General features: G+C 50.8%; 3 protein-coding genes across 3 annotated transcripts in view; all 3 read left to right on the plus strand.

The window, feature by feature from the left end:
- Positions 1-4,137, plus strand: part of LOC142050891 (E3 ubiquitin-protein ligase RBBP6-like) — an 11,294-nt gene extending 7,157 nt beyond the window's left edge. The window contains exons 8-12 of the mRNA XM_075080106.1: positions 527-699; positions 1,450-1,553; positions 2,001-2,177; positions 2,433-2,440; positions 3,015-4,137. Of these exons, the coding sequence (XP_074936207.1) occupies positions 527-699; positions 1,450-1,553; positions 2,001-2,177; positions 2,433-2,440; positions 3,015-4,137 (1,585 nt within the window). The remainder of the gene's footprint in view (positions 1-526; positions 700-1,449; positions 1,554-2,000; positions 2,178-2,432; positions 2,441-3,014) is intronic.
- Positions 4,138-28,655: 24,518 nt separating this feature from the next.
- LOC142050887 (E3 ubiquitin-protein ligase RBBP6-like) lies at positions 28,656-38,090 on the plus strand. The gene is made up of 10 exons (XM_075080101.1): positions 28,656-28,870; positions 30,134-30,233; positions 30,987-31,023; positions 32,666-32,710; positions 34,541-34,629; positions 34,749-34,845; positions 35,334-35,473; positions 36,392-36,564; positions 37,315-37,418; positions 37,866-38,090. The coding sequence occupies exons 1-10, from the start codon at positions 28,705-28,707 to the stop codon at positions 38,061-38,063; spliced, it is 1,149 nt and encodes a 382-aa protein (XP_074936202.1). The 5' UTR covers positions 28,656-28,704; the 3' UTR covers positions 38,064-38,090.
- A 287-nt stretch (positions 38,091-38,377) lies between these two features.
- On the plus strand, positions 38,378-40,213 carry LOC142050892 (E3 ubiquitin-protein ligase RBBP6-like). Its single transcript, XM_075080107.1, has 2 exons — positions 38,378-38,391; positions 38,879-40,213. The coding sequence occupies exons 1-2, from the start codon at positions 38,378-38,380 to the stop codon at positions 39,999-40,001; spliced, it is 1,137 nt and encodes a 378-aa protein (XP_074936208.1). The 3' UTR covers positions 40,002-40,213.
- The last annotated feature ends 20,735 nt before the right edge of the window (positions 40,214-60,948 follow it).

Raw genomic sequence — 60,948 nt, forward strand, 5'->3', positions numbered from 1 at the left:
GTGTGAAAGAGGCTGCAGTTTTCCTGTTGCTGTAAACTAAGAAAATACTACTGTGTGCTGCCAAGAGCGGCTGCTCTGAAATGCACTCGGTGGCACTTCTGGTGTTCTGCCATGGACCTCCTTTTGTAGAAGCTCTAACATAGACTTCTTCCATTTCCAAAACTTAATTACTCGGAGACTGACTTGATCCTCAGCCTGCCATTTACTTTTACCCTCTGGCAACGGAGAGGTGGGATTCATTTCACACGATTTCTAGCTGTCAAAAAATTATTTGCCTAGTCTGAGCTGATTTCTCCATTGACCCAAGGAATGGGAGAGGTCTGCAGCAGGAAAATTGTTCCCCCTCCCTCTTCTCATCCTGTGGCTGTAGAAAAGGAGTTTCAACTAGCAGCCTACGTTTTAGAAGGCTAATGTGGCGTGAGAAGAATTCCATCTGTTCTCTTCCCCTGAGAAAAGCCAAAGCTTGGAAAAGTTCTCCTTGACCCACCTTTAACTTTTTGCTCTCTCCTTCCCCACCCTCCTCCAGGGAAGCTTATGCCAGAGGAAAGAAGGAAAAGCCTCCCTTTTTACCGGAAGAGCCGGCCTCCTCCTCCCCCTCCGATGAGCCTATTCCAGATGAGCTCTTGTGTCCCCTTTGTAAAGATATAATGACCGACGCAGCTGTTATTCCCTGCTGTGGAAACAGTTATTGTGACGAATGTAAGTGTGACCCCATGGCTGTTAATTCAAAACATCACCTCTGATCCTCTGAAAGCAGAAACAGGAGATCAGGAAATTACTTTGTCACCGGCTCTGTGTAGTACTTAAGTCCAGCCTGAATAGGAAAGGACTCTTCTCCTATAAAGGGCAAAAGAAAGGCCGAAAGCTTTTTCCTCCTTTTTATGTATCTCGTTAAATTCTCTTCGCACGTGGAAGGACGAGTATGAGAAGAGGGCGTAACTGCGCAGGTGATGACACTATTAGATAGCGAATGCATTTCGTTTGTCCACAGCCCTTTCCCTCATACAAAATCACAGAGCCAACGCTGGTGACTTCCTGTGGTCTGCAGCAATCGGGTAGTTGGGCATTTAATGCACATTCTCCTCCACGGGAGAGTTGGCTGAAACCTTCAGAACTCAAACCTGCTAACGGGTTTTTGAGGTCTCTTTTATTCACTAGCCCCAAGGTTGGTGACTTCTCACTGTACTAGAGAGTGGAAAAAAGGTGAGTCAAGACATCAAGACACCGCCTACTCCACACCTCCAGATGTTACAGGAGTGAAACATCAGAGCTGTACCGTTATTGGCTGCATACCAGAAGATTATTAGGCTACTGAACTTGAGCTTCATGTTCCCAATTCAAGATCATCTTCACCCATTAATCATATACATGGCTTTATAACTGATGAGAACCCCAAAAAATGTCCTTAGTTTGGCTAAAATCTATTTTGATGACTCTAATTGCACACAGGTATTAGAACAGCGTTACTGGATTCTGAGGATCATACCTGCCCAACGTGTCATCAGACCGATGTTTCTCCTGATGCTTTAGCTGCCAACAAGATCCTACGCCAGGTAACGTGATGGCTTTTCCGTGAACTGCTTGTGAGAGAAGTCTATTCCTGAAAGGCTGAAAGGGAAGAAAACATGAATCGGCAGCTCCTGAAGCAGGGCTCAATTGAACAAGGCTAAATTTATTTACTCCTCCAATGCATGATCCCTTGTTACAGAAGCTTACAACTCCTTAGAGACAGTCTGGCAAATTCAGGTCACAGTTTTAACATGATTGCCTCCCTTTCAAATTCGGTGTTGACACTGAAGTGCTTTAAATACAGACACCCTGAGTTACCAGTCATTAATGCCGGCGCTTAATGCGATGTGTTCCTACCCCTGCCTGCTGATTTATTTTAGGATTGATAGCATTTACAGGAATAGGCGAGTGATGTTCCTCTGTGGAGCCTTTTGTTTGTGTGCCTCCTGAAGTTTCCTATCCCCTTTTTGTCCATGTTTTTCTGCCTCTAGGCTGTGAACAACTTCGAAAATGGAACTGGCTACCCTCGGCAGCAGCAGCCGCAGCAGCCGCCACCGCCACCACCTCCACCACCACTCCTGACTGTCGTGCCTCCCGCCGCGCTGGTGACGGCCGCTAACCTTTCTAAACCTTCCTCTCAGCCAATCAGCGGGTTGTTGGAGGAGAAGGTTAGTTTGATTTCAGCATAGGCACTGATCCTTGTCTTTTAGTAGAGCTTCGTTTCCAACTGTTTCCAACCATTTTTTGCCAAGGGCCGTCAGGTTCCTCTGCTAAGACAAGCAGCACTGCCGAGTCGTCTGGGCCCCCAAGGACAATCAATACCCACAACGGGTAAGTAACGCTAACTTTAGAATGCCTTTAAAAGTCTTACCTTCAGATAAACTGAATGGGATTTTTTTCTTTTTCCCTCCCCACTGCAACAGGTCATCCAGTGAGAGCCACTACAATTCGCTCAGCAGGTGGCGGATCAGGCTGGGAACTGTAAGTGTCCCACAGAAATTCAATGCATTACTACCGGTAACTGTACTACTACTACTGGTTAAAGGAGGCTGTAACACGTAACTCCTGCAACAGCTGATTTGCAATGAATAAGTACGCACAGGTAGTTGTGGAGAACACAAGCGGTAATTAATTTTGAAATGGCTTACTTTGAATTGCCTTTAACAAAGGGATCTGTGCTTGCACTAAGATTATTTAAAATAAAACATCAGCAAAGGACTGACAAGGGGACTGCCAAAAACCAACACTTTCTGGGGAAACCGTAATGACATACGAAAATTAAATATAATTATAGGATCAAGTGGAAAGCCAGGCTAGAAACTTGGATGCAGAAACTCTACATGCTAACAAGTTCTTCAATTTGCAATAGCATCATTACATAAACACATGGAGAGAGGATAAAAAAAAAACCAAACCAAACCAAACAAAGCAAACCAAATTTGAGAGGAAAAAAGTTGGGGAGTGTGACCCTCTTTTCTTTCTTTTTCTGTGTGGTTTTTTTTCAGGTCCAAGTCTCCCTGCAGCGCTTCATCTTACTGTAGAAGTTCGTATACCTACACCAAGTCAAGATCCAGTTCTTCCCCCACTCACTCCTACTCTCGATCATTCAGTCGTTCCCAGTCTCGTTCCTCCCCGCGATCGCCGCCACATCCAAGAAGAGGCAAAGGGAAGAGTCGTAACTATCGCTCCAGGTCAAGGTCACGCGGCTCTCACCATTCAAGGCTAAGGTCACCCCCGCACAGAAGATACCACTCACGGTCAAGGTCTCCGGTATTTAGGGGCCAGTCTCCAACTAAACGGACTCTACCTCAAGGGGAAGGAGAAAGGGAGTGTTTTAACAGGTCCAGAGAGGTTCCACCATATGATAGGAAAGCTTACGAGGGCAGATCCCGTGACTTTAGGGATCCATTTGAAAAGGAAAGATATAGAGAATGGCGAGGGAACTCTAGACACCGGAGTGAGAAGTTTTACAAGGGCTATGCTGTTGGCTGTCAACCTCCACCTCCACAAAACAGAGAGAACTTTTCTCCAGGTAGGTTTGGTCCACCTGGCACCAGACGAGAGAATTTGCCATGTGCTCAGGGACGTAGGCAGGATTATCCTGGTGGGCAGAGGCACAGAAACCATAATACAGCTGGAAATTGCCCTGAAAAACCATGTGGAAGAGAGAGCCGTGGCATCAAAGATCCTGAAACATCAGAAAAGAAAGAGGTGGAAAAACCACTGGGAGACAAGAAAGGCAATAAAGATAAAAAGCACCGGAATGAAGGATTTCCAAATGCTGAGTTGTTGGAAGGTGCGAGAAAACCAAGAGAGGCAGCTGCAGCAGAAGGTGTTACAGCGGAGTCTGTCTTCATGCTCCCAAGCAGAGACGATGCCACCCCTGTGAGAAATGAGCCTATGGAAACAGAGTCTAGTGCTTTCAGACTGGGGTCTGAAAAGGAGGAAGAAGAGAAGGATAAGCCAAAAGCAAAGACTGACAAGGCCAAGCGGAAAGTAGAAGTGGCTCTTCCTCCTAAGACGGACAATACAGTAAAACCAGCTGCAGGTTCCAACGAGAAGGTGGACACGGGTCGTGACAAATCTCCTCGACTGGAACCTCCTGCGAAAAAGGCAAAGGAGGACTAGCCAAAGTCAGGCAGCATTAAAACACCTTCCTCTTGAAAGGATGAGGGTGTTTTGATGCTGTCCTGCAGCGAGTAGTTGCTACTTGGGGAGGATAGAAGGGGAGTGCCTTATCAGCCAAGATAGAGCCGTTTCTGGAATACGGGCAATTGCGTGGCTGTTGTTCTCTTTGTTTACTCGCACCTGTATAAACACAAATCGCATGTTCATCAATAAAGTTAACACTCTTTTAGCCTCGTGTGTTCCCTGGCATGTCTGTGTTACATTTCTAACTAGCGCCTTACCATGAGCTAACAGAGATGTCTCAAAAATGATTAGGAAAAAAGAAAAGTAATACTCCTGGAGTAGGAGGGGAGACTCAGTGTTAGTTAGAACTAATTAAAGTCAATGAAAGACAAAGCACAGCCATTCCCTTCTTGTTTGCTCTGACTGTACCTGCTTTGGGTTGTGGGTAGGCATAGGCAGGGTGGAAGCCTTGCATCTCTCTTGACGAGTCCTCTCTCTCTCCTTCTGCCCATCATGAAAGCAGAATGCACATTAACTATGCACACTAACAGGCGTATAAAGAAAAGCTAGGGCCCTGGGGCCATTGCCACTGCCTAATTCTCTTACTATCCCGTTATTTACCGATTTATGTTCTGGAATTCCTAAATTTGGTACTAGAGCAAACCTTACACAACTCATACTCTTTGGGGGGGAAAAGATACACTCACCTTCCCGTTGTGACACTAATGGGTATAGCTTTCCCTCTGCCAGCTGGAAGCGTGCTGACTTCCCACAGTGCTTTACTGGCTCAGGACTCGACAGCTGCAAAGTGTTAGATGAGACCTAGTTTTACATGAACAGAGGAGAAAACAGTTCAGTGGCACACAGGAAAGACAGAAAGGAAGGGAGAAAAAGAAGGGAAAAACGGAGGAGTTAGTTAAATCCGTTACCTTTAGATCTCTCTGGCAGAAGGCCCTACTCCAGAGAGGCAATCCCATCCAAGAAACACTTTGCAGGCATTTAGAAGTCAGCAGGATACAAGCAAATACAGAATTTCTTTCTCAGATTAGGCTCATGGGTTCTCTTCTATGTTTGCACTGTGCACAGCTGATGTTCTGTCGCGCCGCGTGTTTTATGTCTGCTTCGTGTGACTAAGTGAACAAGACACAGCTGTTGCTCACAGACAGGAACTGTGGTGGTCAAGGTTAAACAAAATTCTCCCAGAGAGCCAGGGCAATATTGCCCATTTGGTTAGAGATGGAAGAGGGCCATTCGTCCTCACAGGCGCTGCTTGTTTCACTTGCTTGAGGGAGAAAAATGAAGTAAGACCTTACATCTGGAGATCAAATCTCACCTTCTAAATAGATGTTGGTGTGCCAGCACCAGCACTGAGTGAGGAACTACCACCGCACTTTAGGGAATTGCTTTTGCAGCCAGACTTTTCTGAGCTGCTTCCAAGTGCAGCCTTCAGAGTTCACCAATGCAAGAATTAATCGTTATTTCTCACAGCTGATATTTTTTGCTATGGCATGACATGGTAGCATTTGACACGGAAGCCTTGAAAAGCCCTAAGATTAGGTACAAGACCACCAGTGTTTCCGTGGCATCTGCCTCATCACAAAAGTCATACTTATGACCATGACCTTTCAGAGGCAAAAATTACCAGCTCAGCCTTTCTCTTTCTACTTAATCACTTTCTTTTCAACTAGGTCACCTGAACAGCTTACTTTTCAATTGTCAAGAAGATTCATTACAAAAAATCCCCAAATCCAGAACATCCATTTTACTGCAAGCTACTTAAAACATGGTGAGTGATACTTGAATATAGAATCACGGAACTGTTAAGGTTGGAAAAATCCTCTAGGATCATCAAGTCCAACTGCCAACCCAACACTACCAAGTCTCCTAAACCACGCCCTGAAGTGCCACGCCTACACGTCTTTTAAATACCTCCAGGGATGGTGACTCCCCCACCTCTCTGGGCAACCTGTGCCAATGCCTGAGCACTCTTGCAGTAAAGTTATTTTCCCTCACACCCAACCTAAACCTCCCCTGACAAAGCTTGAAGCCATTTGCTTTCATCCCATCGCTTCTTCCCTGGAGCAGAGACCAACCCCCCCCCCCACTCCAGCCCCTCTCAGGGGGCTGCAGAGAGCGAGAAGGGCTCCCCTCAGCCCCCTCTTCTCCAGGCTAAACCCACCAGCTCCCTCAGACATTCCCCAGCACACTTGTTCTCCAGACCCTGCCCCAGCTCCGTGGCCCTTCTCTGGACACGCTCCAGCACCTCAAGGTCCTGCTTGTCCCGAGGGGCCCAAAACTGAACATAACATTCAGTGCCCCACCAGTGCCGAGCACAGGGGCCCCATCCCTGCCCGGCTCCTGCTGGCCACACCATCGCTGACACAAGCCCGGCGGCTGGTGGCCTCCTTGGCCACCTGGGCACTGCTGGCTCATGCCCAGCCGGCTCTCAGCCAGCACCCCCAGGGCCTTCTCCGCCGGGCACTTCCCAGCCCCTCTGCCCCAGGCCTGGGGCGCTGCCTGGGGTTGGGGTGACCCAAGGGCAGGACCCGGCCCTTGGCCTTGTTAAACCTCACACAATTGGCCTCAGCCCATCGATCCAGCCTGGCCAGGTCCCTCTGCAGAGCCTTCCTGCCCTTGAGCAGACCTACACCCCCACCCAACTTGCTGTCGCCTGCAAACTTACTGAGGGTGCACTCGAGCCCCTCAGCCGCATCACCGACAAAGCCACTAAACAGGAGGGGCCCCAAAACTGAGCCCTGGGAACCCTGATCGTGACCGGCCGCCAACTGGGTTTAGCTCCGTTCACCACCACTCTCCGGGCTCGGCCGACAGCCAGTTTTTTACCCAGAAAAATGTTGCTCCCTTCCAAGCACAGCCACGGTTATTACGCTGTGAGCCCGCATGTGCGCACCCAGAGCTCTCGCAACTCCACTTCTGCGCCCAAGATGCGGCTAGAAACGACTCCCCCCACTTCTCCCACCCGCACCCGCAGCCGCCCCGTTTCTGATGCAGCCCACGACGCGCGCCACGCACGGGCGGAGCCGTCTCTCCTTCCCCGCCGCAGGCACGGGCGGAATCCCGGCTGCTGCACGCGCTGCCCCGGCTGGGAGAGGGCTCCCGGGGGACAGCGATCGCCTCGGGAGCAGCTCTTCCCCGCTGCCGAGGGCAGGGTCACCCGCGGCGCGGTGCCGCGTTCCCAGCCCCGCTCCGCAGGCGGCTCCGGCGGTCTCCGCCCGCCCCGCTGCCGCTCTCCGAGAGGGGGGGGCTCGCGGCCCCGAGCCCTCACCCCATCCCCCGCCGCTGCCGCCCCCCGTCCCGCCGCCCCAGCGCGGAGCACATGTGCGCGGCCGCGCAGCCCTACCTGCCGGCTGCCCGCCGCTCCTCTCCGCCGCCGCCCCGCCGCCCCCCGCCGCCGCCGCCGCCGCCGCCCGCTCCGCTCCGCGCCCGGCCCCGGGGCTGCGCGGGGGGCTGGGGCAGGGGGGAAGGGCTCCGCCGGGAGGGGGAAGGGGGCGGCTGGTGCCGCTCAGGGGGGGCCGCGGCCCCCGCCAAGTGCCGGGGTGAAGCAGGCGCCCTCTCCCATCCCCAGGAGAGCACAGCTGCCTCAGAACCCCCCGGCCGCGCTCCCACGGCGGCTCCGGGGGGCATCGAGCGTCGCGAAAGACACCCGGGCGGTTCCTTTTCCTGGCCCTGGAAGCGCGTGTTCTGCAAAGAGGCGGCGGGAGCGGGCTGAAGGGCTCCGTGGGGCGGGGGCAGCACAGGAGCTGCAGGCAAAGCTGTGGCTCAGCCTGAGGACTCACAGGGCTCATGGGCAGCACCCCCTGCCCCGGCAGGGCTGCCACAGCGTACCCCGAGGCAAAGCCGCCAGCCTGCAGCCTGCTTCGAGTACCCAGCTGTCCTGGGTAGAGACTGGGGGTCCTCACAGCCCCTGGGGGTGTTGGCATGGCCAAAACCACTCTCTCCCGTCACTGCCTCTCCAAAGCCCTGCCTGGCAGGGAGGCTGCTAACCTCTCTCTCTCTGAAAGTGCAGCCTGGTGATAGTCGTAAAATAAGATAAATGCAGGCTGCTGCCAGCAAAGTTGGCCGCAGGCGTGAATGCTTTGAGCAGACCCTTCTGCCTCTCTATCGGGAGATGGGGACAGGACAGGCTGTGAAATGCCTGTCCGAAGGCCCTTGGGGCCGAGGCCCCTCGCGACTCCCACTGGGGGACATTGCTGGAGGAGAGCATGCCAGGAGACGGGCTGTGGTGGCACCAGCCGCTTCCCTTCCCCCCTGCAGTCTCTCCTGCGTGCTGGTACAAGCCACTCGCCTGCACATCTGAGCTGTCGTATTTAGCAAAGCAGGCAGCCAAGCACAGGAGCGACTCTTAGCTGATGCGGTGCTGGGCTGAGTGAGGGTCTTGCAAAAATGATAGTGGGGACTGGAACCCCCATACCTCCCCCTCAGTGCATCCGCACAGAACTTGCTCCCTTAGCAGGCAGAAAGCGATTCCTGACTCAATACTGAGCCGGAGCAAAGCGATGAAGCAGGAAAAGCTTCACTGGGAGTTTTCATACTCTGGGCAAGTTTGATCAGAGATGTGGTCACGTGAGCCTCTGAGTAGGATCCGTTTAGGAGCACACAATAACTATTGCCAACTGTTTCCTGCAGCACCAGGGCTTGTTAGCTGACTTGTGAGCCAGGCTGAGCGTTGCAGCGCCGCAGTGCTGTAACGAGCTGCTCCTCCTGCCCAAGGGACCGTTACGAGCTCGCCTGAGGCTGAAGTGAAACATGGGTTCAGAGATCAGTGCCAGGGTGCCTGGGCAGCAGCCCAAGCTGCCACCCCTTTGCACCCAAGGGTTAAGTAGCATCGGTGGGTGCAGACGCTGGGGTACATTTTCCAGAGCTCATGTCGCTATCCATTTATACCAACAAGGTGCACAAAGGTCTGTGAATCCAGGCAGGTTTATTGCATTTCAAGCCGGGAATAAAACTCCTCAACTCCGGGAGTATTAAAGAGCTGGCACTGCTTTATTCGGCACCGGGTGCGCGGGGGAGAAGTCCTCCTGTCGTGCACACCTACCATAACTCCTTTTTGACATTTATACATGAAAGTTAACGCACCACGCCTACCTAATACATAACCACTGACCTGGCTGGGCATCCCCTTCTTCCATTGGTCAATATAGTCTCTGCTTAAGTTTAAAGGTACAATGTGATTTTAATTCACTGCGTGTGCTCAGGAGGAGTGGCGGGGTACTCCTTTCATCCCCCAGTTGAGTTGGTGGTCGCAGTCTCCCCCTGCCAGGATTACCTTTCCCCCAGTGACAGTGCTTCAGCAATTGTCCAGTTTTTCAGGGCGGCTGGGTCCTGAGACCATGGAAAGCAGGCCAGAAGACCTTGCCAAATTCTTTGCTGAAGCTTCTGGGAGCTGCTTCTTCCTTTACTATCCTTATGGGCAAATGAGGTAGAGCAGGATAAGACTGTCTTGATCACGATAGTTCAAAAGACCTCGCAGGGCAGCCAGACGGAAGGTGTTGAATGAGGCTGTCGCTGCGGGCGACGGTGAATGAGGCCGTCGCTGCTGTTGTGCCCGTCATGCCACAGCAACTGCCCGTCTCAATGATTTCCCATCTTGCTGCTGATTTCCTGTCCTCAATGCTGATTTCTCATGCAGGTGAGGGTTTCCCATCCCCACGATGGATTCCCATCCCCACGGTGATTTCTCATCCCGATGATGGCTTTCCATGCCAGCAATGATTCCTCAGCCCCGTGATGGTTTCCCAGTGTCATGGTTTTAGCTGGGATAGAGTTAACTTTCTTCACTGCAGCTGGCCCAGTGCTGTGCTTTGGACTTGGTATGAAAACAATGTTGGTAACACACCGATGTTTTGGTTGTTGCTGGGTAGTGCTTGTACTAGTCAAGGGCTTGTCTAGCTTCCCATGCTCTGCCGGGTGCACAAGCGGCCGGGAGGGGAGGGGGCACAGCCAAGAGAGCGGATTCAAAGTGGTGACCAAAGGGACATTCCATATCATGTGACGTCATGCCCAGTATGTTAACTGGGAGGGGCTGGCCAGGGGATGGAAGCAGGAATCGCGGCTCGGGGACGGGCAGCGTCGGTTGGCGGGTGGTGAGCGGTTGTATCGTTTGTGTTTCTGTTTTTTTCCCTTTTTCCCTTATCCTCTCTGTTATATTATTATCATTATTATTATTATTAGCATAATCATTCTTCTTATTCTAATTATTGTATTGTAATTGTTAAACTGTTCTTACCTCAACCCACAAGCTTTGTTATTTGCTCTTGCTCTTCCGATTCTCTCCCGCGTCCCACAGGGTGGGGGCAGTGAGCGAGCGGCTGCGTGTTTAGTTGCCGACTGAGGCTGAACCATGACAGCAGGACAGGCTGCAGGCTCAGGGCTCTTGCAAGGCTAAAAGGCCCAACGAAACCAAGGTCTTCGCCCCTTGGCTATCAACCAAAGTCTTTGTCCCCTTGGCTATGGCAGTTGCCTCTGCCACCAAGGCTCAGGAGGAGAATCTGCACTGTGAGGTTTTCAGGCTCTACTTTCCCAAGGGCTCTGGTCAGGGCTTGGCCTTTCTGCTTCATGAAACTAGCTAAGGGTTTTCTCCCCATCAGGGACGCCTGCATTTTGCATTTTTCAAACCATAACCACAGCCTCCAATTACTTTCTCTAACGAGTCCATGGGGAGGGAGGCTTTGTCGGTAACAGCCCTTAGTGGGGCCCATTAATGAATGCTTCAAGGTACTTTGGGTTTTGCTTCTGACTTTGACTTCCTGAGAGGTTTGTTCAGTGTCCTGACAGTATCTGAGGTTCATGGACTCAGCCCCAATACACCGGGGGGCTCCTTAAAATACTGATGAGCTCGTCCTATAATTTTTTTCAAATCCTCAAGACTTAGGCAGCTAATGGAGAGGTTTTGTAGGGGCAGAAGATTACAAAGAGCATCTAATACAAATTATTTTAAAAGGTATATTTACGACTTTTCAGTTTAGAAATGTATATTCCGTTGATATTGAGCCAGAGTGTTTCTTCAAGGGGCTTGGACAGTTAGGAAAAGCAGGCCCTTAAGGTCCAACACTGTACGGACAACCTTGCTCCTCACCTCCCCAGCGCCAGCATTTCTCTCATCAGCTACCTGTGACTTGCGTCGCTTTTCCGTACATCACGCTTCTCCTCTGAAGTTTGCAGCTGTATGCCACAGCTCCTTTGCACCAACTCCCAACCCGTCTTCCTTAGAGAACTGGCTGTATGCAGGCACAGCATCCAGTAAAACATCGTAAAGTTTCATAAACAAGAAAAAACACTCTGCGACCATACGCTAAGTAGAAGCTGCGTCCAATGAGGTTACGTTTCTACGAGGGATAGTCTTACGAGGAACGTTTTAGGGTGATAGGTACAAAAAGGTAGACATAAATATAATTAAAGAGTCATCTAAGGAGACAACTAGACTGTTGGAAGACAGGTAATATTTGCTCCCTGAACCTCACAGCAGCAGCGTAGGTGAGGCGACTCTGAATGAACAAAGAGCAAGGGAAGAAGAAAACTGGAGAATAATGGAAAGAGCCTTTGTGTGGACAGCCTGCTGAAACTCCTTAACACCCAACTAGATTGAGGGGTAATCCCTGCCTTAGTCAATGTGATCTTTTTAGGTGAGTCTTTATCTAGTTTCTAGCAGTTTCATTTTTTCTGCTCTTGATTTACATAAAAACCCTATAAAGCATAAACACTGTTGTTCAGTAATGCACATACTCTGTCCTGTGCTGGTAAAAGTTGGTTTAGGTCTAATCGGTTCCATATTTACCATTTGTGATAATAATTTGATTTCTTCGTGTAGGGCTGTGATCCTCTCTGCGCTTTCATTAGTGGCTTTTTCTAATTCTCTTGACATATTTGCAATAGCTCTTTCTAGTTTTGCAACCCCGTAACCGTGGTATAAAAGCTGTTACAGAGGCGGAACTTAGTGCCACGTTCTGCCCGAGGGCTGTAAGACTTTTTCCTGCAGGTATCAGTAGTTAGGAGCTACAGAGGCAGAAGAGATACTGGTTCTAACCTGAGCGGATGGTATTAGTGCACTTAGAATGCACTTTTCAGCTCAGGCTGAGGCCGCGTTTGGTGCCTTAATTTTGTCTTGTTTTACGCCACTGCATTGGAAAACGGGTTGTGTGGCTGTTGCAGAAACTGCTCACTAGCAACATTTTGGCTCAAGGGTGTATCTGTGAGTTAGAAGCTGTGCAGGCACTTGGAAGCCACCTTGCACAGGAGTGTTCTCTCTGTCTAAATTATACTTTGGAATGTCTTGTGACTATAATTTCTTTTCTACACCAAAGGCTGAGCATCATTTCATCGTTCGTTTCTAACCGTGCTGTTTTTCCTGGTCCTACGTATTGACCCTGTCAGGGCAGTACTGAAGTTTGATGGCAGAACATTTATGGTGCATATACGTAAGAACTGTTCTTAGAGAAGTCTCTTTTAAATCTGCTAAATGGTGCTTGATTCTCAGAGATGATAATGGCTTCTTATTCCTTAGTATGATATTTCAGTTTGATAATCTGCCGTCTTGATAAGTTTCAATATGATTCAAGAGTTTGGGATATGACTTTTCAGGAAGAAGACTTGTAAGGTGTTCTCATTCCTTAAACACCAAATTTGAGTGAAGCTTGAGTGAAGATGGCCTACTTGTTCAGAATATCCGAGCTGTCTACTCTTTGACAGTTCATTAACTGTTGCTTTTCGTAATGGGTATCTAGTAATAGAAGCAATAGTAATCTATGCTAAAAGTGAACGGGGTTTTACATATCAGTGGAAAAAAAAGGTACGATGAACTCTCTTTTTCAGATGCTGGGAAGGCTGTCCTTCTTGGGCAGGGATGCATGAAAAGCGCTCTCGTGCCTGCCCAGTGCTTGCCTGGCATGCAGGGAGAGCTCAAAAGTGGCAGCTCCTGGTGGGTGGTGCAGCAAGGCTAGAGCCCCTCCAAGCACAGGCTGTTCTGCACAAGCAAGAAGCCCTGGGGAAACGGAGCCAAGGGAAGAGCAGAGCTGGCTTCTGCTCCGAACTTGCCGTGGGCAAGAGAGGCAGGGAGAGCCAGGGCACGAGGGGCACCTGGGAGGTGCAAGAGCAGCAGGCAAGAAGCAGGGGAAAGGCCCAGAGGAGCCCTGACAAGGGGCTGTGCTCAGTGCTCGAGCAGACAAGAAGCAAGGCGCGGGGGCCACCCTGGAGGCCTGTCCTGGGAGTCGAGAAAGCTTCCTCCCCCGGGCGCGGGGCATGAGGGCCACTTTGGTGGAGCAGGAGCAGCAGGCATGTGGCCCAAAGGAGCCCTGGCAAGGGCCCGTGCTCAGTGCTGCAGAGGAAGGCAAAAACCCGCGGTGACACTCTCTAGCCCACACCGTGAGGGGAAAAAAGCCTTCCTCCCCCCTGCAGCTGCGGGGCCCCAGAGGCCATCTCGGTGGCACATGCGCAGCAGGCAGTAACCCATCTCAAAGGGACCAGAGGAGCCCTGACAAGTGGACCTGCTCCAGGCTGCAGAGGAAGGCAAAAAACCCCAGGGAGCAGTGCCAGTCTGCCCTGGGGGAAAATTCCTCCCGGAGCCCGGTGCTGGTGATGCGTGGGCTGTTCCCAGAGCACGTGGGCAAGACCTGCCTCCTCGTCCCACAGGCTGGTCGCGCCTGCCGGGAGATGCCCAGGCCTAGTCTCCCTCCATGGAGTCGTCTCAGGGGCTTGCAAGAAAAGCAGGCCATGGGACGCTGCTGCCTTTTATCCTGTCCCGGGGCGTGGGGACTGCTGCGTTGCCGGGTGGTGGCCCTGCGACATGGGGATGACACGGGGGCCCTCCATGCGCAGCCCCAGCCGCCAGCCCTCTGCCCAGCCTCCTTCGGAGGAAGGCTTTTGGGGTGCTGGCCCTGAGGCAGTACCCGTGTACCCAGGAGGCCCAGGGGTCTGTCCCTGCCCTTCGTGGCCATGCACTGGGCACAGCTGCCGGCTGGGCATCCCTGACGTGTCCTCTACCACTCAGCCCCAAGGAGAAACCTCACGCTGTTACTCATAGAATCAGAGAATGTCCTGAGTGGGAAGGGACCCACAAGGATCATCGAGCCCAACTCCTGTCCCTGCACAGGACACCCCAAATTCACACCGTGTCTCTGAGGGCCTTGTTCAAGTGCTTCTGGAATATCGCCAGGCTTGGTGCTGTGATGCCTCCCTGGGGAGCCTGTTCCAGGGCTCCACCATCCCCTGGGGGAAGACCCGTCTCCTAATATCCAGCCTAACCCTCCCCTGGCACATCTTCCTGCCATTCCCTTGGATCCTATCGTTGGTCACCAGAGAGAAGAGATCAGCGCTTGCCCCTCCTCCTCCCCTTGTGAGGAAGCAGCAGACCGCCATGAGGGCTGCCCTCAGCCTCCTCTTCTCCAGGCTGAACAAACCAAGGGACTTCAGCCACTCCTTGTACGGGTTCCCCTCCAAACCCTTCACCAACTTCGTGGCCCTCTTCTGGACGCTCTCCAGTCGCTTTATATCCTTGATGTCCTGTGGCGCCCAACACTGCCCACAGCACTCGAGGTGAGGCCGCCTTCATACGGTTGGTGACTGCCCAGCTCTCCAGTCTGTCCAGATCCCTCTGCAGGGCCTCTCTGCCCTCAAGAGTGTCAACAGCTCCTCCCAATTTTGTGTCCTCAGCAGATTGAGTTAGTAAGTTAGTATTCCTTCCAGTCCTACATCCGAGTCATTTCCAAAGAGATTAAGAAGTGCCGGGCCCCAAGATGGAGCCCTGTGGAACCCCGCTAGTGACTGGGCGCCAGCCCAATGTAACCCCATTTACTATAACCCTTTGAGCGCGACCCCCCAGCCAATTGCTCACCCACTGCATTACGCGTTTATCCAGCTCTATGCTGGACATTTTGTCCAGGAGGAGACTGTGAGAGACAGTATCGAAAGCTTTACTGAAATCCAAAAAGATGCCATCGACAGGCTTCCCTTGGTCAGCTAGGCGGGTAACCTTGTCATAGAAGGCAATAATATTCTTTGTTGAACGCCAACAGTTGCTCCCATTTGTCGTCAGTCTCCAAGTCTATACTCTCGTGGGACTGCTCCAGGCCTTTGCAGGAGGGCTTTAGCAACGGGCTTGGGGGGCGCGGGGGTGGTTTCCATTTCTCCGGGGCCTGGAGGGTGCTGGGCCGTTCCTGCAACACCTTCTTGGCCGAGTTGGACAGCCATGTGGGCCGGGGCAGAGGCGGGCGTGCTGGGCGTCTGTCCGGGCTGGTGGGGGCTGGTGGGGGCGAGGCTCCTGAAGCTGCGGCGAGGCACCTGTGGAGAGAGGAGGCTGCTGAGGCCCCGCCATGGCTGCGGAGCTGGGGGGGCGCAGGGCAGAGTTGCACACCCCATGGGGTGTGGGCACCCGGCTGCACGTGGGAGCTGTGGGCACAGAGAGCTCTGTGCAGAAAATGAGGCTCCCCACACCCCTCAGCTGGGGCTCTGCTCCCATGAGCCCATGGCTTGGCCCCTCTCGGCCCTGACCGTCCTGACCTGCCTGCTCTGCACGTGTCGGGAAGGAGACCTGACCCCGGCAGACCGCGGGGACCAAAGCTGGGCAGGGCACTGCAGGGCCAGGAGAGCCTCCTGTCCTCCTTTCTCAGCGTGCCTGGCAGAGGCCAGCACTCGGCTTCCCTGGCCAGACAAGGCGGCAGTCTCGGCTCTCTGTTCCGTGAGGTGCTCTCCATCCTCTCTTCAGAATATATAGCCAAAGAGATACGTACCCCTGCACCTGCCTGTGCTGAGAACACGCACGCTGGCAGTGCTGGGGTGCAGGCGGGACAGGGTTACTGTCTTTCTCCAAAGCAAGGCTGAGAGCTGGGAAGGTTCCTCACTTGCTGGGACACCTTGGCCAAGGTGAACATCTGGAATTTACAGCATCACCTCACAGGCTGATTTCTGCTGCTAGGTTCTAGGGAGATGACACTATGGCGCTTCTCGCTTTCTAGGGCAATGTCATCCCTCGTTGGTTTTCTTCCTGACCTTGCTCTGCCTACGTCTGTTGCTGGGTCTGCGCTTGTCGAGGCAGGGCCACTTTTAACCCACACTTGCAACAGTAAGGACAGGTTTCAGAAAAGAGTGCCCATGAGTTGAGAGGACAGTTAAAACATCTTACAGCAGAAATCTCAGGAGAGTTTGGCCAGTAACTAACTCGGCACTCCAGAATACCCTACCTCGAAATGCTGCGTGGCTAATAGCAGCCATCTCACACGGAAGTTTGGCAACGCCTCCCCCCTGCCACCAACTCACCGTCTTCTCTTCCTCCACAGACGGATGGCACAACAGGAAACCATCCCAAGCAGCATGGAGCCCAAGACCGCCACGCCGCCTTCTGTGTAGTACTTCCAGAAATCTTCTGGATCCATAGCATTTGTGTTCCTCTTGCCACCCACGCCTGGAGGAATGACCCTGTATGTTAGTGTGTCCTGCACACTACTGCTCATCTCACAGGAGGCCTGGCGTTGCCAGGACATGTTCCTTCTCTCTTTCTTAGCTTCCCTGAAGCACTGAACATCCTGGGGCTGGTCCATAGAGGCATCAAAACCTCAGCTTCCCAAGTCTTCTGGCTAGGAGTGATATATACCCACCAGGTGCTGCCTTGTCCCATTCCGTCAGGATTTCTTTTAGGATTTCTGATGACGGCTGGGAAGATTTGCTTGTCTCAGCTTTATACACTGCTCTTTGAGGACCTTAACGGAAAGTATAAAGTTAAATTTCTCACAAATAAAATCTTGAAAAGGAGTGCTTAGTCTGGGAAGCCGGTCAAGAGTGACTACTCACCCCAGCCATGCCAGGTGAGCTCCAGCACAGGATCCTGGCCAGAAGCTGGAAGAGCCCTCCCTGTACCCACACCTGCAACCAAACACCCACGAGAAGTTTCCATCATACATTGGTACATTCGCTGTCGGAACTGAATAGCAGAACGTTTAAGGGGATCACATAACGACATGGCACACGCGGCCTGTATTGTTGCACCTGCAAGAGATGCCTCCCTCACATCTGGGCTTTGAGCTGGCAGCTCTCAAAGGAAGTAAAAAGCCATGACATACCCATGCGATCTCCCAGCGCGTCAGCCCGGGAACCCAGCCAGGAAGCTGGATCTCCATCGCCTCCAGCCACGTCTGTAAACACAGAACAGAGACGCTCCCATGAAATATTTCAATGTCCTTCTTCAGATCTGACTGGCAGTGAATGCAGTTCAAACGTGGGATTGCTCCATGGCACTCGTCTCTCCCTTCCACTCAAGAGCGTCATGCCCCGGGCTGTGGGCTGGGTGTGTGTGTCCCACAGGGCTTCACCCAAGGAGAGCACTGCAGGGCTGGAGCAGGAATGCTCCCGTCTTCCTCAACAGGCATCTCCCAAGGACGAACGTCCCCGAGGCTGAAAGCCAGAACCCAGCTGGGGAGCGGCAGAGCCACGGCCCTGGGCACGACTGTGACCAGCCTGGAGAAGCGCTCCCTTGGGCTATTGCCTGGCCCCTGAGTTGCCGCTCCAGCCTCAATGCCCACCTACCTAATCCCCGCGCTTTCCATGGAGCTGTCCCGACGTCCCAGGCTTGCAGAGTCACCAGGAGCAGGATAAGGAGGAGGTGGGCGAGGGCCGCAGCCCCCCGCGCCTGCACCATGCCGCTGCTGCTGCTGCTGCTGCTGCCACGGCTGGCACTGCTGGAGCAGTGCCTGCGGCACAGATTTTCACACCATGGCGTGACACGGCGGGTCTGTGACCTCACAGCACGGCCACACCCCCATGGCCACACCCTGGGACACCTCCCTCCCAAGCACCGCCCCCGGCATGCCCCACCCCCACATGTCACCTCGCGGGGCGGGGCTCCCAGAGCCTGCCCCATCCTGCCCCCCTGGCAGGGCCGTGTGCCACGGCAGCCCCTCACCCCATGGCCCTGGCTGGGCATCGCGGCCGGCTCTCTGCAGCGCTGGGGCAGCGGCACAGCCGGGAGCTGCCCTCTCCAGTGCCGGACCCGCGTTTCCTGGTGCAGGTGGGGGCCGAGGGGCAACGCCGAGGCCAGGCGGTGCCAGCATGGGGAACGCTGGTCCTCTGCCGTGGGGCTTCTCGTGGGAGCTGCCCTGGTGTGGGAGCGTTGCTGCGGCATGCTGCCCCAGGGACCCACGTGAGGGCTGTGAGGAGCAGCTGTGACGCCCGCTGAGTCCGAGTGCAGCAAAATTCACCAACCCAGGCTCATCCTGATGTGGCTAAGTGGAAAACACTGCTTTTTGGCTTGGAAAGGTTCCTGGCCTAATCACTCCCAAAACAGACAGACTTGGCTACGCCTCTTTGTGAGTTGTGGATCTGCTTTGTCAAATGGGTCACAAGACAGAAAAAAAAACCTTTTCACAAAAAAGCCAGCCCAGCTTCACTCAGCAGGGCAGCCTTTTGCCTGCGTACACCGGGGCAGTTCCCTCTCGTGCAGGGCAAAACACTTGCGAACGCAGCATCCCTGCCACATAGAGCCGTTGCCAGTAATTACTGAGTCTGCAAACTGTTGCTGTTCCTGCTTCTACAGACGTGTGGAGGGCGCAGAAGTGGAGAAGGGTGGCCCTACCTTTGGAGGCAGTGGTTCCTGTGGGAGTGCACAGGCGCTGGGGTCAGCCGCTGGGCAGACTGGGTGATACGGGGTGCTCAGCGCAGGAGGAGGAACGCTGGGAGGAGGTGCTCGTAAAGCCCAGCAAGGCGGCCTGTGAATACAGGGAAAGCCTTTGCTGCCTGGCTCCCGCACCCTTCAGTGGCAGCTGCAGAGCAGAGGTGTGATAAGCCCGGCTTTGTGCTCTGTCCTTGGTGTCCTCTGACATGCTCTGAGAAGATCCTCATGAGTCAGACTCCACATCGGCCTTAATGGGATCCACGGCCTTTAGCCAGAACAAGTTTAGCTGTTTTCCAAAGGTGTTCGTCCCCTTTGTTGCAGTCTGCAAAGCTTAACCACTTTCCCTTTACATGACCACACTGTTAACCCTGACCTTGGTTGTACTTCTTCCTAATTTATGGAGCAACCCAGTCCTGTGAAAATATCATTTTCCAAGAAAGCAATGAAGTCAGTACTTTGGTATTTTAAAAAACCAAGCAGCACGTTTTGTCCTGATACCTGATAGCAGCTTCAAAAGAAGCTACGGCCGCCTCTAATTGGAGCAACATAGCTAAGTTTGCAATACTTGGAATCCTTGATGAACAAGGTAGTCTGCCTGCTTTCTAAAACTACAAATGGCGTTTTAGAGGGTTCTTATATTTGCTGACTTACGGTGTCAGTTTTGGCAGCCCAGATGGGACGCTGCTTCTGAGTCTCGACGGATCCGTGGGAACGCAGGACCTCCAGCCGGAACCGAGGGATTCTCGGGGAGAACCTCCGAGCCCTGGACTGAAGAGCTCGAAGCAAGACCCCGGGCCAGTTTTAAGGCACTCTTCCAACTTGGTTTGGTTTGGTTTGGTTGCCTGCCCATAAGACGCAGCAAAAGCTACGCAGGTTTGGGTGTAAAGGTACCTACGGCGTTAGAGTCCCCAGTTTGGTAATCCCAAGCAAAAGTTTGGATAACCCCCAGGTTTGGAACGTGGTGCGAGTCCCCAGAGTTTAAGGTGTGGGTCAGGGTCCCACTGAAAGGGGTTCGAGTCCCCGTTTTGGTTAATTGTCTTGACCGGTCTCTGATTTTTGGTTTGGTTATCAGAAGTACAGATTTGGTGTTGCATGTTTGGATCAGAGAGTTGTTTTGCATAATAATATTCTATTAATACACTATATCCTCTATTATTCTAGTAGGCTGCACCTTGAATATTGTGTTCAGTTTGGGGCCCCTCGGGACAAGAGGGACATCGAGGTGCTGGAGCGTGTCCAGAGAAGGCAACAAAGCTGGTGAAGGGTCTAGAGAGCAAGTCTTATGAGGAGAGGCTGAGGGAACTGAGGTTGTTTAGCCTGGAGGAGAGGAGGCTGACGGCAGACCTTATCGCTCTCTGCAACTACCTGAGAGGAGGTTGTAGCGAGGTGGGGGTTGGTCTCTTCTCCCAGGTCACTAGCAACAGAACGAGAGGAAATGGCTTCAAGCTGCATCAGGGGAGGTTTGGGTTGGACATTAGGAAAAATTTCTCTACCGAAGGAGCGCTCAGGCATTGGCACAGGCTGCCCAGAGAGGTGGGGGAGTCACCATCCCTGGAGGTATTTAAAAGACGTGTAGGCGTGGCACTTCAGGGCACGGTTTAGGAGACATGGTAGTGTTGGGTTGGCAGTTGGACTTGATGATCCTAGAGGTCTTTTCCAACCTGAATGATTCTATGATTCTATATAAATAATACTTTAATTGATTTTTAATTAATTCTTTTTAACAGTGAGTCAGAGGGAAGTGTTTCAAGAATAGCTCCGCTGGTGGAGAAAACTCGCAGCCGGCAGGGAGCTGCATGGCAAGCGCTGCTGAGGCAAGCGGTCAGGAATGAGGGTCAGGTTGTGGTGAAAGTGCCTTTTTCAATCGCAGACGAATATAACTGGAAAATAGCCACCGGTAGCTGTAGGGATGATCCTGATCGTGTGGCTAATACTTCTGAAGGTGATGATTAAACCTTAGGACCCAGACTGGAAGGATGCTGAAGCCATCCTGCAAGTATTATTTGGTAATACAGAAAGGGAAATGATTCATAAAGTGGCAAGAATGCAGGTTGAGGGTCAGGTGGCATCAGGGTATTGCAAGGACGCGGAGAACACCACTTTCCCTTAGTAGATCCTGACTGGGACCCTAATGATAATGGAGATAAATTGTTATTAAAGCTATATCAGAGGCTGGTTTTGTTTGGTATAAGAAATGCTACACCAAAAGCTATAAACTGGTTAAAAGTGATCTGAAATCAAGCAAGGTAGAAAAGAGTCTCTGACTGATTGCCTAAATAAATTGCAAGAAGCTGCCCGAAGTACACGACCCTTGATCCCGAGTCAGAAGAAGGGAGAGGCCAGTTAGCGACTTTGTTTACTGGGCTGTCTGCTGATGATATTCAGAGGAAGTTGCACTAGACACAGGGAGCAGATGCTAGAAAAATTAGAAGCCAAGATAAAATTTAAAAATGGGGAGGTGGAAGTAGTAATACCTGAGCCTAAATTTGTCCAAGCATCACTATTTTTATTGCAGGAAATTGAACAGGTGGAAAAGAAAACCCCAGCTGAAGTCAAAAATGCAGTGATATCCCTTGCCTGGGCAGGAGAGGTACCGGGGAAATCAAAGAGAGCTGAACCTGTAAGGCTAGACCTTGAGCCAGGATTGTCACCAGGAAGAATTAAACAATACCCTTTAAAACTAGAAGAGAGAATTGGCCTAGTACCAACAATTCAGAAATTTTGGAAATACAAGTTACTGGTAGAATGTGAGTCAATGAATCAGACAGTACAAGACGTACACCCAGTGGTTGCAAACCTGCACACATTACTAACTACCCTCGCTAGGGAATAAGGCAGGTTTACAGCTTTAGATTTAAAAGATGCCTTTTTCTGCATACCCCTTGGCTCTGAAAGCCAGGAACTTTGTGCTTCTGAGTGGGGAAATCCTGAAACAGGGCAAAGGACACAATAGACTTGGACTGTTCTACCACAAGGTTTGGAGAACAGCCCAACCATTTTTGGAAATCAACTAGCAAAAGAACGGGAAATCTGGAGGAAAGAAATCGGTCAGGGAACTGTACCACAATATGTAGAAGACACCTTAAATTGCATCAGAGACTCAAGAACAATGTTCTCCTCTGCCAATAAGCCTTTTTAATTTCTTGGGAATTAGTGGATACCGTGTATCAAAAGGAAAGGCACCGATTGTCCAAGAAACAGTCATCTGCCTGGGCTTTGAAATTCTAACAGGGAAGAGGCAACTAGGAATGGGATGAGAAGAAGCTATTTGCCGCCTCCCCGAGCCACATACACCAAGAGAATTGCGAGCATTTCTTGGCATGGTGGGACGGTGACGCCTGTGGATTGTGAGTTAGGGACTGGTGGTAAAACCTCCATAGGAATTACTAAAGAACTCCCAAAGAGGGAGCCCTGATTGGAGAAGTGACAGCAGAGCTGTGTTCAGACCATTGAAATGGGCTCTGATGAGGGCACCCGCCCGGGCACCGCCAGACCTGACTTGTCACTTGTGAGCGGCAAGGAGTGGCACGAGCTGAGTGAAGGAGAAAGGTTACTTTCTGGACAGGTTCTAAGTACGCTTTTGGAGTTGTGTATGTGCATAGAGCCGTTTGGAAAGAAAGAGGGCTCTTATCAGCACAAGGAACTGAAATCAAGCATGCAGCGCAAATACAAGGATTACTAGAGAGCATCCAAAACCCGCCGGCAGTTGCAATAATGCATTGCAAAGCCCACCGAACAGGAAAGACCCCACCAGAAACAGGTAATCAACTGGCAGATGAAGCTGCCAAGGAGGCTGCAGAAACAGGCATCGTGGCATTATTACCAGAAAAAGAAATAACTCTACCTGAGACACCACCTAAATATGATAATAAAGATGCCAATAATAAAGACCTGACAGGCACCGGAACAAACGGACGGGTGGGCTATAACACACACACAGGGCAAGTAGTAATCCTGCCCTTATTAATGAAAGAAATTGCTAGGCATGAACATAATAAAGTACATTGGGGAACTGAAATTTGAGTAAAGCATTTTTGGAAAATAGTTATAAGCCGGGCAATGACAGAAATTATGGAAAGATGAGAAATTTGTTGTAAAAATAAGCCAAATACTAATAACAGATTGATTTTCAGAGTGTCATGGTTACGCACTGGAAACTGGAGCAGCAGTTTTCCTGGAGAAACCCCGCTCAGTGATTGTTTTTCCTTGCAGCTCACATACCCGTGCCTCTAGGGTCGAGGTAGGTTTTCCATCCCACTTCTTCATGTCCTCTCCGTGGTCACGCAGGTAAAACCACAGGGTGGCCCGTGGTGTGTATCCTCTCTCTTGAGCAAAGGGACGCTTACTCCTAATGGCTGAGACACTGGTCCCTACTGGTGGGGAGCAGGTCATATCTTCTTTGAGTTGCTGGACCTCTCGGGACAGTCTCTCAACAGCAGAGATGAGCGAGGAAGAGAGATTTGCTTCATAGTCCTGGAGTTTACCCATCACCTCCGCCACCGTTGGTGTCTCATCACCTTTCCAGGACACCACTGCCAATAAGTTCCCATGCGTCGCTGGTGCGCTCCGTACCTTTTATTTGCATGTGCAAAAGGAGATGTGCATCCTTCTGTTTGCGTGCCTCTGCATTACCGTCTCAGTTCACTGAGGTCCAATTAGCTATTCTCAGTAACATCCTCTGCTAATACCCGTTACGCATGTTGTGCACACAAGTTTGCCATCAGGAATGCACGAAGGGGACAGAACAAGCAGAACTCGGCAACGTTTGCATGGAAGCGGTGAAGCCAAGGTCAAGCAGCTTTCTAGACAATGAAGACATGAAGAAGGTCTGACACCCAAAACATGAAGGTGTCGTTTTCTAAAATGACAGAAAAGAAGTGAAACAGTCAAGTTCTAATAGGTTTCCATTCTAGGCACTTCTAACACTGTGGTTTAATGTAGTGGCAATCCTTCAGAAGGGCAATGATTTCAGGCAACTGATTTCAGAAACTGATTTCAGATAAGGAAACTCACCGAGCACGACCTACGACGGCAAACCAAACTCCAAATGAAGCTTCTTGTCCCTAATTCTCAAATTTGTCTTACTAACATTCAAAAGAAAACCCTGCTCAAATGCCTAACAAGCCTCTGAACGGTAGAGTCAAAATTCAGCTACTGAACTGTAACAGCTGCCAGAAAACTGAAGCTGACATCAGATCAGCGAATTTGAATGTAAGAGTCTACATCAGGCTTGCAAAATAAACAGGCTGTGGGCTAGGTCAACTTGCCAAGAAATTCAGTTTAGCTGCCACACTGTGCACAAGTGCTCTTTGCTCTAACACACAACCACAAATCTGGTGAAGAATCCGGCAGACAGGAAGATGAGGGCACGGAGAGACTGCTCTCCCCTTCCCACTTAGGAAAGGTACATCTCTTGACATCAAGGTGCTGTGCTGTGAGCTTCGGTTCGGAGTCATTGCATTTGATAACCATCACCACTTCACAGGCTGCGTTACAGAACCACCAAGCCCCCAGACTCAGCACACTGTCAGATGTGTGTCACAGTAGTACGTACTTTGTCACAAGTAGATGGTGTTCTTGACCATGTGTATTCACTTGCCAACTGAAGACTGATACACTGATGTCAGGAGATATTACTGTAAAGGACAAGATGTTGTTTCTTATTGGTAGAAAATACAAGGTCTCTGGTGTTTTTAAAACACCACTTCCTAGTTTGGCTTCCTTCTGTTACATCACTCATGAAACACAACACACACTAAGAATAATAAAAAAATTTACACCATAGCTAACATCTCTGTGATAGGTTTCAGTCATAGTGCCCCCTTTTCTAGTTCAAATTGTATCCGTCCTAAGCCAAATCAAATACACAATTATCAGCTACTCAGGTTTTCCACACAGTAAGAGTGGATAAGACCTTTAGCTAGATAAATAGTTTAGCCAAAAAATATGCTAGCAACACATACATTGCTACTTTTAGAAAGCATACAAATACTTGTCGAATATACTTGTATCACTCAGCTGGCATTCTTCATTGCCAGATTTGACGCAATTACGAGTTTTACGAATAGCTCCTTTCCAGCATAGTCAGAATGAAAGACCACAATTATCACACAAAATGAATAAAAAATCCCCAAACCCAACCCACGGGGAATTGGAATAAAGATGTTAACATAAACCATTGGCAGTGTTATACTCGAGTTCTCTCAAGAAGTGGGGACGGTCTGTCTCTCTGAGGAGGATGCCTTCTCCAGACGTAAGCAAAGTACGTGGCACATCATTCACCCTGACAGAGTAAGGAACAAGAAGACAGTTCATTTGGCAAAATGTTTCTCTGTTCTCTGTTGAATTCTTCATTACTGCTTAGGGACCCTCCCACGCTTTAGTATGTTTCATTGTGAACGTCTGTGCCCTTTCGGTTGTGTCAGCCACTGAAACTGCCTTTGAGGGTATCAATTCTTTTCATCAGTGTCTTCTTTGTAACACCAGACCTAAGTTAAGGCCAGTAAGAAGAGAAGGAAGGTGAATCACGCACCCACACAAAAGGCTGTGAAAATTATCACTGCCGCAGGCTCAAAGATATGGTCAGAGCATAACCGAATCTGTAAAGCCAGAGATGCATATCTAATTCTTGCAAGATCATGAAAGACACCGTAAGAGTTTGAACTGTGTATACGGACAAGGAAAGATAAAGTTATTGCCTTGAGACCTTGCAGGTGTAGGAACCTAGTAGCTATAGAGAGGACAAAATGGACAGGCAGATCATAGACTCATAGAATCATTTAGGTTGGAAAAGACCCTTAAGATCATCGAGCCCAGCTGTGAACCTAATACTGCCAAGTCCACCATTAAACCACGTCCCAAAGTACCACGTCTGCATGTCTTTTAAATACCTCCAGGGAAACCGCGTAAGCTCCTACCAGCTCCTGCTCTCATCTTGTCAGAGACTCATGGGTGAAACATCCCTCCGCTCCTTCACCAAGCGCAGCCAACAGCAAAACAGCACGGCGGACATGGGATGCACATGGGCAATGCGTTTAGGATTGCAAATTACTACAGCGTCAGCCAACTACTTTGAGATCTACAGAGACTCCAGCAGGATTGTGTTGAGCCTCCGAGACCACCATTTTCTAAGTACACATTTACTGAAATACTGTCTTTCCAAATACAGCAGCCAGTCAAATCGTCTCCCCTACAATGCAAAAATTGATAACACCTCTTTCTCCCCAACTTTCCTAAACTTTCAGAGCTCTAAAATGAACTGGCATGAGACAATACATTCTCATACGACCGGATATGTTCCATTTAACTCACTGGTGTGTTAATGGTAAGAGTCTGAGGAGTGCCTAGGGGGAGACCCTACCGCTGAGTCACGAGGTTCAGACAGGACCCCCTTGCTTTCTGAACTCCTGCTCAGAGAGGAGTCTAGGTGCGGCTAAGTCCAGTCTTAGTCTCAGACTTGGTCAACGGTCTATTTTCTAAGGGTTGTAGAAGTGACCGCTCATCAGAGTATTTGTTGTTAGTAACCAGTTTGCCAGATGCCCCAGCCGGTGGCGTTCAATGAGAACGATCATGGCTAGATTAATGAGCAGTACAATTTATTAAAGCAACAGATGCACAGGTTCTTTGGATTACCGGTGATAGGATTGCTGGTTACAAGACACACACAAATACTAAGAAGATGAGTAACACCGCTAGGCTACAAATGGCTTAAGCAGGTATGAAGCATTGGAGATTTAAAGTGAAGCTATAGAGAGGTTTCTAAGTTTTCCCGGGGAAACAGATGGCATACCCAGATGTTTTGGTGTTACCCAAAGGCGACCCATTGCGGGGGGGCGGGGGAAGGAGGCTCACCCCGTCGACTGGTCCCAGAAGTCAGAGTGGTACGCGATGGTATCTTCCCCAACACCCTCTTCCTCTTCACACATTTTATACTATTTTTTACCTTTCAGGTGGAGCTGAGTGACTCTAGTCATGCATACCTTTATCATGATTGGTGTAGAATTTCCTCGCTTTACTTTTAAAAGGATAGACTAGAAGAAATTCAAAGTGCATGCCCAGTGAGGGGTGGTTGCACCTTAGAGGCGAGTAACTTTGGGGATGGAGGTGTGTTTTGGTATTATACCGAATGACCAAAGTTCACCAAAAGGACAGCATTTTGTCAAAAGTATGGTGGACTGTTGGCCCAGGGTGGCAAATATGCAGCGTGCCAGCTCCAGGGTACCTCGAGTTCCCATTTATCACTGAGCCTGCCACGATGGCCCCGCACCGCTCCACCCTCTGGACAACTCCTCTTACAGTCAGTACGCCAAGTTCTCCTGGCATTGCCGACATCTATGGTTACAAGGGAACTTCCCTGGAATGGATTCCTCACTAGCAGCTGCACTTCACCCTGGCAGCTTCTTCAATGCTGCACCATTTCTAAAAACATTGGTTTAATTTCTAAGTCACCTCCAGCAATTATTCCACACAGATCTATGGAACGTTCCAGGCATAAGGCTCCCCTTTTTGTCTGTATGGTCCTAAGGGCTGAATGGTCCACGTCCATCCATCCTATTAATTTGAAGGCTCTATTGGCATTTCCAGTTCCCAGCCCCTGCAGAGTGAGTAAGCTTGTCAACAGCTTTGCTCTCCAAGCACAGGCAGGGCTCTCCCTTCAGACTAGCGACAAACCCTTCTTGGTGCAAGGGCGGTATCCTTCCTTTCTTCAGTGAAAACTCATCACGTAGATGCCTGTCCTTGTACCACTGAGAATTCAACACGACAGACACCCGGGAGAGTTGGTTTCAGGTAGCGGGTGGGCTTTGAGTGCATAGCCAACAGTGGGGCTTGTTTGCATCTGCTGCTGTAGTTTGCCCTGTGGCGATGGCCAAATTATGGGCTGAATATGTATAATCCCTATTCCACCACAGGCTTACAAGCAAGGCTACCGTATTAAAACCTACGCTTCCCAAGCACCATTAACAGGAGAAGGAAAGAGACACCGAGAGCAACAATAACTAACCCTTGGGTATAGAGGACAGCCCTGAACTCAGAAGGGTTTCCTGGCTCTGGAAACCCAGAAGGCACTGAAAGATCTAGAGCATGAAGTCGTGGAAGCTCCCGCGTTAGCCCTGCCAGGCTACAACAATCAGTTTCTATCAGATTTCCCTGAACAGGAGGGACAGCCGGTTGGCCCCAAAAGGTCAGCAAGGCGCAGCATGTTCCTCAGGAGAACTAGACCTCGTAACTCAGGGCCTGATTTCATGGACTGAGGCTGTTGCAGCAGCAGCTGTGGTGGTGGAGAAAGCAAGAAATAGTGTCCTGGGGCACCTCCTAAGGCTAAGGGTTCATTCCTTACTTCCTTGTCCTCCCCTACAGAGTTCAAGCAAGTGTGGATGTGCCACTGTGGGGAATTACGTTGGGTTATGGCAATAACCGTAAATGGTCATTGCCTTCTTTGGCGGAACTTTCCATAAATGCAACAAGATACACTCAAACCGCTGCCTCTCCCCTAGGCTGTCTTGCCCTGGCTCTCTGCTGACAGGAGGGAGCAGTGGGTGGTGTCAGCCTGGGGGGGTGACAGGAGGGAGAGCGGGCGGTGAGAGGCGTGGGGGTGAGAGGACATGGGGCGGTGATGGACCCAGGGCTGTTGGGAGAGCCAGCGCAGGCCCCGGGGCTGATGGGAGGTGACGCTGGGTGGCGAAGGCCCAGGGGGTGGCGGGAGGGACAGCGCAGACCTCGGGGTGTGACAGGACACCGGGCAGTGACAGACCTGGGGGGTGACAGGACACCGGGGCTGCTGGAACCCCCTCCCCTAAGGGCCACTCGGCATTAGGGCAAAGAGGGCGGGGCTGCCACACCCACATGATGCAGGTCTTTCTTCATAATGTGCTGAGCATATGAGGAGACCATGACACCGCGTGCTGCAGTAGACGCCATCCCAGAGCAGGCACCGCCTGGCCCCGACCATGTCCTGTGTCCACTACAAGTTCTTCTCCAGGCTGAACTATGATACGGTCACCTTCAGCGGCCTCCACATCACCCTGCGCGACCTCAAGCGCCAGATCATGGGCCGCGAGAAGCTGAAGGCGACCAGGAGCGACCTGCAGATCTCCAACGCCCAGACCAAAGAAGGTGCGTGGGGGCGGCGGGCGCGGGGCCTCGGGGACCAGTGCGGAGCTGCACCCCGGCGGGGAGCTGCATTGCAGGGGGGAGCAGCACCCCAGTAGGGACTTGCACCCCAGCGGGGACCTGCACCACTGTGGAAAGCGACAACCCGCAGGGGACCTGCACCACCTGCCCCGGCGCCCCCAGGGGCCCTGGCACCACCTGCCAGACGGTGGGCTGGCCCAGCTGGTAGGTGACGGTCTGGAGCCGGGCAGGCTCACCGGACACCGGCAGCCCTGGGGCAGAGGGCAGCACACGGGCACTGACCGGTGGCGGCATGGCCGTGGTGGTGAAGCTCATGTCGGACACCTCCGATGCCGTCGGCAGCTGCAGAGGGAACCTCTCTGTTGGGGGAAGCAAAGAGGGGTGGTGGGGTGAGCTACTGGTGGGCAGAGGCCGTTGGGGGGTTACCCGGAGGGCAGGAGCACCACGAGGAGCAGGAGCTGCTGCTGTACCTGCCATGGCGGTGGGTCAGTGTGGGGTTTGTCTGGGGCAAAGAGTGTTCTGGGGTTCTGTCCCCATGGCAATCATTCCACCAGCACCTGCCTCAGCCAGCCCTGCCAGGGTTTCATTTTTCATGCCACAGCAACTGCCCGTCTCAATGACTTCCCATCCTGCTGATGGTTTCCTGTCCTCAATGCTCATTTCTCATCCCGGTGAGGGTTTCCCATCCCCACGGTGATTTCTCAGGCCCGTGATGGTTTCCTATCCCAATGGTTTCCCATGCCCACATTTCCCTTCCCAAGCATTGTTTTTGCAGGGAGCTGAATTTCCTGCCCAAGGGGAAGAGATGCAGCCAGTACGGGTGGCCCTGCGATGCCAGCGTGTGAGCTGCCCCATCCTGCCCCAGTGGGGGGGATGGGGCACTTTTTGGGGGTGTTTTAGTGCTTCCCGTCTCTGGAATCCTTACACGTGCACACAGAGTACTGTTCTTTTATAACCTTGCCCGTGCAGGAGTCCTGACTAAATGTTGACCTGATCTTGGAAAGAACAAAGTGGAGCTTGAGTGAAGATGGCCGACTTGCTCAGATTTTTCTGAGCACTCTAACCTTTTACAGTTCCGGGACTGTAACTTTTCATAATGGAGATCTAGTAACAGAAGCAATGCTAACCAAAGCAAAAAGAAAACAGGATTTTAAATATCAGTGGAATATCTACCTATAGAGTCATGTTCTGTATACGTTCTTACAAACTGACTACTGCTTTTTTCTGTACTGATGTTGTTTTCAGAATACACAGATGATGACGCCCTGGTTCCGAGGAACTCCTCGGTAATTGTCAGAAGGATCCCTGCTGGAGGAGTTAAAGCTACCAGCAGAACCTCTGTTACGTGAGTATCCGTAAAGCGGTGTAGTCTTTGCTCGGGGGTTCAGTGAGGTCACTGGTTTAATGGATATTAGTTTACCAGTGGCGTTCCAATTGCATCTCCCTTGTTAAAGCGGCTGTTAGTTTTTGTTGTCCTGGGGTAGGTTTCAATGGACCTGTCCCAAAGCAGACTGACCTTTTTAGGCCTGCTGGGACATGGGCTTCAGACTCCAACAACGGTAACTTCTAGGATGAATATGTAGGGTTTGTTCTTGGGCTTGATTGTTCTGAGACCCGAGTTGTAGATGCTGTTTCCTCCAGGTGGAGAGATGCCTTATGCTATGGGCTTGCTTGTATTGCTTTCAGAGTAAAGACAGATACGCACCGTAGTGTACACTTAGAATTTGTTCCCATCCCAGAGGAGCCCGATTGTCAGTGTTTGTCTATTTCCTGCAGTTGCGGGAGGAGGCAGGATATGGCAGGTACTCTGAGGCCCCAGATCTGGGGTGTATCGGTTGAGATTACAGCTACTCAAATGTGATCCTGCCTACAGGATTGTTGCGGTCATTTTGGGATTTTGGGATTGTTTTTTTTAGTTGCACTGAACGTGAGAATTTGAGAATGAGAACAGTTTATGTGTATGAATAGATGTCCACATTCACTAGATTATCAGAACAATGTCCTGATGGGGAGGTTTCATAACCTGTTTCACTGCTTGATGTTGGGCACAAGTGCTCTATTTTAAGTTCTGATCACCTTCCTTTCTTTCTCCTTCCAGAAGTCGAACGGAGCCAGTGAGCGGAACACCAAAAGCAGTATGTAAAAGCACAGGGTCACACATTTTTCTGCACACTGCACTGAATTCTAAACAACGTAGCCTTGTATGAAATTTTCCAAACACTAGCTTCATATAATTTCTTCCAGTAAAACATAGCCTATGCTGCAAAGACAATGGATTTGATTCAGCATAGTAAGAACTGCGTAATGCCATCATTTGCACAGTTCTAATGGGACTATTGGTATTTGTGCCCAGTCACGCATTGTATTTCATCCTGAATAGGCGAGGCTATTTCCTGAATGGCTTTGTGTTGTACAGATAAGGTACGATCGTTCTTAGGCGATGTAGGTTCAAGGTTTGCACAACTGGACGTGGTGCCGTGCTCTCCATCAGTCTGTCTACAGCTAGTAACGTGTCTGTTGGCGTAGCTGCTTGTGCGCTTTGTGTTTCTTGCAATAAAAATGCTCCGGAGTGTATTTTTGCCATTTTCACCTTGTATCACTTAGCTTCTGTTTTTGCTTGCTTTGCCCAACGGTTTTTGAGAACGTTCATAAAAAACACCGAGAAACCATTGTTGTTAAACTTGGTACTGTTTCTGACTTTGACGTGGGGGTTCAAACAAAAACTAAAACTGACATACGCCCTACGTTCTGAGGACAGTTCTGGGCAGCTAAACGAGTCCTTTCCGTGCCTTTGAATACCTGGGTATTTGTTCCTGGAACTGTTTATTTGCAGTGATGTTGTTTGGGCTCCTCCAAGTACATGAATGTCTTTAATAGATTGCCGTGAATGTAAATATCGTTGCTACACAAAGTGGTATTCTAAAGTTCTGCATTTGCTCTTTCCGCTTTCTCTGATGCAGCAGCTTCATCTAATAGCTTGTCTGCAAATGAAAATACCTGAAACCCAGTGTACAAATTTTGGCGCAAGGTTAGAGCCTGGGGCCTTTGTGGGGCATTTTTCACCAGGTTGGAAAACACTGTCATTCTGCTGCTGAAATATAAATAAGTAACAGAAGGAAATGCTTGACTGGTAACAGCCTGGATTTTGATTTAGTCTTCTGTTCAGTTTCTTTAGTTCTCTTTAGTTTCTGCTTAGTCTTCCGTTTGAAATGGCAGTTCATACATTGACTGTCGATTCTGGATTTTGGATTATTTGGGGTTTGGGGGTTGTTGGTTGTCGAGTCGTGTCCCCGCCCCTCCCCAGTTCTTCTGCAGTATTGCCTTAGGGTGGCAAACAAGTTTCATGGAGCTGTTGGTGCTAACTGACTGGTTGGAGGGACTGGCAGGAAATACTTCAGTAGAAATATAAAGGAAACAAAAAAAGACCCAGGGCTGGAGGGCCGTGGAAGATGGCCGTTGGGCAAACGTGCTGAACAGTACATCAGTTACCCTTCCTGACCCATTTGACAAGGTTCCCTCTCTGAGATACTCTGGAGCAACAAGCTGATCTCAAGCGGGTCTGGTTCGTCTAGTTTCTTCTCATTAACCGCATGGGCACTCTTAAGCTGGCGTAGCTTTGGACTTTGCCTTGAGCTAATGCAAATGACACGAGGTCGGAAATGCCTCTTGCAGTCACACTCGGAGCGCATCGTGCAGACTTTCAGACTACGGTAGAGGTTAACTATTGCTATGTTTGGACTGTACAACTTGAATATGTGTTTAATTTTTTGTGAACAGATGGATGACTCCTCTGCATCTGCTTCTCTGTCCCAGCTTATTCAGGTATATGTGTATTCTTACCAAATACTTCAAAAAAAAAGTGTTTGCTTCATATTTTTAAATCTTGTACTGTGATCCAGAGCTGTATAACTGTTGTAATGTGAACAATGCTTTACTTTAATTCTTAATAATGTCAAGTATTTATGTTAACTTTAAAATGTGTGTATGCTTTGATCCTCTCCTGTAAAGAGCAGTTGCCACTTTGGGGAGATAGAAGGGGAGAACCTTACCAGCACCAACGTCACGTTGCACTAGTGCTCATCTTCAAGACACAAAGGAGAAGCACTTCAAAGGCCGTTTGCCCTTTTTCATACATTTCGTTAGTTCTGCTTTGGGGAGGAGCGCTATTTTTACAGAAGCATGTCACTGGCTGTAAGGGCGGACATTCCAGGGGGTGTGGAGCAGCCAAATTAGAGGCGTGCCTGGAACACGGACAATTGCAGGGCTATTTCTGAATTTCTAGTCCTCAGAGCTGCAGATCCATTCTTTGAACGCTGCACAATTTCATCAGCTGTCGTATAGATACAGTGGGCAACACAATCTGATTTCCTTGAACGCAGACTGTGTACGCTGTGATTATGTCCCTAGCCGTGTCTAGGAACATACCCATGCGTGTGTGTGGCATGCTGGCGGAGGTGACCTTCTGGAACTCCTGCCACGCCGCGGTTTGCTGTGGAGCTGCTGGCGGTTTTTGCCCGGGAATGTGTAACTTTGGCTGGGAAAGCACTAGTCATTGCGCCTTGTGAGAAGGCGTAGTGCTAGCCGATTCACTGCCTGGGCTTTAAAGTTACAAAGATCAGAGAAGGCAGGGCCTAATGCAGAGGAGCTCGTTCTTTCCTCTGAAAAGAAAGGCTGGAGTTCATTCCCAAGACAGAGAAACCTCTCCCCACTAGCCACTTCTTCCCTCTCTCACCACAGACATGAAATTGTGGACACGTGGCAAAAATATCGGAAAAAATAATTCATTTGGAAGGTAGCCACCAGAAGAAATTGGTCTGCATTAGTGCTGTCCCTAAACGTGTCCTTGGTTCTGTAAACTTAGGTGAAGTTTTACTCTAAAATGTGAGAAGCTGTCCAAGAGGAGCACACATTTAAGCTTTTGAGAACATTGAAGTTATTTCAGAACAATACAGGAACAACACCTCAGAGCAGCTCAAAACTGTGACTTACTCTACCCTCTTTAGCGCAGACTGGCTCAGCATGGAGTCAATGTGTTGTAAAAAGTCCTCTGGTTTATTACTGCTATGTACGAAATGCCATATTTGAACTTTCGCCTATCCCTAGAAATGTTTTGTGGGTTTTGGATGTGTCTTGTACATCTCTTGGGTTCAAGCAAATCAGTCAAGTGTCTATGAAGTGTTCTGTCACGGTTAATGGAAATGATTTCATAGATGTCGATCTGCATTATGTTACAGTTGAGGAAAAACTGTGTATAGGAAACAACCATTTAATAAAATGCTGAAAGTAGTTGGTTGCTCTTGCGAAGGAATGCACCTAAAAGCAAAGACACGAGTGGCTGATCTGAAGGCTTGGTGCTGGACGGTCCAAAGAATGTACAGTCCCTCCCTTAGACCCTGCTGGTATCTGGACTAGTGTGTAATTAAAACGTTTGAACAAATAGTACTTTAAAAACCAAGAAATCAGCTGGTTTCCTCCATATGAAGATCTAGTTCTGCGTAAGGCTTATATTACAATTTGCATGGTAAAAGGACACAGCCAGCTGGAGAAACCTGCAGGTTTTGCTTACCGTAGTTAGCTCACTTAACACAAAGAAGTTAGCAGGGGCTCTAAAGTGTTTCTAACGTGTGTGTTGACTAACGGCCTGTTACACAGACTGCCAGTCTGGCTGAAGCCAGCGCTTCCGAAGAAGATAAAATAAAAGCGATGATGATACAGTCTTGCTGTGCATATGAGCCAATCAAGTAAGTGTTGATAACGCCAGATCTGTTCCCCAAAGATTACGGAGGAATGCTAGAGACGGTTGCTTTAACAAGAGAGACACATGCACCCCTTTTTCTTTTTCTCCCCAAAAACCTTTTAGTTACATGAAGAACTGCCTGGGTCTGCCTCCGCCATCATATACTTGCTTTCGTTGTGGAAAACCTGGCCACTATATAAAGAACTGCCCAACAAACGGGGTAAGGTTGGGGGGCTTCTGGTGTTACTTTGTTTTTGTTTTTTACCTTGGCAGTGAGGTAACAGATACATGAACACGCATATTAAGACGTGTTTCTCTTGGGGTGAAATAGAGAGGTTACATGGCAAAGTTGCAAAGCCCTTCAAAATTCAAGGGACACCTGCAATTATCAAGGCAAAATTTTCTTTTTTCCAGGCCATCACAACAAACATATCCAGAGATCTTTCTCTGTCAACTTTCATGCATATTTTTCTGTATTTCAGTATGACTGGAAATTTATTGTGGGTTTTAACCCTTTCTAAAGACAGTTCACAGTTTTTAGTATTTTGTACAAAACCAGGATGTTTCTGTTGGCCCCATCTATTGGATAGCTGCCTGGTGTAACGACACAAGCCTCTGGCTGAGCGTCCCTGCCATTTAACAACAATCACGGAGATGTCGTTTTAAGTGTGGGTCTTGAGGATACGCCTGCATTTCTTTTCCTACCAGGACAAGACTTTTGAGCCTGTTCCCAGAATTAGGAGGAGCACAGGCATTCCAAGGAGTTTCATGGTGGAGGTGAAAGATCCCAACACAAAGGGTGCTATGCTGACCAGCATGGGAAAATATGCCATACCAATTATTAATGCGTAAGTATGGGACTAACGGGACTGACCCAGGAGCGAAGGAGAGGAACCGTGCGTCAATGTCTGGGCGGCAGTGCAGCCGAGTGGGCCAGCACCTCTAGCTACGGGGGAGGAAGCACTGGCATTGCATCTTAACCTTAACACCTGTGATACTTTCTAATCCCAAGGCCCTAAAATAGGACGCTCCTCCTGCTCATGCCCCTGGAAGCTGGTTAAACTTGTGGCGTGCTAAGAATCAGTATTTCTGCAAAAGGTTTCCGAGGTGTTTGCAGTGGAGTCGTTCTCTTTGAAAGCGCATTTTGCTTCTGTCTGATGCTGCAAAGGCTCCTTGCAAAAGTTAACAAATGGCTGTGGGAGTGAGGTTTCCTCCCCCTCTGACTTTTATCACCTCCCCTGTGTGAAAGAGGCTGCAGTTTTCCTGTTGCTGTAAACTAAGAAAATACTACTGTGTGCTGCCAAGAGCGGCTGCTCTGAAATGCACTCGGTGGCACTTCTGGTGTTCTGCCACGGACCTCCTTTTGTAGAAGCTCTAACATAGACTTCTTCCATTTCCAAAACTTAATTACTCGGAGACTGACTTGATCCTCAGCCTGCCGTTTACTTTTACCCTCTGGCAACGGAGAGGTGGGATTCATTTCACACGATTTCTAGCTGTCAAAAAATTATTTGCCTAGTCTGAGCTGATTTCTCCATTGACCCAAGGAATGGGAGAGGTCTGCAGCAGGAAAATTGTTCCCCCTCCCTCTTCTCATCCTGTGGCTGTAGAAAAGGAGTTTCAACTAGCGGCCTACGTTTTAGAAGGCTAATGTGGAGTGAGAAGAATTCCATCTGTTCTCTTCCCCTGAGAAAAGCCAAAGCTTGGAAAAGTTCTCCTTGACCCACCTTTAACTTTTTGCTCTCTCCTTCCCCACCCCCCTCCAGGGAAGCTTATGCCAGAGGAAAGAAGGAAAAGCCTCCCTTTTTACCGGAAGAGCTGGCCTCCTCCTCCCCCTCCGATGAGCCTATTCCAGATGAGCTCTTGTGTCCCCTTTGTAAAGATATAATGACCGACGCAGCTGTTATTCCCTGCTGTGGAAACAGTTATTGTGACGAATGTAAGTGTGACCCCATGGCTGTTAATTCAAAACATCACCTCTGATCCTCTGAAAGCAGAAACAGGAGATCAGGAAATTACTTTGTCACCGGCTCTGTGTAGTACTTAAGTCCAGCCTGAATAGGAAAGGACTCTTCTCCTATAAAGGGCAAAAGAAAGGCCGAAAGCTTTTTCCTCCTTTTTATGTATCTCGTTAAATTCTCTTCGCACGTGGAAGGACGAGTATGAGAAGAGGGCGTAACTGCGCAGGTGATGACACTATTAGATAGCGAATGCATTTCGTTTGTCCACAGCCCTTTCCCTCATACAAAATCACAGAGCCAACGCTGGTGACTTCCTGTGGTCTGCAGCAATCGGGTAGTTGGGCATTTAATGCACATTCTCCTCCACGGGAGAGTTGGCTGAAACCTTCAGAACTCAAACCTGCTAACGGGTTTTTGAGGTCTCTTTTATTCACTAGCCCCAAGGTTGGTGACTTCTCACTGTACTAGAGAGTGGAAAAAAGGTGAGTCAAGACATCAAGACACCGCCTACTCCACACCTCCAGATGTTACAGGAGTGAAACATCAGAGCTGTACCGTTATTGGCTGCATACCAGAAGATTATTAGGCTACTGAACTTGAGCTTCATGTTCCCAATTCAAGATCATCTTCACCCATTAATCATATACATGGCTTTATAACTGATGAGAACCCCAAAAAATGTCCTTAGTTTGGCTAAAATCTATTTTGATGACTCTAATTGCACACAGGTATTAGAACAGCGTTACTGGATTCTGAGGATCATACCTGCCCAACGTGTCATCAGACCGATGTTTCTCCTGATGCTTTAGCTGCCAACAAGATCCTACGCCAGGTAACGTGATGGCTTTTCCGTGAACTGCTTGTGAGAGAAGTCTATTCCTGAAAGGCTGAAAGGGAAGAAAACATGAATCGGCAGCTCCTGAAGCAGGGCTCAATTGAACAAGGCTAAATTTATTTACTCCTCCAATGCATGATCCCTTGTTACAGAAGCTTACAACTCCTTAGAGACAGTCTGGCAAATTCAGGTCACAGTTTTAACATGATTGCCTCCCTTTCAAATTCGGTGTTGACACTGAAGTGCTTTAAATACAGACACCCTGAGTTACCAGTCATTAATGCCGGCGCTTAATGCGATGTGTTCCTACCCCTGCCTGCTGATTTATTTTAGGATTGATAGCATTTACAGGAATAGGCGAGTGATGTTCCTCTGTGGAGCCTTTTGTTTGTGTGCCTCCTGAAGTTTCCTATCCCCTTTTTGTCCATGTTTTTCTGCCTCTAGGCTGTGAACAACTTCGAAAATGGAACTGGCTACCCTCGGCAGCAGCAGCCGCAGCAGCCGCCACCGCCACCACCTCCACCACCACTCCTGACTGTCGTGCCTCCCGCCGCGCTGGTGACGGCCGCTAACCTTTCTAAACCTTCCTCTCAGCCAATCAGCGGGTTGTTGGAGGAGAAGGTTAGTTTGATTTCAGCATAGGCACTGATCCTTGTCTTTTAGTAGAGCTTCGTTTCCAACTGTTTCCAACCATTTTTTGCCAAGGGCCGTCAGGTTCCTCTGCTAAGACAAGCAGCACTGCCGAGTCGTCTGGGCCCCCAAGGACAATCAATACCCACAACGGGTAAGTAACGCTAACTTTAGAATGCCTTTAGAAGTCTTACCTTCAGATAAACCGAATGGGATTTTTTTCTTTTTCCCTCCCTACTGCAACAGGTCATCCAGTGAGAGCCACTACAATTCGCTCAGCAGGTGGCGGATCGGGCTGGGAACTGTAAGTGTCCCACAGAAATTCAATGCATTACTACCGGTAACTGTACTACTACTACTGGTTAAAGGAGGCTGTAACACGTAACTCCTGCAACAGCTGATTTGCAATGAATAAGTACGCACAGGTAGTTGTGGAGAACACAAGCGGTAATTAATTTTGAAATGGCTTACTTTGAATTGCCTTTAACAAAGGGATCTGTGCTTGCACTAAGATTATTTAAAATAAAACATCAGCAAAGGACTGACAAGGGGACTGCCAAAAACCAACACTTTCTGGGGAAACCGTAATGACATACGAAAATTAAATATAATTATAGGATCAAGTGGAAAGCCAGGCTAGAAACCTGGAAGCAGAAACTTTACATGCTAACAAGTTCTTCAATTTGCAATAGCATCATTACATAAACACATGGAGAGAGGATAAAAAAAAACCAAACCAAACCAAACAAAGCAAACCAAATTTGAGAGGAAAAAAGTTGGGGAGTGTGACTCTTTTTTCTTTCTTTTTCTGTGTGGTTTTTTTTCAGGTCCAAGTCTCCCTGCAGCGCTTCATCTTACTGTAGAAGTTCGTATACCTACACCAAGTCAAGATCCAGTTCTTCCCCCACTCACTCCTACTCTCGATCATTCAGTCGTTCCCAGTCTCGTTCCTCCCCGCGATCGCCGCCGCATCCAAGAAGAGGCAAAGGGAAGAGTCGTAACTATCGCTCCAGGTCAAGGTCACGCGGCTCTCCCCATTCAAGGCTAAGGTCACCCCCGCACAGAAGATACCACTCACGGTCAAGGTCTCCGGTATTTAGGGGCCAGTCTCCAACTAAACGGACTCTACCTCAAGGGGAAGGAGAAAGGGAGTGTTTTAACAGGTCCAGAGAGGTTCCACCATATGATAGGAAAGCTTACGAGGGCAGATCCCGTGACTTTAGGGATCCATTTGAAAAGGAAAGATACAGAGAACGGCGAGGGAACTCTAGACACCGGAGTGAGAAGTTTTACAAGGGCTATGCTGTTGGCTGTCAACCTCCACCTCCACAAAACAGAGAGGACTTTTCTCCAGGTAGGTTTGGTCCACCTGGCACCAGACGAGAGAATTTGCCATGTGCTCAGGGACGTAGGCAGGATTATCCTGGTGGGCAGAGGCACAGAAACCATAATACAGCTGGAAATTGCCCTGAAAAACCATGTGGAAGAGAGAGCCGTGGCATCAAAGATCCTGAAACATCAGAAAAGAAAGAGGTGGAAAAACCACTGGGAGACAAGAAAGGCAATAAAGATAAAAAGCACCGGAATGAAGGATTTCCAAATGCTGAGTTGTTGGAAGGTGCGAGAAAACCAAGAGAGGCAGCTGCAGCAGAAGGTGTTACAGCGGAGTCTGTCTTCATGCTCCCAAGCAGAGACGATGCCACCCCTGTGAGAAATGAGCCTATGGAAACAGAGTCTAGTGCTTTCAGACTGGGGTCTGAAAAGGAGGAAGAAGAGAAGGATAAGCCAAAAGCAAAGACTGACAAGGCCAAGCGGAAAGTAGAAGTGGCTCTTCCTCCTAAGACGGACAATACAGTAAAACCAGCTGAAGGTTCCAACGAGAAGGTGGACACGGGTCGTGACAAATCTCCTCGACTGGAACCTCCTGCGAAAAAGGCAAAGGAGGACTAGCCAAAGTCAGGCAGCATTAAAACACCTTCCTCTTGAAAGGATGAGGGTGTTTTGATGCTGTCCTGCAGCGAGTAGTTGCTACTTGGGGAGGATAGAAGGGGAGTGCCTTATCAGCCAAGTTAGAGCCGTTTCTGGAATACGGGCAATTGCGTGGCTGTTGTTCTCTTTGTTTACTCGCACCTGTATAAACACAAATCGCATGTTCATCAATAAAGTTAACACTCTTTTAGCCTCGTGTGTTCCCTGGCGTGTCTGTGTTACATTTCTAACTAGCGCCTTACCATGAGCTAACAGAGGTGTCTCAAAAATGATTAGGAAAAAAGAAAAATAATACTCCTGGAGTAGGAGGGGAGACTCAGTGTTAGTTAGAACTAATTAAAGTCAATGAAAGACAAAGCACAGCCATTCCCTTCTTGTTTGCTCTGACTGTACCTGCTTTGGGTTGTGGGTAGGCATAGGCAGGGTGGAAGCCTTGCATCTCTCTTGACGAGTCCTCTCTCTCTCCTTCTCCCCGTGAAAGCAGAATGCACATTAACTATGCACACTAACAGGCGTATAAAGAAAAGCTAGGGCCCTGGGGCCATTGCCACTGCCTAATTCTCTTACTATCCCGTTATTTACCGATTTATGTTCTGGAATTCCTAAATTTGGTACTAGAGCAAACCTTACACAACTCATACTCTTTGGGGGGGAAAAGATACACTCACCTTCCCGTTGTGACACTAATGGGTATAGCTTTCCCTCTGCCAGCTGGAAGCGTGCTGACTTCCCACAGTGCTTTACTGGCTCAGGACTCGACAGCTGCAAAGTGTTAGATGAGACCTAGTTTTACATGAACAGAGGAGAAAACAGTTCAGTGGCACACAGGAAAGACAGAAAGGAAGGGAGAAAAAGAAGGGAAAAACGGAGGAGTTAGTTAAATCCGTTACCTTTAGATCTCTCTGGCAGAAGGCCCTACTCCAGAGAGGCAATCCCATCCAAGAAACACTTTGCAGGCATTTAGAAGTCAGCAGGATACAAGCAAATACAGAATTTCTTTCTCAGATTAGGCTCATGGGTTCTCTTCTATGTTTGCACTGTGCACAGCTGATGTTCTGTCGCGCCGCGTGTTTTATGTCTGCTTCGTGTGACTAAGTGAACAAGACACAGCTGTTGCTCACAGACAGGAACTGTGGTGGTCAAGGTTAAACAAAATTCTCCCAGAGAGCCAGGGCAATATTGCCCATTTGGTTAGAGATGGAAGAGGGCCATTCGTCCTCACAGGCGCTGCTTGTTTCACTTGCTTGAGGGAGAAAAATGAAGTAAGACCTTACATCTGGAGATCAAATCTCACCTTCTAAATAGATGTTGGTGTGCCAGCACCAGCACTGAGTGAGGAACTACCACCGCACTTTAGGGAATTGCTTTTGCAGCCAGACTTTTCTGAGCTGCTTCCAAGTGCAGCCTTCAGAGTTCACCAATGCAAGAATTAATCGTTATTTCTCACAGCTGATATTTTTTGCTATGGCATGACATGGTAGCATTTGACACGGAAGCCTTGAAAAGCCCTAAGATTAGGTACAAGACCACCAGTGTTTCCGTGGCATCTGCCTCATCACAAAAGTCATACTTATGACCATGACCTTTCAGAGGCAAAAATTACCAGCTCAGCCTTTCTCTTTCTACTTAATCGCTTTCTTTTCAACTAGGTCACCTGAACAGCTTACTTTTCAATTGTCAAGAAGATTCATTACAAAAAATCCCCAAATCCAGAACATCCATTTTACTGCAAGCTACTTAAAACATGGTGAGTGATACTTGAATATAGAATCACGGAACTGTTAAGGTTGGAAAAATCCTCTAGGATCATCAAGTCCAACTGCCAACCCAACACTACCAAGTCTCCTAAACCATGCCCTGAAGTGCCACGCCTACACGTCTTTTAAATACCTCCAGGGATGGTGACTCCCCCACCTCTCTGGGCAACCTGTGCCAATGCCTGAGCACTCTTGCAGTAAAGATATTTTCCCTCACACCCAACCTAAACCTCCCCTGACAAAGCTTGAAGCCATTTGCTTTCATCCCATCGCTTCTTCCCTGGAGCAGAGACCAACCCCCCCCTCACTCCAGCCCCTCTCAGGGGGCTGCAGAGAGCGAGAAGGGCTCCCCGCAGCCCCCTCTTCTCCAGGCTAAACCCACCAGCTCCCTCAGACATTCCCCAGCACACTTGTTCTCCAGACCCTGCCCCAGCTCCGTGGCCCTTCTCTGGACACGCTCCAGCACCTCAAGGTCCTGCTTGTCCCGAGGGGCCCAAAACTGAACATAACATTCAGTGCCCCACCAGGGCCGAGCGCGGGGGCCCCATCCCTGCCCGGCTCCTGCTGGCCACACCATCGCTGACACAAGCCCGGCGGCTGATGGCCTCCTTGGCCACCCGGGCACTGCTGGCTCATGCCCAGCCGGCTCTCAGCCAGCACCCCCAGGGCCTTCTCCGCCGGGCACTTCCCAGCCCCTCTGCCCCAGGCCTGGAGCGCTGCCTGGGGTTGGGGTGACCCAAGGGCAGGACCCGGCCCTTGGCCTTGTTAAACCTCACACAATTGGCCTCAGCCCATCGATCCAGCCTGGCCAGGTCCCTCTGCAAAGCCTTCCTGCCCTTGAGCAGACCTACACCCCCACCCAACTTGCTGTCGCCTGCAAGCTTACTGAGGGTGCACTCGAGCCCCTCAGCCGCATCACCGACAAAGCCACTAAACAGGAGGGGCCCCAAAACTGAGCCCTGGGAACCCTGATCGTGACCGGCCGCCAACTGGGTTTAGCTCCGTTCACCACCACTCTCCGGGCTCGGCCGACAGCCAGTTTTTTACCCAGAAAAATGTTGCTCCCTTCCAAGCACAGCCACGGTTATTACGCTGTGAGCCCGCATGTGCGCACCCAGAGCTCTCGCAACTCCACTTCTGCGCCCAAGATGCGGCTAGAAACGACTCCCCTCACTTCTCCCACCCGCACCCGCAGCCGCCCCGTTTCTGATGCAGCCCACGACGCGCGCCACGCACGGGCGGAGCCGTCTCTCCTTCCCCGCCGCAGGCACGGGCGGAATCCCGGCTGCTGCACGCGCTGCCCCGGCTGGGAGAGGGCTCCCGGGGGACAGCGATCGCCTCGGGAGCAGCTCTTCCCCGCTGCCGAGGGCAGGGTCACCCGCGGCGCGGTGCCGCGTTCCCAGCCCCGCTCCGCAGGCGGCTCCGGCGGTCTCCGCCCGCCCCGCTGCCGCTCTCCGAGAGGGGGGGGCTCGCGGCCCCGAGCCCTCACCCCATCCCCCGCCGCTGCCGCCCCCCGTCCCGCCGCCCCAGCGCGGAGCACATGTGCGCGGCCGCGCAGCCCTACCTGCCGGCTGCCCGCCGCTCCTCTCCGCCGCCGCCCCGCCGCCCCCTGCCGCCAGCCCCGGGCCCCAGGCGGAGCCCCAGGCCGCCCGCACGCCTCCGGCACGGCAGGAGCGGCAGCAGCAGCGGGAGCGGCCCCGATGGCCCCGCCGGGCCGGGCCGGGCCGGGCCGGGCCCCTCCGCGGCGCTCCTGCGGCTGCTCGGCGCGGGGCGGCCCCGATGGCCCCGCCGGGCCCGGCCGCCCGCCCCGGCCCGCCCCGCCGCCGCCGCCGCCGCCCGCTCCGCTCCGCGCCCGGCCCCGGGGCTGCGCGGGGGGCTGGGGCAGGGGGGAAGGGCTCCGCCGGGAGGGGGAAGGGGGCGGCTGGTGCCGCTCAGGGGGGGCCGCGGCCCCCGCCAAGTGCCGGGGTGAAGCAGGCGCCCTCTCCCATCCGCAGGAGAGCACAGCTGCCTCAGAACCCCCCGGCCGCGCTCCCACGGCGGCTCCGGGGGGCATCGAGCGTCGCGAAAGACACCCGGGCGGTTCCTTTTCCTGGCCCTGGAAGCGCGTGTTCTGCAAAGAGGCGGCGGGAGCGGGCTGAAGGGCTCCGTGGGGCGGGGGCAGCACAGGAGCTGCAGGCAAAGCTGTGGCTCAGCCTGAGGACTCACAGGGCTCATGGGCAGCACCCCCTGCCCCGGCAGGGCTGCCACAGCGTACCCCGAGGCAAAGCCGCCAGCCTGCAGCCTGCTTCGAGTACCCAGCTGTCCTGGGTAGAGACTGGGGGTCCTCACAGCCCCTGGGGGTGTTGGCATGGCCAAAACCACTCTCTCCCATCACTGCCTCTCCAAAGCCCTGCCTGGCAGGGAGGCTGCTAACCTCTCTCTCTCTGAAAGTGCAGCCTGGTGATAGTCGTAAAATAAGATAAATGCAGGCTGCTGCCAGCAAAGTTGGCCGCAGGCGTGAATGCTTTGAGCAGACCCTTCTGCCTCTCTATCGGGAGATGGGGACAGGACAGGCTGTGAAATGCCTGTCCGAAGGCCCTTGGGGCCGAGGCCCCTCGCGACTCCCACTGGGGGACATTGCTGGAGGAGAGCATGCCAGGAGACGGGCTGTGGTGGCACCAGCCGCTTCCCTTCCCCCCTGCAGTCTCTCCTGCGTGCTGGTACAAGCCACTCGCCTGCACATCTGAGCTGTTGTATTTAGCAAAGCAGGCAGCCAAGCACAGGAGCGACTCTTAGCTGATGCGGTGCTGGGCTGAGTGAGGGTCTTGCAAAAATGATAGTGGGGACTGGAACCCCCATACCTCCCCCTCAGTGCATCCGCACAGAACTTGCTCCCTTAGCAGGCAGAAAGCGATTCCTGACTCAATACTGAGCCGGAGCAAAGCGATGAAGCAGGAAAAGCTTCACTGGGAGTTTTCATACTCTGGGCAAGTTTGATCAGAGATGTGGTCACGTGAGCCTCTGAGTAGGATCCGTTTAGGAGCACACAATAACTATTGCCAACTGTTTCCTGCAGCACCAGGGCTTGTTAGCTGACCTGTGAGCCAGGCTGAGCGTTGCAGCGCCGCAGTGCTGTAACGAGCTGCTCCTCCTGCCCAAGGGACCGTTACGAGCTCGCCTGAGGCTGAAGTGAAACATGGGTTCAGAGATCAGTGCCAGGGTGCCTGGGCAGCAGCCCAAGCTGCCACCCCTTTGCACCCAAGGGTTAAGTAGCATCGGTGGGTGCAGACGCTGGGGTACATTTTCCAGAGCTCATGTCGCTATCCATTTATACCAACAAGGTGCACAAAGGTCTGTGAATCCAGGCAGGTTTATTGCATTTCAAGCCGGGAATAAAACTCCTCAACTCCGGGAGTATTAAAGAGCTGGCACTGCTTTATTCGGCACCGGGTGCGCGGGGGAGAAGTCCTCCTGTCGTGCACACCTACCATAACTCCTTTTTGACATTTATACATGAAAGTTAACGCACCACGCCTACCTAATACATAACCACTGACCTGGCTGGGCATCCCCTTCTTCCATTGGTCAATATAGTCTCTGCTTAAGTTTAAAGGTACAATGTGATTTTAATTCACTGCGCGTGCTCAGGAGGAGTGGCGGGGTACTCCTTTCATCCCCCAGTTGAGTTGGTGGTCGCAGTCTCCCCCTGCCAGGATTACCTTTCCCCCAGTGACAGTGCTTCAGCAATTGTCCAGTTTTTCAGGGCGGCTGGGTCCTGAGACCATGGAAAGCAGGCCAGAAGACCTTGCCAAATTCTTTGCTGAAGCTTCTGGGAGCTGCTTCTTCCTTTACTATCCTTATGGGCAAATGAGGTAGAGCAGGATAAGACTGTCTTGATCACGATAGTTCAAAAGACCTCGCAGGGCAGCCAGACGGAAGGTGTTGAATGAGGCTGTCGCTGCGGGCGACGGTGAATGAGGCCGTCGCTGCTGTTGTGCCCGTCATGCCACAGCAACTGCCCGTCTCAATGATTTCCCATCTTGCTGCTGATTTCCTGTCCTCAATGCTGATTTCTCATGCAGGTGAGGGTTTCCCATCCCCACGATGGATTCCCATCCCCACGGTGATTTCTCATCCCGATGATGGCTTTCCATGCCAGCAATGATTCCTCAGCCCCGTGATGGTTTCCCAGTGTCATGGTTTTAGCTGGGATAGAGTTAACTTTCTTCACTGCAGCTGGCCCAGTGCTGTGCTTTGGACTTGGTATGAAAACAATGTTGGTAACACACCGATGTTTTGGTTGTTGCTGGGTAGTGCTTGTACTAGTCAAGGGCTTGTCTAGCTTCCCATGCTCTGCCGGGTGCACAAGCGGCCGGGAGGGGAGGGGGCACAGCCAAGAGAGCGGATTCAAAGTGGTGACCAAAGGGACATTCCATATCATGTGACGTCATGCCCAGTATGTTAACTGGGAGGGGCTGGCCAGGGGATGGAAGCAGGAATCGCGGCTCGGGGACGGGCAGCGTCGGTTGGCGGGTGGTGAGCGGTTGTATCGTTTGTGTTTCTGGTTTTTTCCCTTTTTCCCTTATCCTCTCTGTTATATTATTATTATTATTATTATTATTATTATTATTATTATTATTATTATTATCATAATCATTCTTCTTATTCTAATTATTTTATTGTAATTGTTAAACTGTTCTTACCTCAACCCACAAGCTTTGTTATTTGCTCTTGCTCTTCCGATTCTCTCCCGCGTCCCACAGGGTGGGGGCAGTGAGCGAGCGGCTGCGTGTTTAGTTGCCGACTGAGGCTGAACCATGACAGCAGGACAGGCTGCAGGCTCAGGGCTCTTGCAAGGCTAAAAGGCCCAACGAAACCAAGGTCTTCGCCCCTTGGCTATCAACCAAAGTCTTTGTCCCCTTGGCTATGGCAGTTGCCTCTGCCACCAAGGCTCAGGAGGAGAATCTGCACTGTGAGGTTTTCAGGCTCTACTTTCCCAAGGGCTCTGGTCAGGGCTTGGCCTTTCTGCTTCATGAAACTAGCTAAGGGTTTTCTCCCCATCAGGGACGCCTGCATTTTGCATTTTTCAAACCATAACCACAGCCTCCAATTACTTTCTCTAACGAGTCCATGGGGAGGGAGGCTTTGTCGGTAACAGCCCTTAGTGGGGCCCATTAATGCTTCAAGGTACTTTGGGTTTTGCTTCTGACTTTGACTTCCTGAGAGGTTTGTTCAGTGTCCCGACAGTATCTGAGGTTCATGGACTCAGCCCCAATACACCGGGGGGCTCCTTAAAATACTGATGAGCTCGTCCTATAATTTTTTTCAAATCCTCAAGACTTAGGCAGCTAATGGAGAGGTTTTGTAGGGGCAGAAGATTACAAAGAGCATCTAATACAAATTATTTTAAAAGGTATATTTACGACTTTTCAGTTTAGAAATGTATATTCCGTTGATATTGAGCCAGAGTGTTTCTTCAAGGGGCTTGGACAGTTAGGAAAAGCAGGCCCTTAAGGTCCAACACTGTACGGACAACCTTGCTCCTCACCTCCCCAGCGCCAGCATTTCTCTCATCAGCTACCTGTGACTTGCGTCGCTTTTCCGTACATCACGCTTCTCCTCTGAAGTTTGCAGCTGTATGCCACAGCTCCTTTGCACCAACTCCCAACCCGTCTTCCTTAGAGAACTGGCTGTATGCAGGCACAGCATCCAGTAAAACATCGTAAAGTTTCATAAACAAGAAAAAACACTCTGCGACCATATGCTAAGTAGAAGCTGCGTCCAATGAGGTTACGTTTCTACGAGGGATAGTCTTACGAGGAACGTTTTAGAGTGATAGGTACAAAAAGGTAGACATAAATATAATTAAAGAGTCATCTAAGGAGACAACTAGACTGTTGGAAGACAGGTAATATTTGCTCCCTGAACCTCACAGCAGCAGCGTAGGTGAGGCGACTCTGAATGAACAAAGAGCAAGGGAAGGAGAAAACTGGAGAATAATGGAAAGAGCCTTTGTGTGGAGAGCCTGCTGAAACTCCTTAACACCCAACTAGATTGAGGGGTAATCCCTGCCTTAGTCAATGTGATCTTTTTAGGTGAGTCTTTATCTAGTTTCTAGCAGTTTCATTTTTTCTGCTCTTGATTTACATAAAAACCCTATAAAGCATAAACACTGTTGTTCAGTAATGCACATACTCTGTCCTGTGCTGGTAAAAGTTGGTTTAGGTCTAATCGGTTCCATATTTACCATTTGTGATAATAATTTGATTTCTTCGTGTAGGGCTGTGATCCTCTCTGCGCTTTCATTAGTGGCTTTTTCTAATTCTCTTGACATATTTGCAATAGCTCTTTCTAGTTTTGCAACCCCGTAACCGTGGTATAAAAGCTGTTACAGAGGCGGAACTTAGTGCCACGTTCTGCCCGAGGGCTGTAAGACTTTTTCCTGCAGGTATCAGTAGTTAGGAGCTACAGAGGCAGAAGAGATACTGGTTCTAACCTGAGCGGAGGGTATTAGTGCACTTAGAATGCACTTTTCAGCTCAGGCTGAGGCCGCGTTTGGTGCCTTAATTTTGTCTTGTTTTACGCCACTGCATTGGAAAACGGGTTGTGTGGCTGTTGCAGAAACTGCTCACTAGCAACGTTTTGGCTCAAGGGTGTATCTGTGAGTTAGAAGCTGTGCAGGCACTTGGAAGCCACCTTGCACAGGAGTGTTCTCTCTGTCTAAATTATACTTTGGAATGTCTTGTGACTATAATTTCTTTTCTACACCAAAGGCTGAGCATCATTTCATCGTTCGTTTCTAACCGTGCTGTTTTTCCTGGTCCTACGTATTGACCCTGTCAGGGCAGTACTGAAGTTTGATGGCAGAACATTTATGGTGCATATACGTAAGAACTGTTCTTAGAGAAGTCTCTTTTAAGTCTGCTAAATGGTGCTTGATTCTCAGAGATGATAATGGCTTCTTATTCCTTAGTATGATATTTCAGTTTGATAATCTGCCGTCTTGATAAGTTTCAATATGATTCAAGAGTTTGGGATATGACTTTTCAGGAAGAAGACTTGTAAGGTGTTCTCATTCCTTAAACACCAAATTTGAGTGAAGCTTGAGTGAAGATGGCCTACTTGTTCAGAATATCCGAGCTGTCTACTCTTTGACAGTTCATTAACTGTTGCTTTTCGTAATGGGTATCTAGTAATAGAAGCAATAGTAATCTATGCTAAAAGTAAACGGGGTTTTACATATCAGTGGGAAAAAAAGGTACGATGAACTCTCTTTTTCAGATGCTGGGAAGGCTGTCCTTCTTGGGCAGGGATGCGTGAAAAGCGCTCTCGTGCCTGCCCAGTGCTTGCCTGGCATGCAGGGAGAGCTCAAAAGTGGCAGCTCCTGGTGGGTGGTGCAGCAAGGCTGGAGCCCCTCCAAGCACAGGCTGTTCTGCACAAGCAAGAAGCCCTGGGGAAATGGAGCCAAGGGAAGAGCAGAGCTGGCTTCTGCTCCGAACTTGCCGTGGGCAAGAGAGGCAGGGAGAGCCAGGGCACGAGGGGCACCTGGAAGGTGCAAGAGCAGCAGGCAAGAAGCAGGGGAAAGGCCCAGAGGAGCCCTGACAAGGGGCTGTGCTCAGTGCTCGAGCGGACAAGAAGCAAGGCGCGGGGGCCACCCTGGAGGCCTGTCCTGGGAGTCGAGAAAGCTTCCTCCCCCGGGCGCGGGGCATGAGGGCCACTTTGGTGGAGCAGGAGCAGCAGGCATGTGGCCCAAAGGAGCCCTGGCAAGGGCCCGTGCTCAGTGCTGCAGAGGAAGGCAAAAACCCGCGGTGACACTCTCTAGCCCACACCGTGAGGGGAAAAAAGCCTTCCTCCCCCCTGCAGCTGCAGGGCCCCAGAGGCCATCTCGGTGGCACATGCGCAGCAGGCAGTAACCCATCTCAAAGGGACCAGAGGAGCCCTGACAAGTGGACCTGCTCCAGGCTGCAGAGGAAGGCAAAAAAACCCAGGGAGCAGTGCCAGTCTGCCCTGGGGGAAAATTCCTCCCGGAGTCCAGTGCTGGTGATGCGTGGGCTGTTCCCAGAGCACGTGGGCAAGACCTGCCTCCTCGTCCCACAGGCTGGTCGCGCCTGCCGGGAGATGCCCAGGCCTAGTCTCCCTCCATGGAGTCGTCTCAGGGGCTTGCAAGAAAAGCAGGCCATGGGACGCTGCTGCCTTTTATCCTGTCCCGGGGCGTGGGGACTGCTGCGTTGCCGGGTGGTGGCCCTGCGACATGGGGATGACACGGGGGCCCTCCATGCGCAGCCCCAGCCACCAGCCCTCTGCCCAGCCTCCTTCGGAGGAAGGCTTTTGGGGTGCTGGCCCTGAGGCAGTACCCGTGTACCCAGGAGGCCCAGGGGTCTGTCCCTGCCCTTCGTGGCCATGCACTGGGCACAGCTGCCGGCTGGGCATCCCTGACGTGTCCTCTACCACTCAGCCCCAAGGAGAAACCTCACGCTGTTACTCATAGAATCAGAGAATGTCCTGAGTGGGAAGGGACCCACAAGGATCATCGAGCCCAACTCCTGTCCCTGCACAGGACACCCCAAATTCACACCGTGTCTCTGAGGGCCTTGTTCAAGTGCTTCTGCAATATTGCCAGGCTTGGTGCTGTGATGCCTCCCTGGGGAGCCTGTTCCAGGGCTCCACCATCCCCTGGGGGAAGACCCGTCTCCTAATATCCAGCCTAACCCTCCCCTGGCACATCTTCCTGCCATTTCCTTGGATCCTATCGTTGGTCACCAGAGAGAAGAGATCAGCGCTTGCCCCTCCTCCTCCCCTTGTGAGGAAGCAGCAGACCGCCATGAGGGCTGCCCTCAGCCTCCTCTTCTCCAGGCTGAACAAACCAAGGGACTTCAGCCACTCCTTGTACGAGTTCCCCTCCAAACCCTTCACCAACTTCGTGGCCCTCTTCTGGACGCTCTCCAAGTCGCTTTATATCCTTGATGTCCTGTGGCGCCCAACACTGCCCACAGCACTCGAGGTGAGGCCGCCTTCATACGGTTGGTGACTGCCCAGCTCTCCAGTCTGTCCAGATCCCTCTGCAGGGCCTCTCTGCCCTCAAGAGTGTCAACAGCTCCTCCCAATTTTGTGTCCTCAGCAGACTGAGTTAGTAAGTTAGTATTCCTTCCAGTCCTGCATCCGAGTCATTTCCAAAGAGATTAAGAAGTGCCGGGCCCCAAGATGGAGCCCTGTGGAACCCCGCTAGTGACTGGGCGCCAGCCCAATGTAACCCCATTTACTATAACCCTTTGAGCGCGACCCCCCAGCCAATTGCTCGCCCACTGCATTACGCGTTTATCCAGCTCTATGCTGGACATTTTGTCCAGGAGGAGACTGTGAGAGACAGTATCGAAAGCTTTACTGAAATCCAAAAAGATGCCATCGACAGGCTTCCCTTGGTCAGCTAGGCGGGTAACCTTGTCATAGAAGGCAATAATATTCTTTGTTGAACGCCAACAGTCGCTCCCATTTGTCGTCAGTCTCCAAGTCTATACTCTCGTGGGACTGCTCCAGGCCTTTGCAGGAGGGCTTTAGCAACAGGCTTGGGGGGCGCGGGGGTGGTTTCCATTTCTCCGGGGCCTGGAGGGTGCTGGGCCGTTCCTGCAACACCTTCTTGGCCGAGTTGGACAGCCATGTGGGCCGGGGTGGAGGCGGGCGGGCCGGGCGTCTGTCCGAGCTGGTGGCGGCTGGTGGGGGCGAGGCTCCTGAAGCTGCGGCGAGGCACCTGCGGAGAGAGGAGGCTGCTGAGGCCCCGCCATGGCTGCGGAGCTGGGGGGGCGCGGGGCAGAGTTGCACACCCCATGGGGTGTGGGCACCCGGCTGCACGTGGGAGCTGTGGGCACAGAGAGCTCTGTGCAGAAAATGAGGCTCCCCACACCCCTCAGCTGGGGCTCTGCTCCCATGAGCCCATGGCTCGGCCCCTCTCGGCCCTGACCGTCCTGACCTGCCTGCTCTGCACGTGTCGGGAAGGAGACCTGACCCCGGCAGACCGCGGGGACCAAAGCTGGGCAGGGCACTGCAGGGCCAGGAGAGCCTCCTGTCCTCCTTTCTCAGCGTGCCTGGCAGAGGCCAGCACTCGGCTTCCCTAGCCAGACAAGGCGGCAGTCTCGGCTCTCTGTTCCGTGAGGTGCTCTCCATCCTCTCTTCAGAATATATAGCCAAAGAGATACGTACCCCTGCCCCTGCCTGTGCTGAGAACACGCACGCTGGCAGTGCTGGGGTGCAGGCGGGACAGGGTTACTCTCTTTCTCCAAAGCAAGGCTGAGAGCTGGGAAGGTTCCTCACTTGCTGGGACACCTTGGCCAAGGTGAACATCTGGAATTTACAGCATCACCTCACAGGCTGATTTCTGCTGCTAGGTTCTAGGGAGATGACACTATGGCGCTTCTCGCTTTCTAGGGCAATGTCATCCCTCGTTGGTTTTCTTCCTGACCTTGCTCTGCCTACGTCTGTTGCTGGGTCTGCGCTTGTCGAGGCAGGGCCACTTTTAACCCACACTTGCAACAGTAAGGACAGGTTTCAGAAAAGAGTGCCCATGAGTTGAGAGGACAGTTAAAACATCTTACAGCAGAAATCTCAGGAGAGTTTGGCCAGTAACTAACTCGGCACTCCAGAATACCCTACCTCGAAATGCTGCGTGGCTAATAGCAGCCATCTCACACGGAAGTTTGGCAACGCCTCCCCCCTGCCACCAACTCACCGTCTTCTCTTCCTCCACAGACGGATGGCACAACAGGAAACCATCCCAAGCAGCATGGAGCCCAAGACCGCCACGCCGCCTTCTGTGTAGTACTTCCAGAAATCTTCTGGATCCATAGCATTTGTGTTCCTCTTGCCACCCACGCCTGGAGGAATGACCCTGTATGTTAGTGTGTCCTGCACACTACTGCTCATCTCACAGGAGGCCTGGCGTTGCCAGGAAATGTTCCTTCTCTCTTTGTTAGCTTCCCTGAAGCACTGAACATCCTGGGGCTGGTCCATAGAGGCATCAAAACCTCAGCTTCCCAAGTCTTCTGGCTAGGAGTGATATATACCCACCAGGTGCTGCCTTGTCCCATTCCGTCAGGATTTCTGTTAGGATTTCTGATGATGGCTGGGAAGATTTGCTTGTCTCAGCTTTATACACTGCTCTTTGAGGACCTTAACGGAAAGTATAAAGTTAAATTTCTCACAAATAAAATCTTGAAAAGGAGTGCTTAGTCTGGGAAGCCGGTCAAGAGTGACTACTCACCCCAGCCATGCCAGGTGAGCTCCAGCACAGGATCCTGGCCAGAAGCTGGAAGAGCCCTCCCTGTACCCACACCTGCAACCAAACACCCACGAGACGTTGCCATCATACATTGGTACATTCGCTGTCGGAACTGAATAGCAGAACGTTTAAGGGGATCACATAACGACATGGCACACGCGGCCTGTATTGTTGCACCTGCAAGAGATGCCTCCCTCACATCTGGGCTTTGAGCTGGCAGCTCTCAAAGGAAGTAAAAAGCCATGACATACCCATGCGATCTCCCAGCGCGTCAGCCCGGGAACCCAGCCAGGAAGCTGGATCTCCATCGCCTCCAGCCACGTCTGTAAACACAGAACAGAGACGCTCCCATGAAATATTTCAGTGTCCTTCTTCAGATCTGACCAGCAGTGAATGCAGTTCAAACGTGAGATTGCTCCATGGCACTCGTCTCTCCCTTCCACTCAAGAGCGTCATGCCCCGGGCTGTGGGCTGGGTGTGTGTGTCCCACAGGGCTTCACCCAAGGAGAGCACTGCAGGGCTGGAGCAGGAATGCTCCCGTCTTCCTCAACAGGCATCTCCCAAGGACGAACGTCCCCGAGGCTGAAAGCCAGAACCCAGCTGGGGAGCGGCAGAGCCACGGCCCCGGGCACGACTGTGACTAGCCTGGAGAAGTGCTCCCTTGGGCTATTGCCTGGCCCCTGAGTTGCCGCTCCAGCCTCAATGCCCACCTACCTAATCCCCGCGCTTTCCATGGAGCTGTCCCGACGTCCCAGGCTTGCAGAGTCACCAGGAGCAGGATAAGGAGGAGGTGGGTGAGGGCCGCAGCCCCCCGCGCCTGCACCATGCCGCTGCTGCTGCTGCTGCTGCTGCCACGGCTGGCACTGCTGGAGCAGTGCCTGCGGCACAGATTTTCACACCATGGCGTGACACGGCGGGTCTGTGACCTCACAGCACGGCCACACCCCCATGGCCACACCCTGGGACACCTCCCTCCCAAGCACCGCCCCCGGCATGCCCCACCCCCACATGTCACCTCGCGGGGCGGGGCTCCCAGAGCCTGCCCCATCCTGCCCCCCTGGCAGGGCCGTGTGCCACGGCAGCCCCTCACCCCATGGCCCTGGCTGGGCATCGCGGCCGGCTCTCTGCAGCGCTGGGGCAGCGGCACAGCCAGGAGCTGCCCTCTCCAGTGCCGGACCCGCGTTTCCTGGTGCAGGTGGGGGCCGAGGGGCAACGCCGAGGCCAGGCGGTGCCAGCATGGGGAACGCTGGTCCTCTGCCGTGGGGCTTCTCGTGGGAGCTGCCCTGGTGTGGGAGCGTTGCTGCGGCATGCTGCCCCAGGGACCCACGCGAGGGCTGTGAGGAGCAGCTGTGACGCCCGCTGAGTCCGAGTGCAGCAAAATTCACCAACCCAGGCTCATCCTGATGTGGCTAAGTGGAAAACACTGCTTTTTGGCTTGGAAAGGTTCCTGGCCTAATCACTCCCAAAACAGACAGACTTGGCTACGCCTCTTTGTGAGTTGTGGATCTGCTTTGTCAAATGGGTCACAAGACAGAAAAAAAAAACCTTTTCACAAAAAAGCCAGCCCAGCTTCACTCAGCAGGGCAGCCTTTTGCCTGCGTACACCGGGGCAGTTCCCTCTCGTGCAGGGCAAAACACTTGCGAACGCAGCATCCCTGCCACATAGAGCCGTTGCCAGTAATTACTGAGTCTGCAAACTGTTGCTGTTCCTGCTTCTACAGACATGTGGAGGGCGCAGAAGTGGAGAAGGGTGGCCCTACCTTTGGAGGCAGTGGTTCCTGTGGGAGTGCACAGGCGCTGGGGTCAGCCGCTGGGCAGACTGGGTGATACGGGGTGCTCAGCGCAGGAGGAGGAACGCTGGGAGGAGGTGCTCATAAAGCCCAGCAAGGCAGCCTGTGAATACAGGGAAAGCCTTTGCTGCCTGGCTCCCGCACCCTTCAGTGGCAGCTGCAGAGCAGAGGTGTGATAAGCCCGGCTTTGTGCTCTGTCCTTGGTGTCCTCTGACACGCTCTGAGAAGATCCTCATGAGTCAGACTCCACATCGGCCTTAATGATCGGATCCATGGCCTTTAGCCAGAACAAGTTTAGCTGTTTTCCAAAGGTGTTCGTCCCCTTTGTTGCAGTCTGCAAAGCTTAACCACTTTCCCTTTACATGACCACACTGTTAACCTTGACCTTGGTTGTACTTCTTCCTAATTTATGGAGCAACCCAGTCCTGTGAAAATATCATTTTCCAAGAAAGCAATGAAGTCAGTACCTTGGTATTTTAAAAAACCAAGCAGCACGTTTTGTCCTGATACCTGATAGCAGCTTCAAAAGAAGCTACGGCCGCCTCCAATTGGAGCAACATAGCTAAGTTTGCAATACTTGGAATCCTTGATGAACAAGGTAGTCTGCCTGCTTTCTAAAACTACAAATGGCGTTTTAGAGGGTTCTTATATTTGCTGACTTACGGTGTCAGTTTTGGCAGCCCAGATGGGACGCTGCTTCTGAGTCTCGACGGATCCGTGGGATCGCAGGACCTCCAGCCGGAACCGAGGGATTCTCGGGGAGAACCTCCGAGCCCTGGACCGAAGAGCTCGAAGCAAGACCCCGGGCCAGTTTTAAGGCACTCTTCCAACTTGGTTTGGTTTGGTTTGGTTGCCTGCCCATAAGACGCAGCAAAAGCTACGCAGGTTTGGGTGTAAAGGTACCTACGGCGTTAGAGTCCCCAGTTTGGTAATCCCAAGCAAAAGTTTGGATAACCCCCAGGTTTGGAACGTGGTGCGAGTCCCCAGAGTTTAAGGTGTGGGTCAGGGTCCCACTGAAAGGGGTTCGAGTCCCCGTTTTGGTTACTTGTCTTGACCGGTCTCTGAATTTTGGTTTGGTTATCAGAAGTACAGATTTGGTGTTGCATGTTTGGGTCAGAGAGTTGTTTTGCATAATAATATTCTATTAATACACTATATCCTCTATTATTCTAGTAGGCTGCACCTTGAATATTGTGTTCGGTTTTGGGCCCCTCAGGACAAGAGGGACATCGAGGTGCTGGAGCGTGTCCAGAGAAGGCAACAAAGCTGGTGAAGGGTCTAGAGAGCAAGTCTTATGAGGCGAGGCTGAGGGAACTGAGGTTGTTTAGCCTGGAGGAGAGGAGGCTGATGGCAGACCTTATCGCTCTCTGCAACTACCTGAGAGGAGGTTGTAGCGAGGTGGGGGTTGGTCTCTTCTCCCAGGTCACTAGCAACAGAACGAGAGGAAATGGCTTCAAGCTGCATCAGGGGAGGTTTGGGTTGGACATTAGGAAAAACTTCTCTACCGAAGGAGCGCTCAGGCATTGGCACAGGCTGCCCAGAGAGGTGGGGGAGTCACCATCCCTGGAGGTATTTAAAAGACGTGTAGACGTGGCACTTCAGGGCACGGTTTAGGAGACATGGTAGTGTTGGGTTGGCGGTTGGACTTGATGATCCTAGAGGTCTTTTCCAACCTGAATGATTCTATGATTCTATATAAATAATACTTTAATTGATTTTTAATTAATTCTTTTTAACAGTGAGTCAGAGGGAAGTGTTTCAAGAATAGCTCCGCTGGTGGAGAAAGCTCGCAGCCGGCAGGGAGCTGCATGGCAAGCGCTGCTGAGGCAAGCCGTCAGGAATGAGGGTCAGGTTGTGGTGAAAGTGCCTTTTTCAATCGCAGATGAATATAACTGGAAAATAGCCACCGGTAGCTGTAGGGATGATCCTGATCGTGTGGCTAATACTTCTGAAGGTGATGATTAAACCTTAGGACCCAGACTGGAAGGATGCTGAAGCCATCCTGCAAGTATTATTTGGTAATACAGAAAGGGAAATGATCCATAAAGTGGCAAGAATGCAGGCTGAGGGTCAGGTGGCATCAGGGTATTGCAAGGACGGGGAGAACAACACTTTCCCTTAGTAGATCCTGACTGGGACCCTAATGATAATGGAGATAAATTGTTATTAAAGCTATATCAGAGGCTGGTTTTGTTTGGTATAAGAAATGCTACACCAAAAGCTATAAACTGGTTAAAAGTGATCTGAAATCAAGCAAGGTAGAAAAGAGTCTCTGACTGATTGCCTAAATAAATTGCAAGAAGCTGCCCGAAGTACACGACCCTTGATCCCGAGTCAGAAGAAGGGAGAGGCCAGTTAGCGACTTTGTTTACTGGGCTGTCTGCTGATGATATTCAGAGGAAGTTGCACTAGACACAGGGAGCAGATGCTAGAAAAATTAGAAGCCAAGATAAAATTTAAAAATGGGGAGGTGGAAGTAGTAATACCTGAGCCTAAATTTGTCCAAGCATCACTATTTTTATTGCAGGAAATTGAACAGGTGGAAAAGAAAACCCCAGCTGAAGTCAAAAATGCAGTGATATCCCTTGCCTGGGCAGGAGAGGTACCGGGGAAATCAAAGAGAGCTGAACCTGTAAGGCTAGACCTTGAGCCAGGATTGTCACCAGGAAGAATTAAACAATACCCTTTAAAACTAGAAGAGAGAATTGGCCTAGTACCAACAATTCAGAAATTTTGGAAATACAAGTTACTGGTAGGATGTGAGCCAATGAATCAGACAGTACAAGACATACACCCAGTGGTTGCAAACCTGCACACATTACTAACTACCCTCGCTAGGGAATAAGGCAGGTTTACAGCTTTAGATTTAAAAGATGCCTTTTTCTGCATACCCCTTGGCTCTGAAAGCCAGGAACTTTGTGCTTCTGAGTGGGGAAATCCTGAAACAGGGCAAAGGACACAATAGACTTGGACTGTTCTACCACAAGGTTTGGAGAACAGCCCAACCATTTTTGGAAATCAACTAGCAAAAGAACGGGAAATCTGGAGGAAAGAAATCGGTCAGGGAACTGTACCACAATATGTAGAAGACACCTTAAATTGCAGCAGAGACTCGAGAACAATGTTCTCCTCTGCCAATAAGCCTTTTTAATTTCTTGGGAATTAGTGGGTACCGTGTATCAAAAGGAAAGGCACCGATTGTCCAAGAAACAGTCATCTGCCTGGGCTTTGAAATTCTAACAGGGAAGAGGCAACTAGGAATGGGATGAGAAGAAGCTATTTGCCGCCTCCCCGAGCCACATACACCAAGAGAATTGCGAGCATTTCTTGGCATGGTGGGACGGTGACGCCTGTGGATTGTGAGTTAGGGACTGGTGGTAAAACCTCCATAGGAATTACAAAAGAACTCCCAAAGAGGGAGCCCTGATTGGAGAAGTGACAGCAGAGCTGTGTTCAGACCATTGAAATGGGCTCTGATGAGAGCACCCGCCCGGGCACCGCCAGACCTGACTTGTCACTTGTGAGCGGCAAGGAGTGGCACGAGCTGAGTGAAGGAGAAAGGTTACTTTCTGGACAGGTTCTAAGTACGCTTTTGGAGTTGTGTATGTGCATAGAGCCGTTTGGAAAGAAAGAGGGCTCTTATCAGCACAAGGAACTGAAATCAAGCATGCAGCGCAAATACAAGGATTACTAGAGAGCATCCAAAACCCGCCGGCAGTTGCAATAATGCATTGCAAAGCCCACCGAACAGGAAAGACCCCACCAGAAACAGGTAATCAACTGGCAGATGAAGCTGCCAAGGAGGCTGCAGAAACAGGCATCGTGGCATTATTACCAGAAAAAGAAATAACTCTACCTGAGACACCACCTAAATATGATAATAAAGATGCCAATAATAAAGACCTGACAGGCACCGGAACAAACGGACGGGTGGGCTATAACACACACACAGGGCAAGTAGTAATCCTGCCCTTATTAATGAAAGAAATTGCTAGGCATGAACATAATAAAGTACATTGGGGAACTGAAATTTGAGTAAAGCATTTTTGGAAAATAGTTATAAGCCGGGCAATGACAGAAATTATGGAAAGATGAGAAATTTGTTGTAAAAATAAGCCAAATACTAATAACAGATTGATTTTCAGAGTGTCATGGTTACGCACTGGAAACTGGAGCAGCAGTTTTCCTGGAGAAACCCCGCTCAGTGATTGTTTTTCCTTGCAGCTCACATACCCGTGCCTCTAGGGTCGAGGTAGGTTTTCCATCCCACTTCTTCATGTCCTCTCCGTGGTCACGCAGGTAAAACCACAGGGTGGCCCGTGGTGTGTATCCTCTCTCTTGAGCAAAGGGACGCTTACTCCTAATGGCTGAGACACTGGTCCCTCCTGGTGGGGAGCAGGTCATATCTTCTTTGAGTTGCTGGACCTCTCGGGACAGTCTCTCAACAGCAGAGATGAGCGAGGAAGAGAGATTTGCTTCATAGTCCTGGAGTTTACCCATCACCTCCGCCACCGTTGGTGTCTCATCACCTTTCCAGGACACCACTGCCAATAAGTTCCCATGCGTCGCTGGTGCGCTCCGTACCTTTTATTTGCATGTGCAAAAGGAGATGTGCATCCTTCTGTTTGCGTGCCTCTGCATTACCGTCTCAGTTCACTGAGGTCCAATTAGCTATTCTCAGTAACATCCTCTGCTAATACCCGTTACGCATGTTGTGCACACAAGTTTGCCATCAGGAATGCACGAAGGGGACAGAACAAGCAGAACTCGGCAACGTTTGCATGGAAGCAGTGAAGCCAAGGTCAAGCAGCTTTCTAGACAATGAAGACATGAAGAAGGTCTGACACCCAAAACATGAAGGTGTCGTTTTCTAAAATGACAGAAAAGAAGTGAAACAGTCAAGTTCTAATAGGTTTCCATTCTAGGCACTTCTAACACTGTGGTTTAATGTAGTGGCAATCCTTCAGAAGGGCAATGATTTCAGGCAACTGATTTCAGAAACTGATTTCAGATAAGGAAACTCACCGAGCACGACCTACGACGGCAAACCAAACTCCAAATGAAGCTTCTTGTCCCTAATTCTCAGATTTGTCTTACTAACATTCAAAAGAAAACCCTGCTCAAATGCCTAACAAGCCTCTGAACGGTAGAGTCAAAATTCAGCTACTGAACTGTAACAGCTGCCAGAAAACTGAAGCTGACATCAGATCAGCGAATTTGAATGTAAGAGTCTACATCAGGCTTGCAAAATAAACAGGCTGTGGGCTAGGTCAACTTGCCAAGAAATTCAGTTTAGCTGCCACACTGTGCACAAGTGCTCTTTGCTCTAACACACAACCACAAATCTGGTGAAGAATCCGGCAGACAGGAAGATGAGGGCACGGAGAGACTGCTCTCCCCTTCCCACTTAGGAAAGGTACATCTCTTGACATCAAGGTGCTGTGCTGTGAGCTTCGGTTCGGAGTCATTGCATTTGATAACCATCACCACTTCACAGGCTGCGTTACAGAACCACCAAGCCCCCAGACTCAGCACACTGTCAGATGTGTGTCACAGTAGTACGTACTTTGTCACAAGTAGATGGTGTTCTTGACCATGTGTATTCACTTGCCAACTGAAGACTGATACACTGATGTCAGGAGATATTACTGTAAAGGACAAGACGTTGTTTCTTATTGGTAGAAAATACAAGGTCTCTGGTGTTTTTAAAACACCACTTCCTAGTTTGGCTTCCTTCTGTTACATCACTCATGAAACACAACACACACTAAGAATAATAAAAAAATTTACACCATAGCTAACATCTCTGTGATAGGTTTCAGTCATAGTGCCCCCTTTTCTAGTTCAAATTGTATCCGTCCTAAGCCAAATCAAATACACAATTATCAGCTACTCAGGTTTTCCACACAGTAAGAGTGGATAAGACCTTTAGCTAGATAAATAGTTTAGCCAAAAAATATGCTAGCAACACATACATTGCTACTTTTAGAAAGCATACAAATACTTGTCGAATATACTTGTATCACTCAGCTGGCATTCTTCATTGCCAGATTTGACGCAATTACGAGTTTTACGAATAGCTCCTTTCCAGCATAGTCAAAATGAAAGACCAC

Source organism: Phalacrocorax aristotelis, unplaced genomic scaffold (genome assembly GCF_949628215.1).
Source record: "Phalacrocorax aristotelis unplaced genomic scaffold, bGulAri2.1 scaffold_45, whole genome shotgun sequence".
Classification (NCBI taxonomy): Eukaryota; Metazoa; Chordata; class Aves; order Suliformes; family Phalacrocoracidae; genus Phalacrocorax; species Phalacrocorax aristotelis.

Coding starts and splice junctions, on each gene's coding strand:
- LOC142050887 (XM_075080101.1), top strand. CDS start 28,705: ATGTCCTGTGTCCACTACAAGTTCTTCTCCAGGCTGAACTATGATACG. Junction 31,024..32,665: donor TGAGCGGAACACCAAAAGCA/GTATGTAAAAGC, acceptor TTTTGTGAACAG/ATGGATGACTCCTCTGCATC. Junction 34,630..34,748: donor TGTGCATATGAGCCAATCAA/GTAAGTGTTGAT, acceptor AAAACCTTTTAG/TTACATGAAGAACTGCCTGG.